This window comes from Lontra canadensis, unplaced genomic scaffold (genome assembly GCF_010015895.1).
Source record: "Lontra canadensis isolate GAN:19392208 unplaced genomic scaffold, GSC_riverotter_1.0 scaffold168, whole genome shotgun sequence".
Classification (NCBI taxonomy): Eukaryota; Metazoa; Chordata; class Mammalia; order Carnivora; family Mustelidae; genus Lontra; species Lontra canadensis.
Window position 1 is genome coordinate 2,006,677 of NW_022631162.1, and position 67,890 is coordinate 2,074,566.

Sequence of the window (67,890 nt, forward strand, 5' to 3'; positions counted from 1 at the left end):
GCTCATTAGCCCTGCCCACACCCTTGTAAATAATCCCTTCATTAAATGCCATCCCTGTTAGCTCTTGGAGTGTACCCTCCGTTTTCTGCTGTAATACATGCTGATTCAGTCACTTTCCTTATTTTGTTTTTGTAGATCTTGCTTCTGTTTCCTGCTTTGTAGTTTCCTTGGAATTTATTCCTAATTCCTTTCATCCTCGGGGTCCTGTACTTTAGTCCAGACCTTCAACAGCTCCGTTTAATAGTCCGTACCGACCGCGTCCACTACCCAAGGGTCTCTGGCGATTACCTTCACCCCAAGCTTTTGAAAGTCTCTTAACTGGTTTAGTGTTTCCTGCCTCTCAATTCTCCTGCTCGGTTGATATTCATAAACAGTACTTTAATTAGATTCTCTCCTTCCTCAAATATCTTCAGTGGCTCCCAGCTGCCTATAGAAAAAAAAATTGACCATTTAGCCTCACATTCAGTCCCTCCATGGCCCTACCTTTTCTGTTTGCCTATAAAGCCCTCTCTTCTAGGGTTCTGACCCGTCCTCACATAATACACTCGTGCCTTCTGCCTCCAGTACTTCTGACGCTCTCCCAGCCGCAGAGAATCCTTTCTCTCTCGCTTGCCTACACGCTCCTTGTGCTTTGATGCTGGCCTCTAACCTCAGCTCCTCAGACTCTCCCTAGACCTTAAATCTCTGTCAAATGATCTCTCTCCTTGCACGACAGTGAGCTTACGGTCTGTTCTCTCTCTCTCTCTCTGACAGTTAATTATGTCCTGCCTTATGAAATATGTTACCTAAATCTTTTACGGGTATTTAACAAATGTACGCGCTCCACTGCGTACTGGCTGTGTGAACTCGAGACGCGTTCCTTCCCTCCCCCTTCCCTTGCTTCTGCGACATCTACTGAGCAACGTACGTGCAGGTGTCAGGCTCCGCTGGTGACCGAGTGCTGACACGCGTCCCATTCACGTGGGACTTAAACGCACGAGCGACACAGATACTCGTCCAGTAAATCCACAAGCACAGCTGCCGCTCTGGTAAGCGCCAGGGGAGGTGGGTCTGCGATGCAGCCACAGCTTTCAGCAGGCGCTTCGGTGTGAGACTGGGGGACGGGCGCGGGAAGAGTGAGCGAGGCTGGGGCTGGCGAGCGGTGAGGCGTTGCGTAGGAGACCAGCAGGTGCAAAGCCCGTACCGCGGGCATCCTGACTCCTGTTTCCTTAGTTGAGTGGTACCGTCCACGGAACAGGAACTCAGCATTTGCCGATCTTTCTTGACTCTTAGGTCAAATGTGTTCTAACCAGACCTTGTAGATCGATACCTTGCCTGGCCTAGTGCCTGTCCCTGGGAGGTATTGTCCAGAGGTGTCTCCTAGGTCGGTGTATCGGGCCCTTAGTGTGTGTGACTTGTTACTGTGTCTAGTTTTCCTCACAGGTTTGCAAGTTTCTTCAAAGTTTAAGGGACTGGGTATATCGTATACCTTCTATCTCAGATGTCTTGTGAACCAGCCCTCAACTAGTGTTTCCTAAACATTGTAGTTCAGTCTCTGTTGATGATGGTAGAGACCCCGTTTTCTCCCTCCGCCTCACTTTGTCCTTCCATTTCTGGGGAGCAGGAGTCAGACTCTGGGATGTGTTACCTCTTGTCGGAGAGGGCTCAGGACTGGATATGGGCCACCGGATCTTTTTCGGGGAAGTGATGGATCAGAGTAGAAGAGAAATCCATTTCTTCGAATGTTGGGGCACAGAGCCCCACTGTGAAGCGAATAGTTCTGTAGAGCCTCAAGGGTATGTAAGGACTGTCTCTGCACAGCAGCATGGAAGGGACTTTGGGCACGTGACTCACTGGCTGAAAGGAGCGTTGCCCAGGACCCCAAACAACTTAACTTTCCTGGACTGAGCTGAGCCAATATCCAGATTTCTGAGTCTTAACTTTTTTTTTTTTAATCCTTTAAAAACCAAATGTGAAGGGTATTTGCTAAAGGATCCTAAGGTGGATGAGGGGCTGTGGTAATGAGGGAGGGAGGGGATGACTGCAGTGAAGGCGAGGGCCTGGCCATGCTCAGTCCTCCCAGCGCAGCCTCACTCGACCCTCCGCTCTCCTAGACAGGCCTGCGGGTTCAGGCCCGAACACTAGGTTGGCTTCGATTTCTAAAAGAAGCTGGAGTAAAGCACAGAGATTCGTCCATTTTATTCAGCAGCTTATTCTGAAAAGATTAAAATTAAATAAAAGAAACCAAACAAGCTCCTGGTCTTGTTTGACTAGGTAAGTTTGACCTGGTTTAGTCTTTAATGCGGCGACTGGAAAAGCCGCCCCTGGACCGTTGTGCTTCAGGAGAGCTGGCCGTGACCGAGCTGTTTATCCACAGCAAGGGGGGGCATGTCACCTGCTACGAAGAAACTAGGTTAAACAGCAGGGAAAGGACCAGGGTAGCAGCCTTGGGGAGGGGGCAGTGTCCCCGACTTAGAGCAGTGTTACAGCTTGCGGCTTTCCTCTGCCCAGGCCTTACGGGGAAGCCCCTGGATGGTCTTACCAGCTGGCAGAGATGGGTGGTGGATAACGAGGCAGAGCAGAGTCAGGATTCCAGAAGCTTCTCACGGAGCTGCCCCTCCCCCCGGGGTAGCCACTAGCCCCCTCCTCCTGTTTGCCACGCACCCCCTTACCCCCACGCCCAGTGCCAGGACTGGGGCTCTTCTGGCTTAGAGAGCATTTGGGCAGCCCGCAGCCACGTAGAGGGCTGGGCCTTGGCCTTGGGCCCGTCCTGAGCCCCACACCCTTGCGGTGCTGGTGTTTGGAGGCTGGGGTCATGGCATCCCGTCGGTGCCCCCCACACACCGAAGAGGTCAGCTCCCTGTTGGACTTCCTGTAGCAGGCTGAAGCGGCTGTGGCCCTCCCACCCTGTGCAGGAAGGGGACATACAGTGTACTTCAAGAAAAGGACACAGAAGGTGCTTTTATTTTAAAACAAAACAAAAAAAAAAGTGCTACAGTGACAGGACACCGCCGGGTGCAGCACACAGCATAAGTGGGTTCCAGATGCCTGTGGCCCCAGCAGCCACCCCCTTCCTGTCTCCCTCCTCCTGGACCTGAGCCCGCGGGGGTTATCAGAAGCCTCAGCGGGCATCTCCTCACTTCGGAAGAGCTGCTTCCGTGCCTCCCTCTCCCATCATCAAACCCGAAAGCCTCCTCGGCTATCTCACTTCCATCTCGAAACCAGGATCACTGGTCAAAAGTCCGGAAATCGGAGGAGCCCTACCCCAAAACCAGAGCAGGATGTCTGCCCCCACGCTAACATCTCCTTTCCATACGTTCAGGATATTTGTCCTAAACACATCTGTATGCATCATACATCTCTGCACGTATATATTATCTCTGTGTCTCTATCTCCCTAGGTCAGCCTTCCATTCGTACCACGTCCTACTTCCTGAGCCTCCACCCAGGTCTCGGCAGCTGGTCCAAGGGAGGCTGGTTTCATCGATTTCACTGGGTCCCTAGCAGCGCCCTGTGTCATCGTCACACCCTGAGTACCTTCCCCCATTGGTGGTTTTGCCCACGTGGCATCTCCCCGCTAACATCGGTGCCTAGGGCTCCTGCCATTCCAAGTCTATGGTTGGCGGGGCCAGGGGACCCCAGACCCGGCTGCTTCTCAAGCTTGTCTCATAGCCTGAAGAAGGGTTTCGGCTCCGAGGAAGAGGCCATAGTGTAAACTGCTGGTTGGGGGTAGGAGGGCGCACTGTTTTCTGGAAAGGCGTATGGGATAGCCAGGCTGTGTTAAAAAAGGACAGTGTGACTTAAAGTGCAGCTTAGAGCAAAGTCTGGGGTCACGGAGGTGAAGCAAAAAGGTTAAGTCAGAAGATGTCCTCATTCTGTTATGCAAGAATCTGAGCAGCGTCTGGGGCCTAGAGCGGACAGCAGGGGACGAGGGAGAGAGGGTGTCCCTCAGGAGGGACGCGGCTGTATGCAGAAGAGACTAGTGGAAGATAGCTTGCTGTTGGGTAAGAAGGTGCGCACGCGCACACACACCCACAGTCCAGTACTCTGGGCCCTTGCACGTGGGAAGAAGGTAAGTCTAACGTTGAATAAAGTTGAGAGCCTAGAAACTGGCTCTTTGCCTTCTGTTCTTCTGTGTCGGATTTTCAAGTTTTTCTGGTTCTGGCTTTCTTGAGAGCTAGGGACTGTTGGTGGGGTTTGCGGTCCGTGAAGAATGCAGGGTCTTCCATTTTCAAGTCGTGGTTAGCCAAGTTCGAGGAAAGATGCACGTAAGAGGATCTTACGCGGATCCTGTGGTGACCGTGGGTCCAGCCTCGGAACCGTGAGGTTTCTCTGTAAAGCTCTGCACGCAGACGCACGTGCACATTCTGGGGAGGTGTGTAGCTTGTCACAACTGACCCGAGTCCTCCCGAACAAGCTGCCACTTGACTCATGCAGGGGACTCTATGCCCGGCCACCATGGGGGCAAGGGGGACAGTTCCTGTACCTAAATGAGACCAGGAGGCACTCTTGGGATTTGGGGCTTTAGAGAAAGTTCTGGGGCCCGTTTGCCCTTCTTGGCCACTCCCACGGCCCCCAGCAGGGAACAAGGAACAGCCTGAGCTTGGTCTCCTAAAGTGTGCCCTTTAACGCCCCTGAAGGTGGCTTTGTGGCAGAGGAGAGTGGAGATGGGGCTGGTGCCCACTTTAGCCCAAGTCTCGGCAGTGGCTAAGGGAGACCCTGGTTATTCGATCAGGAGGCATGGTCTCCTTCCCTCCCAGTGTTGCCTAATAAGATAGCTGATATTGTCAGAGGGCCACAGGCAGGAGTGACAGGGAGAGTGGTGTCTGCCGGCCACAGAGTTCTGCCCTGCCCCAAGCCCTAATAAAACACCCCTAATTCCCAGAGGCTCCATACAGCAGTCTGGAAATCTGAGAATTTACTCCTCCTGCATGGTGGGGTTGATGTCACTTTCCTAGGGAATCTGGGCCCTGTAAGTATCTGGAACATCATTTCCAGACCTTTCTGTGGGACCTGGGAACATACTGGCAAGGCTCATCCCATCCAGAGGTCACAGGGAATCAAATCCAGGGCTGTGTGCAGAGTAGGGTCAAGGTCTTGGACAAGAGTTCTGCATTAGTCCCTCCACACCGAGAGTTCAGATTCCGGGATGGGTGCAGGTGTGGTGTGACCGTTGCAGGTTTCCTGGGTCAGCCTCAGTTCCTGGGAGCAGAGGCAGCTATGAAAGAACTGGGTATTGGAAGAGAGGGTCCACTTGAGAGAATGGAAAGAGGAAAACTGGTGACCAGGGCTCTAGATTATAGTCCAAATTTGCCAGCAGAAATGAGCCACCCTATGAAAAACCCTGACTTCTCTCAACAGGGCTTGGTAGAGAACCCAGGATAAATGAATTCCAGATTCCCATCTTTCTAAGGGCACAGACCCCAAAAGAACTATCAGAGTTTTGTCTTAGGGAACCAGCTGCGTGGGAAATTAGAGGCGGGTGGGGGCTCCAGCCTCAAGCCACCAAACGGGAGGTGGGGGGAGTCTATCCATCCAACTGGAGCGGCCCTCCTAACGTGAGTCTCCAAGCATGGCTGAGGCATTCTAAGCCACTTCAGCCTGATCTTCCCTCCCCTTCCCCCATCCTGTCGTAAGGGAGTTGTGCTTCGGGCGGAAGTCGGGGAGGTGAAGGGGACGATGGAAGGAAAGCTCGGACTCCGGTTGGCCTCGCCTAGCCGCAGGCCGCCAGGTTAAAGCAGAGGGAGTGGAGGATGGGTGCTTCTGGGACTCTCCGGTGAGCCCGGGTAACAGCCCTCACCCAGGACGCCAACATCGGGGAGACCAGAGGGATGGGGAGGTGGGAAACCAGCCATCAGACGTTGCTGATGCGCACGCTGAGGGCGCTGCCCTCCTTCTCCGCCTGCTCCCGCAGCGACTCCTCCAACTTGAGCTTCTCTGGGTCTCCGTAGCGCACGGTGCTGTCCCGGAGGCCACTAGGGGGGGCCACTTTCACTACTTGATCGAAGAGGCTGAAGTCCGCTATGTACTTGCCGCTGGCTGACAGCGAGATGGCGGGTGTGAACTCGTAGCCCCAGAGGATCTCCTCGGGCAGGTAGGAGGTGCGCACCTGGCAGGTGGCGCTGGTGGACTCCACCGTCCCGCTGAGAATCAGCACCAGCTCGAAGTCGCCCTCGCCGCTGCGAAGGGGCAGGTCCTTCAGGGGACTGCTCTCGTCCACCACGTGGTAGAACGTCAGCGGCAGGATGAGGAACGGGCTGTCGGAGGCGGTGTCCACCTGGAAGGTCACGTTGACCTGGTTGAGCCGGATGTTCTCACCCTCTTTGGTCTGGTGGGTCTGCAGCAGTTTGCCCGTCACCTGGCAGCCGATGAGGAGGCTCTTGCGCATGTTGGCGACGCGGATCATGAGGCAGGGCTTCCCGTCGTGCGCGGCGACCACGGCGTGCTGGCTGAACCGGATGGTCTCCGCGCGCTTCTTGGGCCGGGCGATCTTGGCCAGGAAGGTGCCCGTGATGAAGATCTCCAGGATGGTGGTGAGCACCAGCTGCGCGATCAGGAGCACGATGGCCAGCGGGCACTCCTCGCTGATGTAGCGGAAGCCGTAGCCGATGGTGGTCTGCGACTCGAGGGAGAAGAGGAAGGCCCCGGTGAGCGTGTGCACCTGGACCACGCAGGGGGTGTGGTTGGCGGGGGGGCCCAGCTCCAGCAGGTCCCCGTGGGCCACCGCGACCAGGTACCACACCACACCGAAGAGGAACCAGGTGCCCGCGAAGGTCGCCGAGAAGAGCAGCAGCTTGTACCGCCACTGCATGTCGATGAACGTGGTCCACAGGTCCTTGAGGTAGAGGAAGCGCTTGTCGGCGATGTGCTCCATCCTCACGTTGCTGCGGCCGTCCTTGGTCAGGACTCGGCGCCGTCGGACCGCTGGGCCCACGAGGGGCCGGCTCTCCGTCTGCGTGGTCTGACTGTAATACACCTTGGCGACCGATGTCATCTGGAGGGAGCAAGACAGCATAACGCAGGTTACAGCAGAAACCCAGCCGACTCCTGGCCACCCCCCAACGCGAAGGAGGAAGTCACATTCGTTTGGTGCCGCTGACTGGTTCTTACCAGTAGCCAAGATTTATGAGCGCCTGCTGAATGCCAAGAGCCGTGCAAGACACTGGTGGGTCAACAAGAATGACATCATCCTTGCTCCCCAAGAACCCACAGCCCAGTGAGTGAGACACGTTCAGTGAGCAAGTACTCACAATGCAGTCTGATCCTTGCGATTCTTGGGAGACGCAGAAAAGACAGGGTCGTGATAAGCTCACAGTGCCTTGAAGGTGGACCAAGCAGAGAGGGCTCTACCAGTCTCTAGTCCCCACAAGGCCAGTTCTGTGATGCCCTCTCATCCTGAAATAGGGTCCCTCCCCTCCCTCATGAATGGCAGAGCAAGAAAGACTATCCTGTTGAAATCGTTCCAGGCCAACCCCCCTTAAAACACACAAACCCTTCATTTACTCACTTTTCTCCCGGCCCCGAGTCAGTACTCACTGGTGACACCAAGATACTCATCTGGCTCAGGAAAGAGCAGAAACCGCCCATCCTTCTACCCTTGGAGATGTCCTCTGAGCACCCAGTCCATTTCACTATGTCTTATCGTGATTACTCTTATCCCTCTATTGTCACCATCACTATCATCTATTTGCATCACGGCGGGGGCTCAGCCTGGGTCGGTGGCAGGATGCGGGGCACGGGTGGGAAGAGCACAGATGGGACCCGAGCAGAAACAACTGAGTCATGGTGGAGAACCACACAGCGAGGCCTCCTGACGGTGCGGGTGCGGGAACGTTTCCCCAAGGACTCGGGGACTGCCGGGTCACCGGCAAAGTCGCCTTGACGGGGTGAAGTAGGAAAGTTCGTGTGTATCAGTTAGCACGCGCTCCAATTCAGGATTGCTGTTTGTCCTGAGAGAAGAAAGGGGGAGAGGCTCTGAGATAGCTCGCTTCCTACGAGGGGCCGGCACCCCTGCCCAAGGAGTAACTTGAGCTTTTCCAGCAGAGAAAGGATTTCAATCACTGGAACCCTTGGATTCTGGCTCTGGAGGCCAGACCTTCTGGGAAGGAGGAGGGTGATCTCAGGGGCGTTCAGTCCTTGGAGAACAAAGAGGCTCATCACATTCTCTGTTCCAAAAAAATCTGAACCATTGCACTTTATCCTTCACACTGCTCCCTTACCCCGTCTTCCCCACGAGCTGACACCTGGAACACGGAACTATCTGGGCGCATTCAAACACCGATCCAAGTAGACCCTAGACCGGCGACTGGCAATGGACGGGAGTCCCGGAATGCTCAGAGGTAACCAGGAGCCTGTTCCGCCGGCCTCCGCCCACCTGGCACTTTTGTCGGAGTGAGGCCACTCGGCCAGACCTGGATGCCGTCCACTTCCCAATACCCTTAGCTACTTGGGAGCAAAGGGGAACAATTGGTATTTAGAGCCCAAGGAAAGCCCCGTTCAAAACTCAGTAGTAGTAGTAATAAAAAAAAAAAAATGCACAGCACCTGCATCTCTGTACAATTTTTAAAAAGATTTTATTTATTTATTTGACAGAGATCACAGGTAGGCAGAGAGGCAGGCAGAGAGAGAGGAGGAAGCAGGCTCCCTGCTGAGCAGAGAGCCCGATGCGGGGCTGGATCCCAGGACCCTGAGACCATGACCTGAGCCAAAGGCAGAGGCTTTAATCCACTGAGCCACCCAGGCGCCCCCCTCTCTATACCATTTTAAAGTTTACCGATTAGTACGCCTTCACATTTGATCCACAAACTGGAAAAGATGTGAAACGGACAGAGAAAGTGCTGGAAAGTTGTGGATGAGTGAACCTAATTTTAATATCCAAAAAGAAAAAGATGATACATTTCACAAACTGCAGACAAACAGGTAAGATACCCTAGGCAAGTTTCTAGAACAGCGCATTAAGACTGCGAGTGCTTGGGGGTGCCTGGCTGGCTCAGTCGGCTAAGCGCCCGACTCCTCTGATTTCGGATCAGGTCTTGATCTCAGGGTCACGAGACTGGGCTCCACATTCAGCAGGGAGTCGCTTGACGTTCTCCCTCTCCCCCGCCCTCGCAAATAAATAAACCTTTAAAAAAAAAAAAAGAGGGGGTGCCTGGGCGGCTCAGTGGGTTAAGCCGCTGCCTTCGGCTCAGGTCATGATCTCAGGGTTCTGGGATCGAGCCCCGCATCGGGCTCTCTGCTCAGCGGGGAGCCTGCTTCCCTCTCTCTCTCTCTCTGCCTGCCTCTCTACTTGTGATCTCTATCAAATCAATAAATAAAATATTTTTAAAAAAAAAGATTGCAAGTATTTGGGCAGGTTGGGGGAAGGGCAGTAGGACCCAGCAGGGGGTGTTACCCAGAACAAGACCCATCAAGGAACCTAACTGCCTTCCCGGAAAAGGTTACTACGGAAACAAGTCAGAGAAAGCAATAGAGAAAGTGTCTCCATGCAAGGGTTTTGACAAGATCTCTTACATCCTTGGGGCTAAGACCGAGAAAAAAGAACAGCTACTCTGATCCTGGGGGCTGAAACATATAAAAATCAGTGGTACTAGTGAGTGGATCATTTTCTATTTTCTAGTGACGTACCAGAGAGATTTATCTCTGGCCTTACCCCATTCAGTGTCTGCAACATTACTTTATTCGAAACTCCAGAACACATGGCCGTCAATCACGTGGGTGACACAGAGCAGGGCTGGATCGCAAATGCAAGGTCTGGGCAGAATTAGGATCCAAACGGAGCCAGAGGAGCAGGCCGACTCTAACAAAAAAGATAATTATTGCGTATGTGTATGAGTATGTGTATGTACTAGGGTCTAAAACTTACCTGAGCAATTCTGGATTGGAAAGATGTGATGCATTTTGGTTGCCAAAAAGGCAAGGCTATTTCAAGCTACTTCAGGCGAGTTCGGGTATGCAGAGCAAGGAGGCTGTTGATCGTGCTCAGATCTGCTTATCCTGCACCTGCTGTTTTGAGTCTCAAAGGACAGTCAGAACCAGATCGTGCAAGAAACGGCTAAAGGAAACGGGGAAGTTAGTTGGGAGAAGAGGCGATCTGAGGGGTACGAGTGCTTGGGTGCAAATATTTGGTCTGAAGTGCTGTCCCGTGAACGAGGGTTTGGACTTGGTCTTTGAGATCTAAGAGGAGCCACCACTGAGCTTACACCACAGGAGGAAAGATTCCGGACTGATACGACAAAGAACAGCGTAACAATCAGGACAGGCAGAGCTTCTCTAGAAGCAGTCGGTGCTCGGTCCCTGGAGGGGTTCACGGGCAGGATGGGCAAGCGCTTTGCCAAAATTCCGTAGACGGACGGAGGTGAAGGACGGTCTGTACCCTCTCACCCACACTCTGGGAGGATCAGGATGCCCACCCGCTCTGCGCCTGCCGTCTCCTCCCTTCCCGAGGTGACCTTCAGGGCATCTGTCCCCAAAGTTCCAGCTCTGTTGGTGCTGAGGAAAGATTCCACTTGTCTTGAGGAATGGAGGCTCTTGGGGCCCAAGGGAAGGCTCGCTTCTCATCCCCAAAACAGTAGTCTGGGGTTGTATATCACGTCACAGTTCTTAAAATATGTAATTTGACCCTCACACCATGAACTAAGTACAAATCGTTAGAATCGGCTCTGAGATTTGTCCCAAGCAGATTAGTGGTAGAGGTGGAACCAGTACCAGTCTTCTGTCTCTTGGTCCAGAACCCTTTTTTTTTTTTTAAGTAAGCTCCACACCCAACGTGGGCCTGAATTCACAACCCTGAGATCAAGGGTCGCACGCTCCCGGGATGGAGCCAGCCAGGCGCCCCCAGAACATTTTAATTACAGTAACTGCTTCTGGGTCCCCCCAGGTGCGCCACCATGGGTCCCAGGGTCTCGGGAAGTGCCTCCGTGGTGCCCCGTAGGGAGAGGATCACAGCTGAGCCGCAGAGGACAGAGCCTGGAGCTTTCAGATTCATGGCGCTGGAGATCTGGGCTGCTGGCGAGGACTGCTGTGATTGCCGCCTCCAGCTGCGTGCCTGCTGCTGCCAGCCTTCTCTCGGCCTCCTCCAGCTGCTCCCAGCTGTTGGGCCACCTCCCACAGCCAGGCAGCTTTGTTCTCCGCGGGGGCCAGAGTCAGAAGTGGGTAAACAATCCGCCAATCCGCTCCCCCCCCCCCCCCCCCACCCCTCCACCCCCCACCCCTCCACCCCCGCCTCCCGCACTGGCCTGGCCCTGGTTCCCGCTCTGGGGAAGCGAGCAGGACCCAGCTCTGGAACCGGCCTCCAGTGCCTGCCCCCCGCACACCTGCGCCTTCCTCTAGAGGGTGCCATTTCCCCCAAAACCATCTCAGCCCCACGCCAGGGACAGTGTCTGAAGACTTCGGGCTACAAAGCCAGCCCCCAACGGGTGAAAAGACAGAAATGGAGACGTCCCCTTCGTGCTCCAAGAACTGTACTAAGGACTTTTTTGTACACAAAGGCCAGGTGTACCCACAGTGGTGTCTGGCAGGCGTCCTCGGAACACACAGCTCCCGCCTCCTGCTTTGTGCCTGACCCAGAGGCACCCCAGAGCGCATGAGTCGTTAATGCTCCAGAGCAAGCGCGTTCATCAGAGCCTGACCCCACGAGGGGTCTCTCGTGATTCACTTGGTCCACGGCTCCCAACTGCCTTAGGATAACGTGCAAAAAAGCCTTTGGTCTGGTCTCCAGCTTCCCGTTGGCTTTGCTCCTGCCGCTCTTGCCCACGCCCTCTGGAGCCCAGCTCTGCTTAGGACCTGCTGTGTCGTCCTCCTTGGACCTGCTCTCACACTGCTCCCTGCCTACCTGCCGACCTCCTGCTTATCCCTCCGAACTCAAGTGTCGGTTGCCCGCTTCGAAGCCTTTCCTGACCATCGAAGAAATAGTGGGTGTGCTCCCTCTCCCTGGCCTCCCTGCAGCGTGCGTTAGGAAGCCCGCTCTACACACGTTCCCATTTCAGAACACCAGAGTGCTTTGCAATGGTGCATTCCCCATCGCGTTTCACTTCTGAGTTCTCACTTAACACCCCAGACTGGGACTTCCACCTGTTTCCCCGGTGTTGGGGACATTTGTTACTAAAGACAGGGTGTGCAGGAATGGCGGGAGGCGGATCTGGACGGAGGCACGGGAGATGGGGACGCAGAGCTTCTGGTGACCTCCAGGGGGAGCCACGGCACAGCGGGAGGGACCCAGGCTCCCTGCGTTCCAATACGGCTGCAGCCGGTTACAAACATTCCCTTCAAAAGGCGGGAGAAGGGCACCTGGGTGGCTCAGTGGGTTAAGCCTCTGCCTTCGGCTCAGGTCATGATCTCAGGGTCCTGAGATCGAGCCCCGCATCGGGCTCTCTGCTCAGCAGGGAGCCTGCTTCCCCCTCTCTCTCTGCCTGCCTCTCTGCCTGCTTGTGATCTCTGTCTGTCAAATAAATAAATAAAATCTTAAAAAAAAAAAAAAAAGGCGGGAGAAAGCAGGTCCCCAAGGCATCAGTCCGGGTTCTCCTCTGGGTCAGCAAAGGATGGAGAGAATGAGCTCGAAAATGACTGTGGGCATTGGGGTGGACCAGGCCAGTGTAAGTGGCTGGAAGGGATGCTCCGACCCCCTCCCTGGGGCCACGGCAGAGGCACCAGAGGGGTTGGAGGAGCAGGAATCGACCCTGAATCTGTTTTCTCTGCAGCTGCTCGCCTGAAAGGAGCCCTGGGGACTGATTTCACTGCCTTCATTCCCGCACATGAACAGATCCTCCTTCTCCTTCTGCCCCTCTGGTTTCCTAAAGAGTTAATGGTGCCGCCGGCCTGGGAGTTCCCCTGCTCAGACTCCCGGGGCCACCAGACTCTCCTTCCTCATGTCAACTGTCAGCACGTGTCTGAGCTGGGAGCTGGGCATCTGCCACTCGGGCCTCTTCCCTCCTGGCCTGACTTCGGGTCTTTTGCCGCACCAGCCTCCACTCATCTCCTGCCCTATCTTTCCCTCCTCAAATCCTTGCGACACTGCGGCTGCCACGTCTCATGTCACGACCTCACAGGCCTTTCTCCGGCTTCAGCGCCTACGAGGTGTTCAGAGGAGCCTCCTTGTTTCCTGACTGAGGACGCCGGGGCTGGGAGGGGGGTGTGACTCCAGTGAAGACTGGCCCCACGCTCAGGTCCTCTGTCTTCCAGCCGTCCGTGCCGTCACCATCCGGGGCCTTCCCTGGCCCAGAACATGCTAGTGTCCCTGCACCATCGATCAAGGACCGGGCCTAGAGGGCCCTCCTGGATCTGCTTCCAGCCTCATTTCCCACCTCTTCTCTCCTGTGGTGAGCTTTGGGCAAACCAGCTGCTCCCTGCACTACGCACCCATGTGTTCACGGCTCCTCTCCCTCCCTGGCCTCCCCTCTGTCCTTGACCCTACATACCCGAGATGGCCTTCAGAGCCCGGTTCAAATGACCCCTTATGCCATGAAGCCTGGGATCCCCACAGCCTTAAGTAACACCTCCCTCTTCTGAGTCTACACACACACACACACACACACACACACACACATCACCATCTGTGTGTTTTATGGGACACCATCCAGCACGCTACCTCTTTTCTACTATAAATATGCTTATTGAACTAAGGATTCAGACATAATGCATTTTCATGGCCCATGATTACCACAACATATGACACGTAGTAGGTGCTCCAGAAGTATCTCGGGAGTGAACGAATGAGCAGGAGGGAGAGAACTGGGAACAGACTGCACCTCCGCCGGGGTGGGGGCTCTCGTCCTGCACAGACAGCACTTTGCTCTGGCCCAGAGCCTCTCCTCTAGAGCCCTCTTGTCCTTCCTTCTTGTTTGTGTCTTCTCTAGGTTTTTCCCATGTTTTTTCCTTTTTCCTGAACACGCGGAAACCCCCAAAACTAGTTATCATCACTGAGCGACACACAAACCAGCAGAGCTGTCCTGGTCCGCGGTGCTGCTGCCACTGTAGGAGACCCATGCAGATCCCCGCTGTGGGATCACACACTTACACGACCCTTTCTCTAGCATCTCCTGGGTGCCGGATTCGAAACAAGACCCTGGAGTTAGGGAGATGAATTAGATGTAGATTCTGGCCTGTCCCAAGCCAGTAAGGGAGCCAACCCTAACACAGGCAGGAAGCGGTAAGCACCCTAGACCAAGCATCCAGGAGGTACTCAGGGAATCTAATCTGCAAAGGGGAAGGTGACATTTAGCTCAAGGGAGTGACCCCATGAGAGTGGGATTATCCCCATTCAGAGCAGGAAACAAGTGCAGTAATGAACAATCAGAGGCTAAGGTTTCCTCCGTACCTGGCTGTCTCACTCAAGAAAGACTTTACAGAGAGAGGCGGCGTTGAGACCGGGCCTGAAGGTCAGGCAAGACTGAGACACGGGGAGCCTGGGACCTGGGGGTCAGAGAGAAGGTGCTTCCAGGGAAGGGAAGGGAGTAGTAGGAGCAGAAGCTGTAACCCTGAGAAAATCCAGAGCCAGCCAGGGACCAGGAGCCTTTCGTTTTGGCTGAAGTGTTAGGAGCCCAAGAAAGACCCTTGATAGGACAAATTGGGACAACGTGGTGGTGCGCTCCCATCCCCCAACACCTCTGCTTTGCGGCCAGTCTCCTGTGTCTAAAGGCTGGGTCCCCGGATAAGGGGCGCAGTCACAGTGCGGGAGGGGCGCCACTGGCTCCTGCAGGGATGAGGGGCGGGGGCTTGACTCCCCCCATGGGTTCTGGCCAGTGATTTCTCTTTTTTGGCTGTAGAGTGCTTCCCCTTCCTAAGGGCTCAGGGAAATGGGAGGAGCCCGAGGGGCCGGACCACCCCCCCCACCAGCACTTAGCAGTTCATCGAGGTAATGAGTCCATAAGAATTTCTGCCTTCACAATTGCTGAGGAGCCTGGGGTCAGGGAGCCCACACGACACAACCTGCTGGCCACAGAGCCGAGATGAGCACCTTTTGGCCGGACTCCAAGGTCCTCTGTCCTAGAGCTTCAGGCTAATACTACAGTGACTTTGCCTTCCCTGAGCCAATTCCACGCTTAGCCGCCAGAGAAGGTGACTCCTTGACCTGCTGGGAGGTGAGCCGGGGCCAGCCTGGCTGGACATGTCAGCAGCAGTGACACCCAGAGAGCATCTCATGACTGGCGGGAATGCTTTTGTTGTGTGACTGCTCTATCCCCGTGTCCCCTTTCCTAGGGTTGCATGGCACGCCCCTACTGTCCCCATTTCCTTCTGGGACTCTGCTCCCAACTGTCTTCCCAACTCTCCTCCATCTGCGCTGCCCACTAGCCCCCTCGTACTTGGCGCTGGCCGCTACTAACATGAGTGTCCCCCTCCGTCCTTGTCACCTGCCTTGGGGCCCACTCTCCCCACATGTCTGAACGGAGTGTCCATCAGGCTCTGGGATCCTGCTTTCTGAAGGTGGTGATACGCAGGCAGAGCATGCTGTCCCGCTCGTCCCAGCTCTGACCTTTGAACGGCCTCACCCACTCTGCCCTCCTGAGCTCCGTCTGTACTCCCAGGCCCAAGGGTCAGCATTGGTGGCAACATCGTAAGCCCCCCCCCCCCCGCCAGCCTCCTGTTCTCCCCCTTCTTCCCTCCAGAAAGGAGCCTTTTGATTTAGGGGTTTGGGAATGGGATCAGAAAGGGGAGGTGGTTTCCTCCAGGACCAGAGGGGTTCCCACGCTTGCCGTGAACCAGTCCACTGGGTTGAGGCTTGGAGGAGGTCCTGAAGCAACCACTGGGGGGCCTGCGTGAATGAGGGGATGGACAGAAACAGGCAGTCATGGCATACCAGGTGCCTCTGGGCCAGTAACTGCCAACCTCGTCGTGCTTCGTGTCAGGGAAGCCTGTGCACAGAGGGAGGGCTCCGGAGCCCCATCAGCCCTGAACCCAAGGCCAGGTACGCCTGAGCGCAGCATTCGGGAATTCTGGAGACCGTGTGTGGGATTTGGCCTCAGGGATGTTTCAAGACCCTGCCAGAAACTAAGAAGTTACCTGTTACCTGCTCGGAAGGGGGCTGGACGGGGAAGCAGGAGACTTAGGTAGGAGTCTCGGCTCTGCCACCAACTCTCGGGGACCTGGGGCAATGTCTCAGCCGGCCCCTCAGGTCACTATTTCCTTAATTGTGGCATAAGGGGGTTGTATTTGTCCCATTCTCAAAGCAGTGTGCCAGGAGGGACCTGAAGTCACCTGATTAAGGGTAACGTATTTTTGCCGTGATATCAATTCTCCTCAAAGACGTTGAGGGAAGATCTTATTTTCATGTGAAACAAACAACATGTGATAGAATTGAATGAAAACTTTACCTGATCTAAAAACGAAACAGATTACACGCTCATCAACACGTCTCTTCTCCGGTAGCTTCCCCTCGCCTCTGCCTTTCAGGGCCAGTTGCGGGGTGGGTTTGGGGGTCCTGTGTTTGAGGATTATCAAGGTCCCTTCCCACTTTTAAGACCCCATGTCCAGCCCTCCCCCTAACTTGGCGGGGAGAGGAAACGGCCACTCAGCCTCCTGTCCCCAAACATTTCATCTCTTCTTCAGACACTAATTCCAAATTGGATAGTGACCCTGGAGGCTTCCAAGGAGATCGGCTGCTTTGGGGCCTGAAAAGAAGCATTTCTGGGCTTCCGGGTGTTAAGGAGAGAGGGGGAGAGCGCAAGGGGGCCGGGTAGGAGAGGGAGGCCAGAAAGAAAAGTGCCCCGGGTTATGTAAGCCCTCGAGGCTGGAAGAAGACCGGAGTTGGGTTTGGGGTTCTTTTCAGACAAGACGCCTTCATTCATTAATCTCCCTCCCGTCCTGCCCCAGAGAAAATCAACAAATAGCGACTGGAGCCAGATGCACACAAATCGTGAGGTGCTGAAAGGAGGGCAGAGTGTGTGTGTCCGGGGGCTGCTTTTCCAGCTGAGTCACTGTTGCCTCTGTCTGCCACCCCTCGGGCTCCTTCCCCTTCCCTCCCATCCTCTGGCCTCGGCCTGACACCAAGGCCCTGGCCCAGGGAAGAATAAGCTTTTCTTCCCTTGTGTCAACGTTTGGAAAGTTCTCATAGCCTGATCAAAAGAAAGGATAAAAGCCTTCAAAGCATTTCCTGGGAGCCTGTGACCCCTGTTTGGCCCTTCTGACCCCTCTGTGTGTTTTCCGGTCAAAAGACGGAGGGACACAGAGATGGGGCCATGTCAGATGTTCTCCTCTGTCCAGGCAGCGCCCCTGCGTGTCCGGGTGGGCCGATCACGAGCACTGCCCCTTCCCCTGCCCTGATGCCAGGCGGAGTCTCCTGTTCCCCTACAAGAAGGAAACCATATTTTTACAGGGAATGGCTCGGGGCGTGGGATCTCGGGGATCCCCTCTGTCCCCAGCCAGAGCAGGGATGACTTCCTAGCACGTGCCACAGGTGGGCACTGATTCTTGGACCTGCCTCCCCAGCCCTCACCAATCCCCGGAGCACACGCCCTCCCTGAGTCATCACCCCCCACCCCGGGTCGGCTCCCACTCAAGACTGAGCATCCTGATTCTGGGTGAGGAGCCCAGCTCTGTGCAGATTCAGCTGAGGACAAAGGATGCAGCCCCAGCTCCGGCCATCCCCAGAGCCTCCTGGCCTGGCCCCTTCTGGGTCCTCACCTCAGAAGAACGAGCGCCCCCAGATGTCAACCCGCCCCGCCTCCCCTCAACCGATGAGCCAAAAAAAGTCATTTTGTGCTAAGATACAGCTGGAAGCAGCAGCATTACTATGAACAACGTCCTCTGTTATTATCTGTCGCTATCTGTAAGACAGGAGCTGCTGAAGAGGCTCCCAAGGACGCTGGGGGACATCTCCCAGGGTCTGGGCGGGCCGTGCAGAAACAGGACGAGGACCAAGACGTCTGCTCCAGACGCCTGCTTCTTGCGGCGGCCTGCCCTGAGTCCCCAGCCAGCCTTCACGTGGCCGGGGCTCCTGAGAGTCTCCCCACGGCAATCTGTACCCCGCTGATCCCCCAAGATCCTGGCTGAGGACGTCATCCCAGCTGAGGGGTTGTAAGGGGTCTTCCAGACGGACCCCATGCTGCGCAACCCGCAGAGGGGCAGACGGGCGTCCCGGATGCAGATGGCGGGAGGGGAGGGGAGGAGAAGAGGGGGTCTCCAGAGCTGCCCCTCAGCCCTGCACGGGAGATGACTTCCCCGCCACCAGGGGGCAGGGCTCCCCAGCCCTGGGCCCTTGCCTCCTCCCCGCTGCCCCTCTCCTGTCCCCTCCCCAGCCCACTCCTTTTAACTACTAGGTTGAACCAAAAGAAATTGTTGCTCAGGGGCTCCTGGGTGGCTCAGTGGGCTGCGTGTCCAACTCGGTCTCGGTTCCAGTCACGATCTCAGGGTCCTGACAATGAGCCGCGCTGTCCCCACTCAGTGGGGCATCTGCTTGAGTTTCCCCCCCCCCCCCCCCCCCCACTCTGTTTCTAAAAAAGAAAGAAATTGCCCGTCGAAAGGAAAAAACAGGTCCCATGTCAGCAATGTCAAATGGTTCCCTCAAATATTTAATAGCCGTAAAAATAAGTATCAGCCCCCCTCAGAGCATTAGTCCCCGCAGACTACAGGGCCACACAGAAGCCTCTGCACGTGGTCCCGGCCACACGGAGGCGGTGAGCGCCACGGGGAGCCTCTCCAGGGGCACAGTGGACCTCCCCGTCTTCACAGCTCTGGGCATCCCTCGGCCTCGACCCCAGCAGCCTGCAGCCCCTGGGCCCGTCTCCCTTCCTCTGCCGCTCCAGCCCTCCCTCCTCACCTCTGCCCTCTGTCTGGAGCATTCCAGCATCAGTGTGCTTAAGTTCCTGTCCTCTGGCCACCGGAAGGAGTCTCCTCTGCGTGTCCCCCCTTCACAGAGTCGCCCCTGGCTTCCCTCCCGCCCCGCCTTCAGGTGGGCGCTGGGTCTCCCCCATTCTGCCTTTGTGGGTGTCTCTCAGCCTCCCTCAAGGCTGCCCTAGTCCAGTCTCGGGTTCTCCTTCACCTCCTCCAGATGCCACAGTGACCTGGTGTCCCTTCCCCCCCCCCCCCCCCCACCCCAAGGCTCCCCTTCCCCCCCGCCCCGCGCCCCTCAGTGGTCCCAGGGCCTCATACAAACGGCTGCATCCTACAGTTCGGCCTGAAATCCTTGAGGGGCTTCCCTAGCTTCAGAGTAACTTCCTGACAGCTTCAAGTCCCCCAACCCCCCCCATTCTGCCCCGAAGGTCACAGCCTGTGCCTCGGGCACTTGTCCCTGAGCATCCCCTTCTGGGGGCAGAGCGCCACTGTTTGCCCTTGACCACAGCCGGCACTGGGGCTGCTGGTGACCACGGGGGGCACCTGTGGCTCCCCGGCCAGGGGCTGCTGTCCCTCTGCTGTGTCCTCAGTAAAGCCCCTCCGGCTTCGAGACCCACCAGGAGCGCGGGGAAGGCGGGACCACACCTTAGTCATCTCTCCGGCTGCCCAGCCCCACATTTCACCTCCCGGTTAGCAGAGAGGAAGGACGAAGACCAGAGATCCTTGGAGACCCCAACCTGACTCGGGCCGGGGAAGTCGCCCACGCAGCCTGCAGGCCACCGAGCTCCCCGCCCCTCGCGCCTAGCAGGTGTCACTCATCGCCGTCCCTTTTCTCACGGGGCCTCTGAATGTTTCTGCACATGGTGACACAAAGAGAACCACTTTCCTTCAAACCGGGTTAGCCTAACAGATGAAGCCCGTCTGTTATCTTGGCCCATCCGGGGCACAGCCGAGGTCCCCGTCTGTCTCTTTCCCACAGTGGCCACCCCGCTCTGTGGGAGCTTTGGCCAGTCTCTTCGTCTCCTCACCTGAGGGGGCAGCAGAGCCTTCCACCGTGTGGCCAGGGTCAGGCGACATGAAGCGCGTGGAATCTGTAAGGCCCTTACGAGGTATGACTATCATCCAGCTTTGCTGGTGAAGGAGCGTGTCTGCTCAATTAGAGAAAACAGGGCTCAGAGGGGCCAAGTGTCTCGCTGGCGTTTAGCGGCTAAGCCTGAACCTTCGTCTCTTAAGCCTGAACCTTCGTCTCTCGGCCCCGCGGCCCTTCGCTCTCCGTACGCCGTGGGCTTAGCAACACTCAAGACCAGCCCCGCCTTCCTTCTCCTCTTCTAGGCTGAATGGGAAGAGGCTTCCAACCCGCTCTCCTCGTCCCCCCTCTTTGTCATCCCCAAGATGAGGCTCCGTCCGAAACCCCGCAGCCCGCTGAGAGGTAGGATGGTGTGCGCCAAAGGAGACTGAAGAGCCACGATCCTCGGGGACTCCCCGCTTGTCCCCAGCCTTGGTGGCTCCAGGCAGCTGGCAAGCTTCTCCCAGCCCAGGACGGCCAGGCCCCAGGAGACAAGGGTGTGCATGGGGAGGCCAGGAAGCCCCTGAGCTGTCCCCAGATCCGCCCACAGGGTCTGAGAAACTAGTCAGTGGCCAAGCTGATGGGACCTGCTCCTGGGGTCCCAGGGATCGGCGGGGCCCCCCTGAGAGAGGACGGGGGGCGGGGTGCTGACCAGACCCCAGCCAAGGGTCCCACCTCCACACACTTTCTAGTCTGTGGTCTTAGAAGTTTCACAGCTGTGAGGAGGGATGCTGGGCCCTGGGTGGTGGTGGTGGAGGGTTGGAGAAAGGAGGCAGAAGAGAAACTCCCCCAAGTGGAGGCACCCTCGGGAGCCACTCCTATAGGGGTCATGCCCCAGTCTTCACAGGAACGACCATGCCCGCCTTCCCAAACAGGAGAATTTTTTCTGAACTGATCTGTGACCCGTATTTTGTTCATCTTTGTGTCCTCCGCAAGACTAGACTAGAGCTTTGCTAAGTATTTCTTGAAAGAACCCATAGGATCCCTATTCTACATGACCTTTTCCTCCCGAGGTCCCCCTCCCGGTGTGTGACATGCTTCATCCCTGGAAATCCTTCCTCCCAGCTTCCCAGCAAAGGGGAAGTTCTGGCTTTGTAACAGTTGGGGGCACCGACCAGGTCTCCCAATCAGCCTTCACTCTGGGTGAAGAGCTGCCGTTTCCATAGCTTCCCTCAGCCCTCCTCCAGCTCACACCCCAGATGCTGTCTAGTGATGGGCCAGATGGGGAAACTGAGGCCAGCAGTGGGAGCACAACGCTCAGCAGGAGAGCTCCACGCCAGAAATCTAGAGTCTTCTAAGGGAGGTCGATTCCTCCTCCACAGTCCAGGGTCGGACAACTCTGGACTTGAGCTTCTCCCTGGACTGACCAAGTCCTCCTGGTGAGCCCAGCGCTTCTCGTGCCCACAGGACAAAGGGCAAGAAGGCTGAGTTTGGGAGAATGGGAGAAGCCGGAGAAGGAGGATATGGGGGAGCGGGAGCTAATGACCCCGCTCTGAAACCCCAGAATACAGCTGGGACAGAGTCAGGCATAACCCGTCCCTGCTGACCTCCCCAGCATCAGCGTCCTCCGGCCTGTCTCCGCCGTGCCAGTGCCCTCTGTCCAGTCACACCAAGCTCCTCTCACGTCTTGGACGGGCCATGCCTCCTCCTTCCAACAGCTCTTGGCAAACAGTGGGGCCTCCTCTGGGAAGCTCTGTCCCCCACCCCACTACCCTTCTTCCAGGCCTCAGCTGAGACGCCACTTTCTCCAGGAAACCTCTGCAGACGTGACCCCCGCACCCCGTGGGGGTAGCCCCCTCCTTGCAATGAGCTAGGCCTTGCCCACAGCACGTCACCCTGTCCTCCTGGGAGGTCGGTAATGTCACTGCTCATGTGTGAATGGGGTGCAAACCAGACTCAGAAGTTTAGTCGACTGGCTCAGGACGACCTTTAGGAAGGGTGAGCCCTAAGGCGGAACCCTGGTGTGTTTGCAGCGAAGACCACGCTTTCCCTCTTGCCCCCGGAGGGTCACACAGTACGCATGCTCGGAGGCCCTCGGGTCACCTCAGTGAAATCCCTGGTTTCACCAAAGAGGAAGCCAAGGCCTGGAAAAGACAAGTAACTTCCCTACGACCACACAGCTGGCCAACAGCATGTGTGTTTTGACCAGAATCAGAGCAAGAACCCTGACTCTTTCCTTGTCCCAACGTCTCCTCCTCCAAGATCCTCTCTTGACCCCGGGGTCCTGAAGGGCCCGCTGGCGTAGAGCCAACCTTAGAACGCCACCCACCGGGCTCTTCAGTTCTTCCCCTGTCCAGCCACAGCCACAGCCCAGGGCAGCCCCCTCCCGTCCTCAGGTCTCCAGGATCCCCTCGGCCTCGCAGCTGCTGACCCAGAACTAGGCCGCCAAGGAAGGCAGAAGAAACTGCAAAGTACGGGCCTGGAGGGAGGGGACAGACTCAGTGCTGCTCTCTGCTGGGGGCTGAGAAATGGCCAAGGGAGTTCTTTGAGAGAGCTGGAAATCCCACGGCCCCCAGGAGCTCTGAATGTCATGGGGAATACCTCCCAGGCCACCCAGTCTCTGTTCACTGAGAGACCAAAGGTGGACCCCTCCCGCTCGTCAGGGAGGGTGAGCCCTCCCCTCCTTCCATCCTTCCCCTTGGCCTGCTAATACCGTATCCCGGGAAATGCTTCCTATTACATCTAAGTGTACTTACTGCTGCCCAAGCCATCTATCCTTGTCTTTACCCTCTGGGGAGAGGGACACCGGGGCACCCTGTTCTTACAAAGCAGATTTAGGGAACTGAGCCACCTTTCCAGACGGGTCTCAGTCTCCTTCCGTCCTCACTGCTTCCGTGCACAGAGAGCCTCGCCCGACCCTCATCCAGGGGAGCGTAAGGGGCCCCCTCCCCCGGGAGGGAGTCTCCCCCATTCCTCCACTTCTTCCTAGCCACCTCCCCCATTTGAAGACAAGAATGGTGCAGCGGTGGCACGAAGACTCAACCTAGACACGTCTAGATGCTGGATGGATCTAGAACTGGATTCGGAGGTGGCTGCCGCTGTCCTCCCTCCTGCGGGGACTACGGGCCTGAGGCGGTGCCTCCGGCAGCCGCATCTCCAGCCGGGGACGTGTGAAGGGACAGCTGGGGCAGGGGGTGCTCCAGAGAGTAAGGCCAGGGCCGGCGGGGTGCTGCGCGTGAAGGAGACGACGCACGAGGCCGCTTAAGCAGAAGCGGAGGGGGAGGGGGCCGAGGAGGAGAAGGCTCCTGTGCAATCCTGAGCAAAGGGAAACAACACGGAGATCAGCGTTCAGGGACCCTTGCGGAAGAGCGAACCAGTACCGGCCCCACCGTCCAGCTAAGGGAGGTGCTGCTGCCGAAACCCCATCCACCGCCCCGAGTCTTGGGGTCCTGCTGGGCCCTCCGTCTCTTCCCTTTTTAGACTGCCTGCTCCAGGCTTCCAGAAGCTGCCAGAACAGCAGGACAGCAGGACAGCAGGGGAGTCCTGGACATCCCAACAGAGGGAATTAGCAGGGAAGGTCCGAGCCAGACATCACTGAGGACTTGGAATCAACAGAGACCTCAAACTTGAAAGCCCAGCTGAGGAGGTCCTGGGGTTTCTCTCTCCAGCCATGCAGAATCCACGGCAGGAGTGGACTCAGCATGAGAGTAGGGAATGAAAGGAGGTAGGCTCGCCCTGCCCGGAGACAATGGAAGGGTCAAGGTGACTTTCTGAGGTTCTTTCTAGACCTTCTAAGGTCCTAGTCCTTCTTAAGGTCCCTGTGCCAGTTGTCCTGCCCACTCCCTGCCCTACCAGTCCCCCAGCTCATTCCAGGGACGGTGGCTACCAGAAGGTTCTGTTAAAACTCCACGTGCAGGCACACCTAGCGAAGCCGAGAGACAGATGATAACCCCCCACCCACCCCGGGAGAAAAAACACACCTAGAGGCCACAGACCTCCCTTCCAGTCCTAGCCTTGCCACTCAGACACACTGTGTCACCTCTCAGGGCCTTTCTGTAAGACAGGCCATGAGGGGCTGTGACGCAGGGCGCATTGGGCAAGTGCAAGGGACAGTCACACTGGGCCTGCGCTGGGATGGCTGGGTTCATCACCCTGCAGAGCTCACACCCCCTCCCCTAGTGTGCTGGGCTCAGCTGTGGGGCTGGGGTCCTGGCCACTGAACCCCCTGAGGTGGGGGGAGGCAGGGAGCGGCGCTCAAGAGTTCAGCGGAGGCGGCCGTGTCCATGGTTAACGTGTAAGCAGCCCGGTCTGGGGCAGCGGGACATTACCCGCCCCAGGGCTACATTCTCGAGGTCACAACAAGCACAAACTTGTTATAACCTGTGTTGGAGCAGCAGGGGGCAGCGAGGGCAAGGGGGGTGGTGGCAGGAAGCCTGCGGAGGAGGCCCGTGGAGGGGGGCCAAGGGGAGCGGGGTGAGGCGGGGCAGGGGTCAGCCGTGCAGGTGCATACGCGGGAGGACGGCGGCAGGATGGCGGGTCCAGGCTCCGCCGTGCGCGTGTGGGATCCGTGTGTGGGGTTGCATAGATGACTGTGTGCCTGTGTGTCTCCGCATATATGAGCCCTGTGGAGGAGGGGCCCAGGCGGGCAGCCACGGGTCCAGGCTGGGCATGTGGAACGGAGGAGTGGGCACCGTGAGCACCCCTTCCCCATTGCTGGTCTCACGGAACCTGCATTCCAGCTACCTCCACAGACCGCACCCCCATCCCCAACCCCTGAAGCTAGGGCCTCTCCCCACCAGTGCCCATCTCCCAGGCCTGCTCCCAGAGTTGGGGTGGGTCACCTCCTGCCCAACCCCCCTGGCCCCAGGCCCACTCCCCCGCGCTCTCTTGGCCCTCCGGACACTGGGGCGGGCGGGGGTGGTGGTGGGGGGAGGCTTTGAAAGCAGGTGACTGTTTGGGGGAACTCAAGGACAGAGCCCCCATTGTGCCCGCCCCAGAGCCGCCTCAATGGAGCTCTGCGGCACAAAGGGGCTTTGACAATGGGCAGGCCATTAGTATGCACAGCCAGCCCCTCGGCCCTCTCCCTGTCCCACAGCCCAGAGGAGGGAGCTGGGGGGCCTGGCCCTGCCTGTGGAGGCAGGGGCCGGCAGGGCTGGGACTGGAGAGATCTTAGCCCGGAGGGGCTCCTCCAGGGAGACAGCAGAGGGAGACTAGCCCAGGGCCCCCAAACCAGCCACGGGCCACAAAGGCCCTGGCAAGTGGAAAAAGCCATAGGGACTGGTAACGATGGGGGATGGGGCGGGGGGCTGCGGGGACCAGGCTGGGTCTCGAAAGAAACAGGCGGAGAGTTTGAGCCCACCCACTTTTTGCCTCAGCTCTACCATGGATCGCAGGGAACTGTGTGGGCAGGAGAGGAGAACAGAGCAACAGATAGCAAGGCCCCAAACCTAAGCCCACCAGGTCTCTCGGGGGCTGCAGGTGGGATCTGATCCGCCACGGGAGGCAAAATTGGAGTGTGCTCAGGGTGTGGGGCGTCTGGGGTCTCTGGGTTTCTGAGGTGGTGCCTGCAGCTGGGCTCCCGGGACTGCAGCTGGAAAGCCAAAGAGCCAGGACTAGCTCCCTGCAGGTGCAGGGAAGGGGCTTCTCTCCTCCTGCCCAGGGGACACCAGCACCCCCCACCAACACTGTCAGTACCCTGCGTGGCCTTGCCACTCGCTGGGCGCTGGGTACTGCCCCCAGGCTCCGAGGCTCAGCAAGGCGGGGGTGGGGGGTGCGGGTGCAGCAGGTGCGAGGCTGCTGAGGCGGGACCTGGGAAGAGGCTTCAGGCAGCGAGCAGGGAAGAGGCACCCCGTGACCAGCAGTGTTGCCCAATCCAGATTTCCTCTGCTCTGAGACAGAAACCCCCGGGGGAGAGAGGGCCGAGGCCTCTTTACAGAACTGGCCCCCACAAGGCAGGAGAGATCGGCTGGGCTTACACACCTCCTCTCCGGGGCTCTCCCTTTCTCCACTTCTCAGTTGTGCTGATGGCCTGAGGTCCTGTGATCTGCCCTCCAGGCTTCTTCTGTACTGCCCCGGACCCCGATGACTCGCTTGCTTCCTTCTCCTTGTCCTTTGGTTCTGCGCCCCACCCCAGCTCCCAAATGAGTCCGCTGGGGGGACATAGGGGCTAACAGTTAGAACTCCTGGGTTTGGGGCCAGCAATCCTGTTCACCTTCCCAGGACCTGACACAGGTCCCTTTCCTTCCCCGGACTGGGAAGCCCACTCAGCCACGCGAGAAGGACCCCTTGTGCCACTTCCCCCTTCGGGGCCAGGGGTTTCAGGAGCAAGGCTATGGGAGTGAGTAAGAGCCCATGTCATGTAGCACCACACTAAGCCCTTTTCTAGAATTATGTCTGGTAATTCTCCACATCTCTAAAAAAGTGGGCGCTTTCTTAAAGGCCCATTTTATAGATGAGAAAACAGAGATGTGGATGCTTGGCTCAAGGTCACACGGCTAGTGAGCGTAGGATGCGGCCCCACATGCTAAACCACCCCGTACTGTCCCCCACCCCGTGAGCACGGTCAGAGGAACCTGGGCAGCCAACGGCAATCAGCCAGGACACTCTGCTTGGCGGTGGGGGGGGGGGGGGGGGGAGGCGGGGATTTGAAACTGTTTTCTGAAGTTTCCCTAGACTAGCAAATCTCAAAGTGTGGTCCAGGGACCCTGGGGGTTCCTGAGACCCTTTCGGAGGCTCTGTGAGATCAAAACTGTTTTCACAACAATGCTAAATGTGACTTGCTTCCTTTGCTCTCCTTCTCTCGTGAGGGTTCAGTGGAGTTTTCCAGAAGCTCGGAGACACATGATATGGCAACAAATTGAATGCAGAAGCAGATACGAGGCATCGTCTGTCTGCCGTGCAGATACACGTTCAAAAGATTTGTGAAAATGCGAGACACCGCCACTCTTCTTACAAAACTTTGTGTTTCTTTGTTTTTAAAAATATAGCTATTTTCCACTGAAAAGACATCACTTAGGTGGACAGGTGATGGGTTTGGGTTTTTAAACAAACTAATAAATATTTAAGCCTCGTCAGTTTTCATTTCTCACGTACCAGTAAGTGTCACCCACAGAAACAAAAGATCTCTTGAGCCTGCGATCATTTTTAAGAGCGTCAGGGGGTCCGGGGATGAAGAGGCTTGGGAAGCAGTGACCTAGACTCCGTCAGACATACTCTCGCTCCTTGCCAGCTGCCCATGTCTTCTTTATCGGAGGGTCAACAAGGGAGGGTTCGACCTGGGGAGAAGGTATGTGCCTGGGTCCCCTGTTTGGGACGAGGGTGGAGGATAGGGCTCGGGGACAGTCCCAGGGACAATGTGACCCTAGGAGGTCGGGCCTGGGCCCCCAGGAGGTGTCCCCACAGGTCTGCCAGGTTGCAAACCCCTTCCCCAGAGGTGTGCTCAAGACAACAGGGCCGCACCAGGCTGGGCTCTGACCTTCACCCCTTTTCCACCCTGGATGTCTGCCAATAAGCCTGGCATCGGGTGGGAGTAGAATTTCCTGGCGAGAAGAGAAAGGCTCAGTAGATCCCCACATGAGTTTCTGTGTTTGGGCCAACAGTGCTTAAAGGATTGGAAATAGGGGGTTCTGGGTCCGCTGTTTGCAATCTTAGGGTGAAGCCATCTCTACAGGATGGGCCCATTGCCAGAGAGTGGCTTTTCTTGAAGTTCCCTAGAAAGTTGAATAATTGGGTCTTACATCCATATACCCCACCCCCAGACACTCATAAGCCTCTAATGCCACGGTCCTCCCACCAAGAATTAGCATCTAGGAAGGTGTCCTACCTAGAGTCTAGCTGGCCAGAGGGCACTCTGTTCCTCAGAGCTGAGGGGTCCAGGGAGGGAAGTGAGGCCTTTGCTCTACGGGGTCAGAAATGTCCAGGGCTGCAGGGGCATGGCCCCACCCCAGAGGAGCCCCCGTGTAATGAAGGAGACAGGACGTCCCCTCCCAACATTCCCATTGTGTTGGGCATCTGAGCAAAGTAATAGACACAGGGACAAAGGACAAGCTGAATGCTGAGAAGCAGGGGTACAGGTGGACAGGGCGGCTGGGGAAACGGGGATGGAAATGGGTGGTGGGGGGTGGGCCTTGGAAGGTGAGGGCCCAGAGGGAAAGGAAGGGTGAAGCCTGAGAGCTTCCGGGGGACTCATCCTTCCCCAGCACAAGGTCTGAACACAGCAGTCGCCAAAGGTGGGGTGCCGGAGGGCAGGGGGAAAGTCTTCTACAAAGTATCCTGAAGACCTTGATTGGAGTTTGCATGTGAAAACCAACAGGGATGTCTGGGTAAGAAAGGGACAAGACGAAACAGGTGCTTTTTGGTGACAGTTCCAGTGGAGGGAAGGGGAAAGGGAGGAAGCCAAGGAGAAAGAGAGGCTGGAGTCAGGGAGGCGGTTAGGGAGGCTGCTGTGGGCACCCAGGTGACTGGCGGACAGAGGAAGGGGCGGGCACGCAAGCCCGAGTGAGGGAGACCCGGGCACCAGTGGAACAGGCAGGGCCACGCAGGATGGGGGAGCTGTGTGCAACCAAGAAGTTGGAAGGGAGAAGTTGCTCCAGAAGGCCCAACAGACTGTTTTAGGGGAACTCAGCAGCCGAGGTCACACCTACTGGACCGTAGCTGAAGACGGGACATCCGCCTGCTGCAAACAGGGGAAGGAGCCACGGCTGAGGAGCCCCAGCCCACGTGACGGCCCAGCTGCGGGAGCGAAGACAGGAATCTCCTCCCGCCTTCCCAGACTCGGGAAGGGTAGAGGGACAGAAGCCGGGCCTTGACGGCTGGTCTGCAGAAGAACCAGGGAGTGGATAAGGGAGCCGGTAGAGCCCATAGCGTTGGGTCAGAGAGTGCGAACACCACAGCAGCAAGCACGCTGTTTAGGACCTAAGCACCATCCCAAGCCCTCCACGAAGTCTGACTCTCAATCCCCCACTGTCACCGTCCCCGGGGTAAGGATGAGGGTCTCAGGGCAAAGTGCTGGAAGCGGGACTGAAACCCAGCAAGTCTGACTCCACGGCTGCCCTCTTCACAGCTCTACCTCGGCCTCCCAGGCAGGGCCCGAGCAGGAAGGAGCCCTGGGCCAGCGCCTTAGAGGGACAGGCCACCTGGAGCGGTCTCCCCCGGCCCCTGACAGCTGCCACGTCATCCCTGCACCGATCGCTGAGCAGAGCGTCCCAGCTCCCCTCAGAAGCCTTCGTGATGGGCTTGGGGGTCTGTTTTCGGTTCCAGAGGTGGTCTCCTGTTCTTTCCCCATCTCCATTTCAGATTTCTTTCCTTGAATGGGATGCGCTTCCCGAAGTCGAACCCAAGTCCTTCCAGCTGCAGCCCCCCCCCCACCCCTTTCCCGGGCCTTCTGCCCCTGGCAGGAGAGCAGAATGGCCCAATACTTTGACATTAGGTCTCAAGAAGCCAGAAGGCTCCTGCTCTCAGCTCCGGCTTCTCTGGGCCACCCCAGCAGGTTCCTACTTCTCACATTCCAGAGCCAGCCCCTCCCTTCTGCCCACCGCCTCAAATCCAGCTCCGAGCCCGCAGACACCCACGGGAGAGTTTTTCCCACAATCCCCTTCTCTTTGCCCTTTCAAGGTTCTGGTGGGGGAGGAGGTGAAGAGGGGGTGTGCCGGGGCCACACACACGGCAGCAACATGTATGTGAATGCAAGATGAAGGAAGAAAATCACTGAGTTCAGCCCGTGGGACAGACGGGGGAGGGGCACACTCGGGAAAGTCCAAGTCTGGGAGCTGCCCCCACCGACCACCCTTCACCGGGCACTCGACACTCAGAGTCCAAATCTGCCTGCTCGCCATCCTTCTGCGGTTCCCTCTCGGTGGCCTCTCTGCCCCTTCCAGGGCCTCACCACTGTCCCAGACAGCTTGGCCTCAGCCTGGACGGTGGCACTGACCAGTCAGGCAAGAGAAGAATCTAGGCCGGGAAGGGGAGGGAGAGCGGAAGATGTTTCCTTCCGTCCTACATAACCCTTGGCAGCAAAGTTGGGGGCTCCATTGCCCGATGCCTCTTTCTCTCCCCACCAATGCCAGGGGCTCAGCCTAACTTCCACGGGAACCAAGCATCCTGCCAGGAGGCCCAAGAGGCCTTTTCTCCTCTCAGGAAGCGGGTATTTCTGTATGATTCACCCCCAGGGCCCTAAAGCCCCCATCCCACAAATCCCAGGATGACCCCAGAGGACGTCGTGTGAGACCACCCAGATCCAAGTGTCCCAGCCTCTCCGGTCCCTAGGGAGGACAAGGGAAGGAGGCCCCTGGGTCTCCTGCCAGGCCCTTCCTTTCCGGCCCAAGCCAAACCAGCTGGAGCTATAGGTGAGCTCGTGTGTGGAAGTGCGGGGAGGGGCACCGCGCACCAGTCAGTGGGGCGCAGGGAAGAGGTGGGGGGGTGCCTGTGGGTACCTCCCGTGCAAACACGAGGGACCCTAGACTGGATGTAGGGCTGATGTTGGGAAGACCCAGCTTTTTTCCCCGCGGGGTAGGGGCAGGAGTAGGATTCGGCATTAGAACCACAGAAGGAATGGGCCCATAACCCTGCCACTCCCCACCCCTCCGTTCCATGGAGTCATTGCCATTCGATACCCACTGAGACAAGTTGGCTGCTCAGGCTCCGGCTGGGGGGGACAGCTCAGAAAACAGCAGCTTCTTTCAGGACCCAGGCTGGCAAGGGCTTTGGGAGGCTGGACTGGCCCAGATCACCCCCCAACACCCCCTCTCTCCCTCCCTCGCCACCACCACCAAAGGACAGAGGGGCGGGGAGAAGGGAGTTGGCACTGCCTGGGCCATGCCTAGTCCTCCGCTGAGCGGGCCTGGCCCCTCTCCCTGGCATGACGCCGTCCCTCCCCCTCCCTCACTTCCTGCTCCCTGAAGAACTAGCTAGGAGCCAGGACACCTGCTTCCTTCCCCACGGGGTCCCCCAGACCCAGCCTACGCCCTGAGGAGGAAGCAGACCCTACCCCTGGGCACAGGACAGTGCCCACCCTTGTGAGAACATGTTCAGAAAGTCATAGAGGTCAGGGAGAGAGTTTGGAGACGGAACCCAGTGCAACTCAGGGGCGGCCACCGGCCCCTCCTCAGGCTGATTTCTTGACACCCTCCAGGCCCTGCTGGGCACCCCTAAACACCCATCCCCACACAAGGGCTCCAAATCTTCCGTCTCCTTCTCTCTCCTGCCTGGACCTCCCTAAAGCTGTCCTAGTGGGGAAAGTCCAATGCCCAGGCAAGGCGGACCAGCCAAAAACGCTCACCAAGAATTTGTGTTGATTCGCAACATAACCGGGCTTTGAGCCTTTGGGTCCAGATTTGTGCCCTGCTTCTCTGCCACCCCCACTTCCCATCAGCCTCACCCTGCGGTGCTTTGGTAATAGGAATGAAATCTCAGGTGACCAGAGGCCCGACTCCCACCTTGTCCTGGTTTTGTCCTTCTACCCATTCTACCCATCCCAGGACTCAGCTCTCTGCCCCCAAATCAGGAAGCTGGAACCCTCGCCTCTCTCCTATCACCGGTAACCTTGGTCAGTTCCTGGCGGGGGGAAAAGGAGTGGGATGCGGAAGGGCATCTCCTTCTGGCCTCCTAATCCAGCAGGTGCTGCTCTGCCGGACTCTTCCTAGGGATCTTACTGGGATACATCTGGGGGAGGGGGGCCAGAGGTGAGGAGGGGAGAGCTGGAAGAGTGGGCCAAGTGGGAGTGGAGGGAAGGGGCAGGATGGGCAGGGGTCCCAGGCACACCAGGCTGCCAGGGCTTCCGAATCCAAGCTGTATGCGTCTTTCTTCCCATGTGTGAGCTTGTGATCAATGGGTGTCACTATGTGAGTGTCACTGTGTGGGGAGGGGGGATGGGCTGGCACGGGAGTGGGAGTAACCTGATGATCCTGGGAAGAGGGGGCGCTGTCTTGAGGCCTGTGTGGGGGATGCGTGGTCCTATGTAGGCGGTGGTCACTGTGTTCCTTGAGAGGGCTATGATGGGATGCCAGGTCCGCCTCGTAGGAAGGGCATCAAGAAAGCCCCTTCCTCAGCCTAATGCGCTGGAGGTGACCAGCTTTGGCCAAGCTTCCTTCTCGGGGAGTCCTTCCCCGGAGGGTCCGTTTGGGGTTGCTGAGGTGGGAGGCTGGGGAGCAGGCTCTTACCGCTGAAGCCTGACAGGGTAGGGACGGAAGGGCTGGGGGCCCATATCTCCGGGAGTGAGGTGGACCCGGGTTGGCCAGGGCGGGGCAGCACTCCTCCGTCACCGCCAGGGGGGCTTACCTTCGGTCCGGGGTGGAGTGGTCCCTCGGATGGGCAGCGGGACGGACGGACGGACGGACGGGGCGGGCAGGAGTGAGGAACCGAGCTGAGCGACGGGCAGAGCCAGGACTCTTAAACCCGGAGCTGGGATCAGATAAGGGCTGGTCCGGGGGCCAGGGCCGGGGTCGGGCCGGCCGGGGGCAGAGCTGGGCCGGGCCGGGCCGCCCCCTCCCTCCGCAGCGCCGGAGCCAAACTTTGTGTGAATGGAGGGGCCCGGAGGGGGCCGGCGGGCGGGGGCGGGGGGCTGCGGCCGGGCCAATGGGGACGTGGAGCGCCAGGCCCGAGCTGCCGGGATTGGAGGGGCCGAGGCGGGCGGGGCGCAGGGGCGAGGAAGCGGAGCCCCAGACAGATGGAGGCGCAGGGCCCAGAGCCGCGCCCGAAGAGCGGGACCCAGACAGACTCCGGGAGGAAGCGGGACGCGAGACCGATGGGCGAAGCGATAGGGGCTGCGCTGGCACGATGACAGGGGAGAGAGGAGGAGGCGGCGGTGGCCGTGTCAGGACCGGGAGAGGGCGCGGCGGGGCGGGGCGGGGTGGGGCGGGGCGGGCCAAGTCAATGAGCTGGAAATGAACTCGGGACGGCCCGGTGGCCCTACGCGCGGCGCGAAGGGGCGGCCGGGGCTGGGCTCCGGGGCTCCGTCCCTTAGCACCACTGCCTGGCCGGTCACCGTCCCCTAAGCACTGCGTGCGGTCCCGGGTGCCAAGTGCGCGCAACAGCCTCCCCCGCCCACAGCCGGCTGGGTCCCGGTTCCGAAGGGCCGCTGGGGGGGGGCGCGCAGCGCAGGTGCGGGGGGCGCCGGAGGCCGCAGAAGGGCGAGGTCGCCCTACTTAGGGGGTCCTGGCAGATGTGGGGCTTCGACAAGGGCCCTAAAGAATGCCGGGGATTCGGGTCCTGGGAGATGGTGGGGAGGGCGTTTGTGGCAGAGGGAACGGCAGTCACAAAGTCCTGGGGTGCGGTGGGGGGCCTCGGAAGTACAAGTCTGCGTGGGAAACAGCCTCACACTGGCCCCCTAGACTAGACAGAGCGCAGGTGGTAGTTCTCAACCTTTTCATCGCCAAGGACTTCTTTCCGTATCTGAATGCGAGTTTTGAGAGGTGCTTACCCACAATCTCCCACGTTGGTATTTATTAAGGAAAGAATTATTTCCCTGATTTTGTTCACCATCAATACTTATTTAATTACTGATCAGTAACCAGTATTACCGTACTGAGTTGATACATATCTTGCAAAACAAACAAAGAAACTTGACATTGTTAGTTTAGTTTCGCTTCTAAAAGCCATAGGATGAGCAAATGTACGGGGCACACAGGCTGCCCCCTCGGGGAGGGCAGTGGGCTACAGGGGCTACCACAGGCAGAGTGTTTGTGTTGGGAGAAGACTTGGAGTACAGAGAGGAATGTGCTAGTTCAGGGTGAGCTCTGAGCTTCTGGAGGCCAAGGAGGTCCACGGAGGCTCTTGACCCAAGGACGAAGTCATAGCTGAATTTTAGGAAGATAAATCTGGAGGCGAGCCAGAAGGTCTGCAGGGGAAACCAGACAGCAAGCCCAGAACCTTCATCCTCTCTCCCCTCATCTTCTCTAATCAGTGCATAGACTTTGTGAAGCCCCTCGGGCCCGCCCCCTTCCTCTCTGCCGCATCACTGGGCTGTGGTCTGGGCCACGACCTGGACCTGGGGCCATTCCAGCCTCATCCGCCACCACTGGCCCTGCACACCCGAACCTGCAGCAGCTCCCTCCCCCAGTATGGAAGGTTCCGTCCTCTGTTCTCCCTGTGTCCTTGTTCTTTCTGTGTCTCATGTCCAGCCTTCATCACTGACATCGCTCCGGCTACCATCACTGATTACACGCAAATCTCTATCTTCATCCTGAGCCTTTCACTAGAGCCTCACGGTTCCAGCTGCTGGCAGGGGATTCCCACTTCCACCGGACAGGCCCCAGACCGAACTCACCATCTTCCTCCTCGAGCCTCGTGACTTCTTTATTTCTGTGTTTCTTTTGGCCAAACAGATTTTAAAACCGAAGTGACCTCTCCTCTTTACCCTTCCCTCCCCCCCATCCCTTTATATGTCAGCTAAGCGACCAAGTCCTGCCAGGTCTCCCTTTGCTGAATTTCTCTTGGATGTCCCTTTCTATTTCAAGGCCACTACCAGAATCAGGAAGGTCACTAACAGCCCAGGACCTAGACCTACCCTTCACCCTTTCCTCCATTCTCAAAGAAAGAGGCAGCCTGTCATCATCATGTCAGTCCCTGTGTTCTTCTATCAAACCCCAAACAGGGTGCCCCTTGCTTACTGGGCACAGTTCAAGCTCCCTGACACTCAGGGAGGAAGGAACCCAAGGGTAGGAGCAGAAGAGATACCTTCTGGTGAGGGAGAAGTCTCTGGGGAAGTTCTTTCCAAATGGTCTTTGCCTTTCCTATAGAACAGAAGAGCCATTTGCTAAAAATCAGGGTGAGGATGGGGCTGGGCATTAGAAAGAGCTTAGAAGTTCTAGAACAGCATGGTACAAGACTGTGGGAAACACAGATAACTGGCATTGAGCTATAGGTTTCTAATTTTAAAAGAGTGACTTAAGGGAGCCTGGGGGGCTCAGCCAGTTAGCTGTCTGACTCTTGATTCCGGCTTGGGTCATGATCTCAGGGTCCTGGGATCGAGCCCCACATCGGGCTCCCTGCTCAGTGGGAAGCCTGCTTCTCCCTCTCCCTCTCTCGAGTTCCCTCTCTCGCTGTGTCTCTCTCTGTCAAATAAATTTTTTTAAAAAATTTTTGAACAAAACAAAGAAGTCTTAAGGGCGCCTGGCTGGCTCAGTTGGTAGAGCATGTGACTCTCGATCTCAGGGTCAGATTGTGAGTTCAAGCCCTATGTTGGGCATAAAGCTAACATGTATTAAAAAAATTAAAAAGAAGTTCTGAGATAGTCACTAGGAAGCCAGTAGGGAACCAATGGCAAAGGACTTGGGACATCCGTGAGTGTTTACCACACGAGATAGATGTATTACCTGAGGTGGGAAAGCCAGCTTCTGAGAGGCTGGGTGACTTGCCTATGGTAACGTAGCTAGAAGATGTCAGTTCTGGAACTCGAATGCATATGTGTTTGACTCCAAGGCTTGTCTCAGGGTAACGCTAGAGTGAATCTTCGTGTGTTAAATAGAATCTGAATTGTCGACATGGGCACAGGTTAGCGTGACAAATCGGCCAGGGTTGTGAAGTCCCTGCCCACCATGTAAGATGGTCTCCTGGGACCCACGCCGCACCGGTGCAGCGAGGACCTGTTCTGGGTCACCTCTAAATGGCAGTCAGGGGAACCATCTCTCTCTGAAGACCTCTCCTCTTCCGTCAGCTTAGCAAATGGTGTCTTTCTCATTCTCAATTGCTTCTTTTGGACTCACTCCTTCCAACTTTGGCTTCATGTTTTCTCTGACCTTGTTCTGGAAAGAGTAGAGATGACTCTATCCAGTGTTTACTATGGGATTCCGAGCAACATTTTAGCTCAACAATTTCCACGAGTAGTGGGCACCTCGTAGCGGGACGACTCAGACCACGGAAGAGAGCTGCGAGAGAGGGACTGAGCTCCGTCGCCCCAGTCATGAAAGGACTGCTTAGATATACATACCCTCTGCCTTCAGCAAGTGCAATATTCATAAACTCACACTTCCGAGACATAACTTACGTGCTCTCATTACTAAAGGACTCTTCCTAGAAGTTCTTTAACGAGGTGGTTCCTCTAGTATCTTTCCAGTGGGGGCCAATGGATAAAAATTCCATTAATACCCAAAACACTGTGGCAGCGGGAAGGCAACAGGGAATAAAGAAACAACCAGGGACCAGGAGCTGGGATGCCTGGGTCTTCTAGTCCTGTCTGCTCTCCGGGGGCCCATCCCTCACTTGGAGAGAGACTTGGAGAGACCTCACTTGGTCTAATTCTAGACCACCTCCGAACGCCATGACTTTTAAATCCTGGTCATCCGGCACCCGATCCCATCAAGCAAGACAGACCTGTATATCAGAAGGCTCTGATCCTCCAGCTGTGCTGGAAAGAGCCAAAGGGCCAAAAAGTGCCTCAGACTCAGGGGCCCAGTAGGGTCCCACCTGTCCTTGTGCTGAGCTCAGCTTCTCCCCATGTCTCTCTAACCTCCAGCTGCAGCCACTGCTTCAACCATATCCTCTTTCAGCTCTGACTCTTCTAGGGCCCAGACTCCCTCGAAGTTGTGGAAATTATTATAGTTTCTGCCAGATGGGCCTCCCCTGTTCCATTAAACCCATATCCTCAACCATCTCCTGTTTTCCCATCATACTTCCTCTCCCACCTCCAAGATTTTACCCAAGAAGTCTCATGATCTCGCTCAAGGAAACCTTCCCAGATTGGTTAGTCCCCGGGCTCCCACGTACAGCTGCACGGTTTGTGGACTGCACAAAGGCACTCACAGAGGGGGCAAGTTGAGAACTGAACTGCATCTACCTTGCCAATCCTTACACCGTGGTTCAAAGTTGTGCCCACTAGAGGGATTCCACTTTTTATTTTTATTTTTGCTCCAAAGTACCACTTGCTCTCCAATCTACATGCCATAAGGAATGAACCTGCCCAGAGCCGGCTCCTTTTTCTGCTTGGTAACAAGGTTCCTTATGGACCACCGATGTGGCTCCAGCTGTGGCCCTCCCACCCTCAACATTCTCAGGTTCCAAACTGACATGTTTTACTAATTCCTTGTAAAGTTGCTTGCTCTGTCACAAAACTGAAAGCTGGGATCTTGCCTATTTTTCTGTACCCTGGAACCTAAGAAAACTTTCTTTCCCCTCCCTCTATTCAAGTTCAGTGATAAACAAGGGACTGAAGATAGAGGCCGGGTAAAGTCCCAGGACCTGCAGGGGTGGGTAAATCAGAGGTGGGCTGGTGGTCAGCCAGAATGAGGCAGGGGCCTGCCAGGTACCCTCTGAATGCCCTACCAGCCCCATCATCCCCCCCCCCCAAGAAATGGGGCCAGTTCTATGCAAATGAGCTTTTGCCCAGAGGTCCGGTTTCGTCTCTCTGAGCTCCTGGCACAGCAGAACCAACGTGAGCAGCCGCTTGGCAGGACAGAGAAGGGCAGGCTTGCAGTCCCAAGGCTCAGGTGACAGGGCCAGACCCAGGAGACGGGGATGGTGACTGGGACTTTAACAGCCCTCCCGATGCCAATCTTGGGCTGAAAACGTGGTATTTCCACTTGGAACAAGAAACATGGGCAAGAGTGCTGTGGAGAGGAGGGCAGTGGACCAGGAGTGCCCTCTGCAGGTCTCACTAGGCGGCACCAGAGCAGAGGAAGGCAGCCCAGGGTGGGTGGGGATCTCAGGGGATGCCTGGGATGAGGGTAACAAGGAGGAGAAGGAAGATCCAGCTGGCACTTACTGAGTACTTCTAGGGTGCCAGGAATTGCCTCATGCAAGCCTCAGGACAATGCCCAGGAGATGGACAATAGAGCTATTTTCATTTCTTGGATGAAGAAACTGTTCAGAGAGGTTAAGCAACCTGCTCAAAGTCACCCAGCTAGCAGTGGACGAAGTTGAGACTTGAACCCAGATCACTGCCTCCTGAGATTATATTACACAGAACTACTTTTTCCAATTTAGCAGATCATTCCAGCAGCTTCTAACCCTCTAGTGTCCATTTCAACATCTCCCTTCTCCTCTGGCTCCTATCTTCTTATTCCAACTTAAAGGAATCTGGAGAAGAACACATCAGTATATTGGGTATGATAGTACCAGTCATAACAACGGCCATTTGTATACCACTCTCTGCTTTTAATGATTTCCCTGGGGAAAACGAGCACTGAAATATTCGTATTTCTCCAAATTCTGCTCTGATTTTTATCGGGGTCCTGACACCTATTTCTGTGGTGATGATCAACTTACAAGAATGTTTGTACATGCTGCTTTTTCCTGCAAGACTGTGTTTCCGCGCACATTTTCATATGTGAACATAGCAGCTGATTATGTCCCCACATCACAGCTATTGCTTTCCCAAGGTCCCGTGGTTTTGTGACGAGCCCGCGGTCTGGCAGCGACACACTGGGGTGAGTCTAACCACCGTCTCTGCCTCTGTGACATCTGGCAAATCGTCTTTCTCTGTTTCAGCTTCTCATCTGTAAATGGAGAAGATCAGACCCAGCTCGTGGGGTCCCTGTGTGGGCTGTCAGATGAGTCCTCTAGTCCACAGCCACCGCTCGATGAATGACCGGCAGTGACGTTACTGTGACGTGTCTGCGCGTCGTTGTCCCCCCACTGGACCGTGAGCTCCAGGTGTGCAGAGACCAAGTCATTTCTGTAACCACCCCCACCCAGCACACTGCCCAGGCCTTGGCGTGCACGGAAGTTTGCAGGATGAACGGTTTTAAGCCCTAACCTGGGCTCTTCTCTCCGTCGGAAGTTTGGGTTGTTTCTAGACTTTTCACTGTTAACAAAATACACTTTAAAGCCCTTCTATTTCTATTGCCTTGTTTGATCTGCACGCCCGGGGAAGCAGGCTGAAAGGGGATATTTGCACGTGTCCTTGCCCTGTGAAAAACAGAACAGCTGTGGTTCAAGGAAGCGAAGCCAATCCTTTGGGTCACATTACAAATCAGTGACAAAGGTTAGAACACTTGACCCCACCTCCCTTCCTCAGGTGAATCTTTTTCCTCTCTAGCTACCTCCTTCTCAATCAGGGCGCCCGCCCTCTTCAAAAATTGGAGACAGGATGGTGCCTGCTGGAGAGCAGAGCTCGCACACAGAGGCCCCTGCTGGAGGTCATGAGCTGCCAGCTCCCAGGGGCCCTTCCGAATCCATGGGAGACCAAAGGCCTTATTCCCAAACACATCGGCCCGTATTTTCTCAGAGCAAGAAGCCTCTTAGGGAAGAGCGTGCCGGCTTTTCTTTTCTTTTCTTTTTTTCCTGAGGGGGTGAGGAGGCGAGCTCTGAGTTGTCCAGGAGGAGGGACTTGGGTTAAAAATAGCTATGGCGTGTGGCTCAGCCTCCAGTGGTACCCAGGACCAGGGAGGGGAGGGGGATGCTCCAGAGCTGTCCCCAGACTGGTTGCTGTGGAAACAAGAGAGGAGCAGGGGAGCCTGGGAAGTGGGGATGACACAGATAGCAGGTCCTAGTCAGAGCTGCCGCTGCATGTAGGAGAAACAACGGTGTCGGTGGCTCCCACCCTCCACGGGGGCCGGGGAAGGGGTGGTGTCAGGGGCATGGACGCTACGCCCCGGGGGTCTCTGCTGCTGGCTACTCTCCTCTCCACACGCTGTGAGTTGAGTTGCGGGGGACTTGGGTTTGGGCCCCTAAATCCAAGGCAAGTGGGGGCTTGGGAACAGCTTGTTCCTGAGGGAGTTTTCACCAGATCCCCTCCCACAAAATAAACCCTCTTCCTGGCCAGCACTCCCTAGGGGGAGAAAGGGAGATCCAGGAAAACGTGGCACTGGGGTCTTCCGGAGAGGGCTCACAGCATGCACAAGAACTAAGAAGGAGCAGGCTGGGGGAACAGGGATCTTCGGAGGGAAGGTGCCGAGATCAAGGCTAGTTCACACGTTTACTTCCCCACTGAGAAACATGCGGCCTCCACTCAGGAAGACGGGAGGGGACACGATCAAACTAAGGCCCACCTAGATGCCTGGGGCGATGGAGAGCAAGACAGATGTGGCAGCGATCAGACTGTGGGGTTCCTCCCACCCCTGGGAAGACAGATCTGTCTAAGCAGGCGGATTGGGGGTTAGATTACCTAAGACCCTAGGAAAACATCTGGAAGCCCACCTGGGGCTGACAGTAGGGTAAGTGGGACACAGGGACTTCTCTGCATGACTCGGGGTCTCCGAACAGTCTGTGTGCATAGAGAGAACTTCTAGAGGACATCCCTGGCTGCAGGGAGGGCAAGGGAAGCCCACTTTTGGGGGAGGAGAAGACCCTAATCTTCATTGGACCCAGTGTCCCCTGACTCCTCTTGCAACATAAATGGGGGGGGGGGTCATCCCTAAGCACCAAGCTATCTTTTTTGGGTTTTCCTCCTGCCCTCTACCCTAGTACACACACACACACACACACACACACGCGCGCGCGCGCGCACATGGCTTCCCAAGGTCTCGCTGCAGAGCACCTCATTCCAGAACTTGAATTCTGGAGACCTAGGTTTGGAGTTGCATATCCAGGCGGTGTCTCCCCAGGACCTGGTCAAACATCCAGGCCATCTGTGGTCCTTGTCACATTCCTCCCGTCCACCCCACCCTCCCCCACCCCAGCCAACCCAGGTTTCCCTGGAGTGGGAGGACAAAACAACCCCCAGGAAGAAGGGAAGGCTGGAGAGAACCAAGTCCTTCTTCTAAACCTTTCCTTATAGGGGTCTGGGGCCTAGGGAGGGGCTCTGGACCTCTCCCCCAGGGTACACTGCAGCTCAGATCGCTCCTCGGGGGAAGAATTTGAAGCAAACTCAGGTGGGCTTCCCTTGGAACATGAGCTCTGGGGCAGATGGCTGGGGGTGGGGGCTGTGCTTGGGGTAGTCAGTGAGGAGTGGGAGGCTGCCGGCAAAAACCGGAGGGAGGGGGGCGATAAATGTGGGGGCTTAGTGCTTCGCCAGATCTGGTGGAAGAGGGCTCAGGAGGAGCAGGAGACTCCTCGGGGATACGAGCCTAACTCCGGCTGAACTTTGCGCGCCCGGGCTGTCCGCCTGGGTCTCCTCTCTTGCCGCCCTCCCAACCCCCTTCCAGGCTGCCTCCTCGGGGGCGGGGGAAAGAACCCAGGGGACGGGGGCGGGGGGCGGACACCCAGCAGCGATGAGCGGGAGGGGTCTAGTGCTCCGCGAGGACCTGGAGTGGGCACGTCCTCGGGCGGGGCTGTTCAGCCGCTGCCGCTGCAGAGGTCGCGCTGCCTTTCCGCCCCCCGCGCGTCTTCTCCGCGGGCTGCGGGAGGGTAGGCAGCTGTGGGAGGGGGCTGAGCGCGCGCGGGGCGCCGGCGGGAAGGAAGAGGAGCGCGCGCGGGGTCACGGTGAAGTTCGGCGGAGCGGGTCCGGGGCCGTGTCCGGGGGCTGGAGGCTGCGTCGGGGGGCACGCGCAGCGGCGGGGAGGCGTGGGGGGCGGCCGCAGGCGGCCGGGGCGGGGGTGGGGGGGTGCACCCTCCGAGCCGCGCGGTCCCGCGAGCCTGACGGCGCCGCGCGCTCCGGTCCCGCAGGCCCCCTGCGGCCGCCGCCATGGCGCGCGCCGGCGCCCCCCGCTCCCCGGGCCGCGAGCCCCCGCGCCGCCGCGGCCGCCAGCGCTACGTGGAGAAGGACGGCCGCTGCAACGTGCAGCAGGGCAACGTGCGCGAGCCGGGCCGCTACCTGACCGACCTGTTCACCACGCTGGCCGACCTGCAGTGGCGCCTCAGCCTGCTCTTCTTCGTGCTCGCCTACGCGCTCACCTGGCTCTTCTTCGGCGCCATCTGGTGGCTCGTGGCCTACGGCCGCGGCGACCTGGAGCACCTGGGCGACGCGGCGTGGACGCCGTGCGTCAACAACCTCAACGGCTTCGTGGCCGCCTTCCTGTTCTCCATCGAGACGGAGACCACCATCGGCTACGGCCACCGCGTCATCACCGACCAGTGCCCCGAGGGCATCGCGCTGCTGCTGCTGCAGGCCATCCTGGGCTCCATGGTGAACGCCTTCATGGTGGGCTGCATGTTCGTCAAGATCTCGCAGCCCAACAAGCGCGCCGCCACGCTCGTCTTCTCGTCGCACGCCGTCGTGTCGCTGCGCGACGGCCGCCTCTGCCTCATGTTCCGCGTGGGCGACCTGCGCTCGTCGCACATCGTCGAGGCCTCCATCCGCGCCAAGCTCATCCGCTCGCGCCAGACGCTGGAGGGCGAGTTCATCCCGCTGCACCAGACCGACCTCAGCGTGGGCTTCGACACGGGCGACGACCGCCTCTTCCTCGTGTCGCCGCTGGTCATCAGCCACGAGATCGACGCCGCCAGCCCGTTCTGGGAGGCGTCGCGCCGCGCCCTGGAGAGGGACGACTTCGAGATCGTGGTCATCCTGGAGGGCATGGTGGAAGCCACGGGTGCGGAGGGGCGGGGGCGGGGCGGGCTGCGGCTGGCGGGGGGTGGGGGGTGTGCCCTGGGGGGTGGTCACCGGGAGCTGCACAGGCGCGGAGCCCGCACGCAGCTAGCGTGTGCTGCGCGGCCCCGACGCACGGGGCCTCCGGGTTCATCTGGTCCTAGCGAAGGTCACTTCCGTGCTCGTTTGCAGACGGGAGGCCGCCCGAGGAGAGGTTAAGACGGCTGTCGGTGGTCGCGGGGAGGTCAGTGGATAGGGCGGGGCAGTGCGCTGCAAAGTTTGATGTTCCAGAAGCGCAAAGACGGTAAGTTCGAGGGTTTCCCACTGCGGAGAGGTCCAGGCCCCTGAACTTGGTGGCAAGGCTCTCCCATGGCCCAGAGTATGCCCAGCCTGGGCCTTAGGAGCAGGCTGACAGCCGGTCTCACTCCCGTCTTTGTTTCCCCACCCATCAAAAGACTCTCAGCTTCCACTGACAAAGGAAATAGAGGGTCTTAGCATTTCTGGCCCCTTTCCAGAAGGAGCGCTCAACGCCCCTGTGAGGTCAGGAACGCAGGCCCACCCAGTGCAGGGTTCAGGAGCAGGTGGGAGGGCCCAGGGTAGGGGCACAGATGAGATGCTGTGAGGCTTGACATCTGGAAGCGGGAGGATGAGAGAAGCGTAGCAGGTGAGCACAGGGCCTGAGCTGTGGCCTGAGCTGTGGCCTCTGTGGGCTTCCCAGGCTGGTGCCCTCAAACCCGTCTCCTGGCCCTTCCTGCCGAGCCTCTGCCTCACCACCCTCTGCCCCAGTGCTCCCCACTGCTTCTTCACTAGCCCCCATCCCCCCCCCACCCCCACCCCCACCCATGCTCCTTCTAGCTCGGGCTCCTTCCCCTGCTCACCCAGGACCTTCCCTTGCGCTCTAGCCCCTGCCACTCTCCTGCCAGCCCCAAGACAGCTGCTGTCCTTGCAGACAAGTCCCTACCTAGTCCTCTTCTCCTCGTGCCCCCAGCCCCCCCTCTGTTCCTCAGAGACCTCTCTCCCCGGCGGCCCTTCTGCCTCTTCTGCCCTTCCCCCACTGGACACTTCCTAGTCCAGCCTTCACAGGAGGAGCACCACCGTGACCCATGTCCCCAGGCTATGTCAGGGCTGGGCTTACAGTGCCAAGAGCCCGTCTCTGGTTAGCTACCGTTCAGGTTTCCATTTTCCCCTGTTCTGAGGTGGACAAGGGCTGGGGGACAGACCCAGGCGTAGAAGGAGGATCGCTTGCCCTGGTGAGTGTCCCAGCCCAGCAGGGAGGACGGGGCACAGCCCCGGGTTGCAGAGGACTGGGGAGGGTGGCGTGGAGGAGATAGGGATGGGAGCTCATCTGACTTTTCTAGAGAGACCAAGTTGGAAAGGATGGCAATATTTTGGGTGAGAGAGTCAGGATTCAAAATGCTTTTGAAAAGCAAGGATAATGAGCCAAAACCCAACAAGATGACATTTAAAAGGAATAAATATAAAATTCTACATTTAGGCTTTAAAAAAATCACTTATGTAAGCACCGCATTGAAGAGCTCTGGTGAAAAAAAGAACTGGGGGTTTTAGTTGGCCACAGGCTTAATGTTGCAGCACTGTGATCTTGATTCCAAAAATGTTTATGTAACGTAATCTTGGGCCCCGTTAGCTAAAGCCTCATGGCCGGAAGAGAGAGGAGGTGAGCCCTCTCTTGTGCGGGTCATGCCCCAGCTGGGTATTTATCATACGCAGAGTACTGAAAGGGTCCTCCTTGGCCATTCAGGTGTGCAGTCGAGAAAGGAATATTTCTGGAAGCCAGATCACCTGAAGAAGGGTGGAGGGAGCCAGGGATGTTCAGCCGGAAGAGGAGAAGACACGACGGGCCCCGAGGTTCCCGAATGGGTGTCAAAAGTCAGGGGAGCAAAAGCAAAGGTGGCAATCCTGGGGAGGCAGATCTGAGCTCTTACTAAGAACAACCGATAAGAGGTGTCCCACCCAGGAGGTGGTGATAAGCACCAGCTCGATCGATGCCCAGTCGTGGGGATGCGCCGGTAGGAAGCCCTGTGTGGAAAGGGAAGTTGGACTAGAAGATCCCTAAGGTCAGTTTCAAGGTTCAGCTTCTCTGATTGGCATCCCCTGCAGAGAGGAGGGGAGAGCATGGGCTGGAGGCTGAGTTAGGACCCTCACCCAAGAGAGAGAGCTGGGCAGGTATAGGAGTTGAGAAGGGGGAGAAGACAGGTTGGACCCAAAGCGGGCATGGGAGGCCCTGGCGGAGGGAGAGAGGGAGCGATGTGGGAATCAGGCTGTGGAACCAGAGCCAGGAGAGGGAAGCCCGGGGCTGGCATCCCCCCTGACCCGTGCCCCTACCCCCAGGAATGACTTGCCCTGACCCGTGCCCCTCCCCCCAGGAATGACTTGCCAAGCTCGGAGTTCCTACCTCGTGGACGAGGTTCTGTGGGGCCACCGCTTCACGTCCGTGCTCACCCTGGAGGATGGCTTCTATGAGGTGGACTATGCCAGCTTCCACCAGACCTTTGAGGTGCCCACGCCCTCGTGCAGCGCCCGGGAGCTGGCCGAAGCCGCCGCCCGCCTCGACGCCCACCTGTACTGGTCCATCCCCAGCCGGCTGGATGAGAAGGTGGAGGAGGAGGGGGCCGGGGAGGGGGCGGGGGCAGAGGCTGGCGCTGACAAGGAGCAGAACGGCTGCCTGCCGCCCCCAGAGAGTGAGTCCAAGGTGTGACCCGTTCCCTCCAGACCCCTGTGGCAGGGCCAGACGCTGGTACCCGGGAGCTGGATGTCAGAGGCTGAGAAGGAGGCAGGCAAGAGCCCTGGGCATGTGCTGAAGCTGGGGAGCCCCCTCGGAATCTTAAGCCTAGAATCCAGTAGAAGGGAGGGCGTCTGATTTCGTGGAGGGTGGGGACGGGCGGAACGTGCCAGCCTGTGTTTGTCCTTCACGTCTGTTCAGGGGCGGATGGATGGAGCGAAGGGTGGACTGCCGTGGGCCACATGGGGAGGTGGTAGCAGAGTGAGGGCCACTGGGGCTCCGTAAACTGGCGGACAGAGGTGGTGCACTCGGGGCTGCTGCTAACCCAGAGAGCAGGGACTTGGAAGTTCTAAAAAGGCACCCGTTACCTCCAGGCCGATGCCACCCCAAACCAGCGCGCACGGCTTGGGGAGCAGAGCGCGGGCTAGATTTTAGTCCCCACTCGTCTCCTCGGCCAGCCTCCCCGTGTATGGCACATCTGTCTCACTGGACGCAGTGGCCGAGCTGGCCCGGAGGAGTGGAGGCTAGATGGTAGGTGGGCAGAGATGAGGGTCACCATGGTGACGGTGGGAGCAGGAGGATGGACCCTGCAGGCGTGGCTCAGCGGGGTGTGAATGACCTTGCCCTTGGTGCAGGAAAACAGGCAGCGCCCGACCCCCCCAGCAGGGCCTGGAAAGGAGAAAAGGAGAACCAGGGACAGCTATTTTCTGAGAGCAAATGAGATCTCAATAGTGCCTCTGAGGCAGGGGGTGGGGACATTCTGGGGAGCAGGAAGGGTCAGGAGAGAGATTCGGAAAGTGAGTTCGCTAGACCTAGGACACAGGGGCCCGCCGGAAAAAAGAAGAATTTGTCTTGGGGCACAGCGACAGGGCATTCCCGGAATTCCTTGGGGCACACCAAGTACAGAGCACGGACCCCACGAAGGCGGGGTGGGCATCGGAGGTCTGCTCCCTCTCCTCAGAGTGCAGTGTGCCCAGGGAAGCAGAGAAGTCAGCCCCAGCAGCAACTGGACAAGGTATGGTCCAGACTGAGCCCGAGCCCTCTCTCGGAGCAGAGGGCAGGAGGGCTTGGTGATGGGAAATCTAGGGAGAATGAGTAAGCCGGCGGTTACCAAACCGGAGTGTGCGTCAGTCACCTGGGTGGCTTGCGAAAGCACAGACCACTGGGCCCCACTCCCAGAGTTCCTGACTCGGTAGGTCTGGGGTAGAGATCAGAAATTGGCCTTTCCAGCAAGTTCCCAGGTCATGCTGACGCTGCTAGACTGAGGGCCGCACTTGGAGAACCACGGCACTACACAGAAGACTTGGGAATTGTATCAGGAGTAGCTGAAGGGGACGGAGGAGAAGCTGAGAGGGAGCAGAGAAGCCGGGCAGTAGCTGAGGGGAGCGGAGGGGGGCTGGGGTTGCTGAGGAGAAACAGAGGACACAGGGGTGGGTGGAGACGGAACTATAAACCACTGTGGGTGGGAAAGGGGACCCTAAAGCCCAGGCTGACAATTTAAACTCTGGGCCTGGGAACGCAGCCATCAGGGGAAAACGCGGGTGATAAGCGGGGCATGGTGTTCGGGGAAGATGAACAGGGGAGATAGGGAAACCCCCGAGGGGTTCCTGGGCAGGGGCTGGGGCTGGAGCAGGACGGGCCATTGCGACCCGAGAGTGAGGCCCTCGTAGGACTTAAGAGGCGGGATTGAATGTGGGTGACGATGTGAGGCAGAAGCAAGGAGGCCAAACATCGGGATGTGTCTGCGGCCTGTTGTCTGCCGAGACACGGTTCCCATCCCACCTCCACCCCTTCCCAGTCATCAGAATCACCAGGGGCAGCCCTCCAGGATGGGGAGGGGAGAGCCACGACAGGCTGGGACAGACCGAGGTGGAGGGGGCCTGAGGCTGGCCTCCTGAGAGAAAAGGGTCGGTCCAAGCAAGCGCTTACTCCCACAGCACAGCCAGGCAGTGACCTCCTCTCCTTGGTCCTGGCCACACCCTGCCCCTGTGCTTTAATAAAAGACGGAGCCCCTCGGGGGGAAAGCAGCCCAGTCGGCTCCATTCCAGACTGGGAAGCCAAGGTCCCGTGGGTCCCGGGGCCTCCTGCAAGCAGGAGAGGGGGTCAGAGAGAGCTGCCAGCATGGGTTCACCAGAGAAACAGCTCTGCCTCAGGTCACAGGGCTACCTGAGTCACTGTCAGTCAAAGATGAGGTCCTGGACCCTGGCCTCGGCTGTTCCCTCGAGAACAAATGGTGTAGGACAGGGTCATTGGGTTTAATTCGGTGGAACAGGTGAGTCTGGACAGGAGGGGGCTGTTGGCAGCCCTGCCGCTCAGTTACCGCTCAGGGCTCCACTGTGTACAGTGCGAGAAGGCGGGAGCCCTCGGGTGTGCTCCTGATGCTGTCGCTAATTAGCTCCATGACTCTGGGCAAGTTACACCACTGCTCTGGGCCTCAGTTTCCCTTCTGTAAAAATTACACTTAGCGCACTAGTAATGCTCAATAAATGTTTAAATAACTGAATTAAAAGAGGTAAACCGGGTGCCCCTTAAAGGAGCAGAGCAACCACGAGTTCTCAGATCAGAGAATCATGAAGCAATGATGCATTCAGGGGGCCCCTGGGGCACTGGAGGGGAGGGGCGCCAAGACGTGGGGGGCGCATGCCGGCTATGGGGGGTGTGGGCACGTACGCAGGGGCTCTGTGGACAAACGGGCCCTCCCCTGACTGCTGTCCTCGCTGCCACCCAGGGGGCCGTGCTCTGAGGCTTCTTTCTTTGGGGGTCAGACAGAATAACAAAGATCTAATGAAGAAAAAGCTGAGGCCCTTGGGCCGGAGAGGAGTCAGGTCCAGGAGGAGGAGGGCCAAGAAGAAGGCGGAATGGTGTGGGGAGCAGGAAAAGACGCCACCTGGAGCCCCCTGCCCGGCCACATGCAAGAGGCATGGAAGAGGGCTGGGAGGGGGGCCGGGCTCAGTGAACTCACCCCCTCTCTGTGCTCCCCTCCCCAAGCTGGAGTCCCAACAGGGATTGGCAAGGCACCAACTGCTCAGGCAGCAGATGGGACCCAAGTGTCCCCTCCTGGGGTGGGTGGCATGGCCCACAGAGGCCAGATGGTATTTGCAGTGGGAAGGGAGGGCTGGGTCATGCAGACTAGGTTGTCAACCCCGCAACTACCGCCCTGCCACACACCTCAGCCCCAGGGCAGGGAAGACACAGCTAGCCCTGAGTTTTATAAAATAAGTTTATTCACATTTTAGAAAAACTAATTCTGGGACAGGGAATGGCCTCCCTATGGGCTGGGCATGAGATGGAGAACAGAAGCCCAGAGGGAGGGGTTGGGAAGGGAGGAGTGGGGGATCGGGTCATGTGCCCCACTCTGGGTGGGGGAGATCAAATAAATTAAAGGAAGGGGGACAGAGGGCGATGGGTAGCCAGGCAACCAGAGGTGGTCTTGGAGCTGGGCTGGAAGACAGTCGACACCTGTGAGAACTGGAGAGACAGTGTGGGGTGCACTGAGGACGGAGTCCCCCATGTCTGCTCCTCCCCCAGGTAGGGTGGGAGGGGCAGCTTGCCTCGGGGTGGGGGTGGGGGAGAGACGATGAGGTTGGGGTTCTCTCCTCTCACCTGGGGAGCGAGGGATCACCGTTTTCGCAGCCTCTTCATGAAGCAGCAGGTGATGGTGCCAAGGACGGTGGCGCCGGTGACTAGGGCGACCCCAGCACCCACCAGCAGGGGCACAAACAGGGTGTCCAGGGCTGGGTGAGAGTGGATGGCTCTGTTCAGCCTGGGGTAGGGCGCTGCCCGGCATCCACTGCCACGCCTGCTCCCCCCGACGCCTTCTCTAGCGGGCTGTGGGACCTGCGTCCCCCATTCACCGACAGCCTGCCCCTGCCCCCTCCATCCTGACTCCGGTCAGTGGGGATGCGGGTGCCAGAAAGAGCGGAAGGTGGGCTTCCGAGACCCTTGGGATGGAGTGCCGTGGAGGAGGAAGGGGGATAGGAGCAGGAGAGGTGCGAACAGGACAGGGCAAAAGAAGGGCTGAATGGGGATGGGGGGCGGAAACCGGGGGTGGGGGTGGGCAGGGGCCACTCACCATGCGTGTAGGGGTACACCGTGACGGGCCCCGAGCGGGCACTGCCGGCCTGGTACCAGCTGTAGTCGGCATGCTGCACCCAGGCGCTGGGGGCACAGTGGTACACGCCTTCATCCTCGGGCCCCAGGCCATGCAGGCGCAGCCGATGGCTCCGGGGCCCCACCAGCTCCACGCTGACGGGGCCTCCTCCGGGCCGGACGCCCAGCTCCGCCACACCGTCCTGGCTCATGCCGCCCACCAGCTGGGCAGGGCCAGAGCTCAGCTCCCCGGCCTCGGGCCGCTCCACCCACCAGCTGGCCGCCAGCCGCAGCCCTGGGGGGCCGCCCCGCACCGAGATGTTGCAGAGCAGGGAAGCCGTCTCGCCGCGGTACACGGTGCCCCCTGCCAGCCAGGCCACGGCCTCCAGCACCACCCCTGCAGAACATGGACGCGGCATCAGTGGGGCACGGGGCTAGGACCACTCCCACCTCCCGAGGAAGAGGAGCAGGAGAGGGAAGCCCGGTGGCCACTGATGCAGGGAGGGGAGATGCCCCGAAACAAAAGGGAAAGCTTCCTTCCCCAAGCCCTGAACCCGGTGGAGGCCCAGCCAGCCCCTCACCTTCCTCCCGCACGTGCACGGGGAGCGGCCGGGAGCGGGCACTGGCGGCTTCCCGAAGCCGAGCCCCAGCCCCTCGGACGTAGGCCTTGGCGAGACAGCGGTAGGTGCCGGCATCCCCCGGGCTGGCGGCCGCCAGCCGCAGGCGGTAGGTTCTGGATGCCACCTTCTCCATGGCAATGTGCCGGCCCTCATAGCCCGGGCCCAGGCTGCCCACACCCTCTGTGTCCAGCTGGGCTACCAGGCGGCCAGGCCCTGGGGCCCCCGCGGGTGCCATCTCCCAGCCCACAGAGTACGCGGCGTGGCGGCCCGGCGGAGGCAGGGCCCCTGACACGTTGCACAGCAGTTCCAAGGGCTCCCCTGGGCCGATCCGACGTTCCCCGGGCCCCACAGCCACCGCCAGCTGGCTGGCTGAAACACAGGACAGGGAAGGGGGGTCACGGAGGCAGGAGGGGAGCACAGAGCCCCGACTCTCCAGCTGTGGTTCCTTCCTCTGCAGCAGCACCGCGGGGTGGCCTGTCTGCCCCTCACAGGGTACGGCCATCCCCACCACCCAAGGCCTCTCCCCTGCTAGCCATGGCCCTCCTGTCTCCACAGCCAAGTCCTGAGCAGAGAAGACCTGCCGGGGGAGGGAAGTGATGTCAACGGGACCCGCTCACTCGGGAAGATGGGCTCCCTGGAGGCAGGCAGTGACCACAGGTGGCCCCCCCTCGGCCACGGTGCCCCCCTCGGCCACATGGCTCCCGGCTCCCACCGTAGGATGCGCGGCACTCACACAGCGTCTGCACGTCCACGTGGGCCAGGACCGCCCTCTTCTCGGCGATCTGGGCCCAGCTGCCGTCAGGGTCCTGAATCCACTCTGCCGCTGTGCAGTGGTAGGTGCCCGCGTCCTCTGCCTGGGCACCCCCCAGCACCATGCGGTACTGCTCAGCCCCCTCCTTGGCCAGCCGCAGCTCCCCGGTGGCCAGCCGCTGGGCATAGGGAGCCCCGGCCTCCACGGCCAAGTCCGGCCGGAGCCCCACCACTTCCTGCAGAGTTGCTCGCCCCACTGGCACCTCAGGCACCGCTCTCCCGAAGGACACGGCCAGGTGCGTGTGCTTCTGCGTGCTCGTCTGCGCCAGGCAGCCCAGCGCCAGCTCCTGCCCCTCGTGCACGGTCAGGCGAGGGGGTGAAATTGGGGCCTGGCGGCCTCGGGGCCCTGGGGGGGCAGCAGACACCTGCAGGGCATCTGGAAGAACTAGAGAGAACAGCTGGAGTGAGGGAGGGCTGGGAGCTGGTGGCCCTCGTCACCGTTCCCAGTGTACAACCTGTCCCCCTGAAGGGACAGCAGTTAGCTCCTCTCGGGCCCAGTTCGTCCCGTACTATTTCTTCCGTGACCCCCTGGTGCCGGGCACAGTGCGGGGCACACAACAGGCGCTCAATAAGTCCTCGCTGAAGCTCACAGCCCAGCCCCTCGCCCACTCACCCCTACGTTTAGAACTAACCCCCATCAGGACCGCAGAGAAGTGGCTCTGTCTTCCTTCTCAGAAGACAAAGAAACGAAAGAGAGCAAGAATGTCACATGGTCCCACTCCTCCAACGCTACCTCCACTTTGCGCCCCCCCGCACCCCCGCATCCCGGAATCTCTAGGAACAGACTCCCTTCACCCTAGCAGGCTCTCCCCAGCAGGGAGGGCAGGGAATGGGCTCCCCCTTTCCCGGGAGGCAGCTCCACAGAGGAGGAAGGCCGACGAGTTGCCAAGAAGAGATCTTGGTTCGAGTCCCAGAATGGCCACTATCCGGGTGGGTGATTTTGTGTGAGCCCCACATGCCGCTGGACCTCGGCTTCCTCACACAACACCTGAGGGGCAGTTAGGTAGGTCCCTCCGGGCCCCGACTCCGTGCCCTTTGGGCAGACGGGCCAGCGCCCAGCCCAGGCCCTACCTCTCAGCTCCACCTTGCCGCTGTAGCTGCCCAGGTAGTGGGCGTCGGTGGACGGCGTGTAGCACTCGTAAATGCCCGCGTCCTGGGCCTGGAGGCGGGCGATCCGGAGCACCACGGCGTCCCCCTGCAGACGCTGCACCTGCACCTCGCCGGCTGCCACGCGGGGCCCGAAGACTGCGTACGAGAACCGGGGGTCCCTGGTACTGACGATGCCCAGCGCTGCCTCGGGCGCCTCGGGCCGGTAGAGGAACCACTCGAAGTCCTGCTGGGCAGGGCCGTCGTAGCTGCTCACGTTGCAGGAGATGGAGACGGCCGTGCCGGCCACTCGGTACAGCGGCCCCTTGGGGACCAGCACCTCCCGGGAGAGGCACTGCACTCCTGTAGGGAAGGGCAGGACAAGCTGGCGATGCCGGGGTCCCCGCTGCCTCTCCTGCTACCAGCACCGCTCTGGACCCCCGCCCGATAAAGGACAGTAAACCTGGGGAAGGGGGGGACCCAGCGGGGGCCCTGCCCTGAGGATCTCAAGCAGGTTATAGACCCGGCTTTGCCTCAGGACCCAGAAACATCCCACTTCTGGCAAAAAGAGGCCCGTCTGCTCTCCCTCCTTGATCCCAGCTGTACCTAGGCTTCCTCCCGTATCTCCCCACTCCCACTGGGTCCAGCCAGTCAGTGGGGCCTTCCAGCTAAGGGATTCTGAGACCCCATGTCCCTCTTCTGTGTTTGAGGGGAGCTGGCAAAATCTTGCACAGAAGGGCGGGTTGGCTCAGCTGTGTCACCTGGACCAGAGGACTCCAGACAATGGAGCCAGTGGCCCGAGCAGGACAGGGCACAGACCCAGCCAGTTCGCACCACACAATGCCCTCCCCCCTCCAGCTGTCCATGAGCTCACTGAGGCTCCCACCCCACCGGGCTGCCCCGAGGCAGCTGAGGCTTGTGGGGCAAGAACCAGCCTCTGCCCTGGCCTCTGGGGGCAGAAGAGCCCCACCCCTCCCCCCAGGGCCTGCCGATCTTCTCGCTGGCCCCACAGATGCACAGCACCCCCTCCCAACTCCCTGACAAAAGCCTTCATTTGCATTTCGTGTGCGGTCACTTATATAAGGTTCCCTCTCTGTTGAGAGGCACAACTCCAGCTGTCCCTTCCCATCTTTCTCTCCAAAATTCTCTTCATCCCACCCCAGCAGATACTCCCGGCTCCCCTGGAGGGCCCTGCTTCTTCCTTCTCTCCTTCCATCCTTCCAAAGCCCCACGGGATAGGATCCCAGAACGCCACACCATAGGACAGAGGACTGCGTCAGCCTCCTGCCTCCATTTTACAGATGAGAAATGTAAGGGAAGAGAAGAATAATGTCTTGACCAAGATCCTATTGTCCTTAGATGGCTTCCACAGCCCCCTGCAGAGGGACAGTCCAGGGAGGAAGACAGGGAAACTCCCAGGGGAGGCCCAAGGGCACTGACCTCACCAACCAGAACGTCTGTCACTCCCGGGGGCATACCTAGGGCATGCCCCCTAGGTATGCCCCCCTAGGTATGCCTTTCTGCAGAGGCTGGAGGAAAACACCAAGTCTGTGGTCAAACTCTGTCCTCCAGCCCCTCCAGAAGTGACCCCCTTCCCACCTGAGCTGGGCTCTTAGCCCCTTCTTTCTGTGGCTGAGTCCAGGGAGGAGGAAGGCACCTGTCGTCTGGTTAACGCACGTGGTGGGCCTCAAGAGGTTGGGACCCAGCCCCTTCCCCAGCCGAACTGACACGTCCCTTCCTCTCCCAGGCAGGTATCTATTCCAAGGGCGAGTGAGTGTGTGACTCAGGAGGGCCCTGCCCCAGGGCATTTCATAATCTCAGTGATGGTGGAGACAGTGGCGCTGACACCTTTGGGCCTCCGGGCAGACTCTGCTCAGAAGGGCCCCCTCCCACCTTTCCGGCTCCACGGCTGCTGAAGCCTGGAGATCCCCATGGGAAAGTTGGCCAGCCAGGCCGCCTTAGGAAACCAGCTGCCAGCCAGCTCTCTCCCCAGCCAGAGAGAGAAGGCGGGGCAGAGACCTGCTCTGCAGTTAGTCGGATCTGAGTTCAAAGCCAAGCCCCAACCACGCTCACAAGGCGGGTTCTCTGGAGCAAACCACTTTCTCTTCCTCCTCTTCAGAATGAAGGCGAGCGCCTGCACGCAGTGGGCCCGCAGCTCTCCGCAACTCTTTGCAGACACCGCACTTCCCCACCCCTGGGGCTCCTCCACTCCACGCTGCCCACTGGGGACAGCGGCCACTTGCTAGGCAACTGGGCCCCACAGCAACGTCCTCCTGCCTCCCACCCGGGGCCCCAGGGAGAGGCCTCGTCCTAGTTCCCCAGAGCCCAGGGACCTATGGAGCTGGGGGCGGGGGGGCGGTGGCGGAGGCTCTGCTTGGCGCTGCTGGGGAGCTCTGCTCTGGAAACAGGCTGCTGGGGCTACGTCAGCCCGCGCCTTGCCGATGGCAGCTGTGAATCCGGGTGCCCCACTCTGCGCTCTTATTTCAAGGGCTTCAGCCTCCCGAACATCTGCACAGGTGGCCTCCCTGTCTCGAAGCCATGCTCCTCCCCAGACCACCCCTGAAGGGAACCCTCCAGTCTAGACCAAAAGCCACTGCGTGGTCAGGGACTCTCCTGCATCCGGGCAGCTGGGGCCAGAACACCTCACCAGGAACCCCCCCCCCCCCCCCAGACACAAGGTACTTGGAGATCGGGCATCAGTCACCATGGAGCCTGGCTTCTCCTGGGGTAGCGAAGCAGGGACCAAGGGAGTGTGATGAGCGGGGGAGGCTACAGAACCCAGTGCGACCCCAGAGAGGGAAAGTAGGCAAAGGGAGACCCTGCCCAGAGTGGAGATGGGGGTAACAGGGGTAACTGCCCCAAACCTCAGAAGATAAAGTCGGGGAGGGGAACCGTTTGGGGAGACTGAACTTCAAAGATCAGGGGCAGAACCGGCCCCTGGGCCTCCAGCCAACTCCGGGCAATTACGAAGCCGGGCTAGCACTGCCCACGCAGGGCGGGCACCCAGCGCTGGGCCTCAAGCTGAGCGTGGGGCGCAGGGAGTCGCAGCATTTGGGCGCAGCGACCCCCGGACCTGAGTATGGCGGCTGAGAAGTGGGGCTGGCCCCGCGGCCTGGAGGTGGCACCTCGGTGGGTCCTCGCTGGGCCCCAGCCGGGGGCCTAGGGCTGGGGGCTGGCTCCGCGGGCAGCCACTCAGGACAGCTGGGCGCTGAGCCGGGGAGGCTCGAGGCGCCCCTGACGGAGTAGCGGGTGCTAGGGGCTCCGAAACGCCGGGGGGGCGGGCCGGGCTGGGCGCCGGGAGGCAGGCACCTGCCGGTGGGGCGGGGGGCCGGGACGGGGGCCGGCTTACCCAGCATTAGCAGCAGCAGCGGCGGCGGCAGCCGCGGCGAGGGACGGAGGGCGCCCATCCTGCGCGGCCGGCTTTGGGGAGGCTCCGGGGGTCGGCGCGGGCTCTGGGTGGAGGGGAACTGGGGGGGCGCATGCCCGGGTAGGGGACACGAAGCCGAGCAGCAGCAAGGCGTGAGTGCACCGAGCCTAGGCGAGCGGCGCGGGAGCTTCCGAGTCCCCCCCTTCCCCCTCCTCTTCCTGCCGCTTTCCCTCCTTCCGCGGAGACTCGGGAGACCGTTCGCGCCCCGCCCCGCCCAAGCCCCGCCCCGCCCAAGCCCCGCCCCGCCGCCCCACCGCCCCGCCTGACCCTGGCCCCGCCCCGGCGCCCGGGCTCCGCCCCGCCCCGCCCCGGTCTCGGTCCCAGCCCCGCCCAGGCACCCCTCCTCCACCCCCAGCACCACGGACCCACTCCGACCTCTGCTCTGTTTCCGCCCCGCTCCCCGACCCCGGACCGGTTCAGACCCCGCTCCCCGACCCTGGGCCCCGGGCCCCGGATCCCGGATCCGATCTGACCCGGGACCCCGGCCCCGACCAGCCCCGACCCCGGGCCTGCCCAGACCCCAGCCCTGGTCCGCCCACCTCGGTCCGGGCTCCGCCCCAACCTTGGCTTCAGCCGCGATCCGACCCCGGACCCCGGCCCGGACCGCCCCAACTTCGGTCTCCGCTGCGCCCGGACTCCGGCCGACGCAAAGGGGCGGCACCTGGGCTCGGCCCAGACTCTACCCAGCCGCCCGCCCCCACCCTGCGTCTGCCGGCCTTTCCCTCTGAGACGTGGGTGCAGGGGCCTCGGGGTCGGTCAGGGGACCGGCCACGCCATTAGGGTTCAGGTGTTTGCCCGGGGCCGCTAGGCCTCGCTGCCAGACCCGCTCAAGTGGCCGTGGGCGGGACCCAGGAGTTACGGGATGCCAGGGCCTGGGGTGAAGGGCGCTGCTGGGCCTCGCGAAGTCCCCGGAGACCTGCTGGTCAGCCCCTCCGGCAGAACCAGAGGGAGTGGGGCAGGGGAGGGCGCCGTCTGGGCGCCGTCTGGGCGTGTTGGTTGGACATCCCACAAGTTGGCTAACTCCCTTCCACCTGCTTCCTCGTGGGCACGTGAAGGTGGGATGACATCCACCCCAAAGGGCTTCTGTGACGATTAACTGAGATAATGTCCGTGAGGTTCTTGGCCCGGGATAACACGGAATAGGAGACGGGGTGTAATGGGGTTTGTTTGTGGTTTTGAGTGATTCTTTAAACCGCTTCCTGAGGGGTTCTGTTTAGCCTTAGGAGCAGCGAAGCGATAGGTGAGGGAGTGGATTTCCCGTGGGAAGAGACAGACATCCCCGGCCCTGGGGAGAGTGGGCCTGGCCTGGAGGTGCGAGGACCGGAGAAGGTGGGGAGTGGGGAACCGCAGGAAGGGTGGGGTCAGAGGGAGAAGGGGCGGCCAGGTCTACAAAGCCAGGTCTGTCAAAGGGGCGGTCCCTGGGACGTGACCCCAGAGCTCCTCTAGCACCTTCACCCTCTAACCCCTACCTGCCCAGGCTCCTCCTCACAACGTCTCATTCCCTCCCCTCCCCCTTTTGCAGAGAAGGAAACTGAGGCTTCAAGAGGAAAAGTGGCAGAGCCCAGACCAGATCTTCCTTGGATGCAGCCAGTGCCTGGCTCAAAGTAAGGGCTCGTTGGAAGCCACATTCAGAGACCAGAGAAACTCTGAAGCAGAGTGCTCCTTCTGGCAAAGGACGGCCCTCCCAGCGCTCCCAGGACTGGCCCGGGAACAGGGCAACAGGATGCCTTCCTCCCACTTCCACATGTTCACAGCCCGATTGCTCCAGATCCACTTCACCTAAATCGATCCACAGGTCAGACTGAGCTGTGTGAAGGTGGAAAGGTGTAGGGCAGCTTGGGAGGAAAAACACGGTCCCTTTATTTGGGAGCAAAGCAGACTTCTGCTTCCTGATGCTTGAGAGATGGGCGACATTGCCATCTGTCCTCATCCCAGTAGATGCCATAAATTATGGGAAACAAACATGGTAAGGCCCTTTTGGACATTATTTTTAGTCTTTACAGTGTATCTTGTCAGATGGTGTCATTTAACAGATGAGAAACTGAAGGTTCAGAGACTTAAACATTTTCTCCAACGCCACACAGCTTTTAAGTGGCCAGTGTCTGATGAGCTCAGGCCCATCTGTCCCCAGAGCCCCAAATCTTCCCACATCCCATTGTCTCTCCTCCAAAGCTGCTTCATCCTGTAAACTCCGTCATTCAGCAAACACTGATTAGGCCAGGCCTGGTACTGGACACTGGAGATGATGTGGTCAGCATGGCCCGCATGGTCCCCTGCCTTGAGGGAACATACCGTCGTGCCAGGGAGACACCCCGTAAGCAAGTAATAACCAAGCCCCCAGTATGAGTGTGATGAGATGGGACACTCAGGTTGTTGAGGACACCCTAGGACATGGGGCTGGGCAGGAGCTGGAGCAGGTAGGTGTTGAGGGCTGGGCTGGTGTTTCCCGTGGGGCTGAGGTCCTGGGAGAACCAGATTCTTCCACGCACGCCCCTCCCCAGACTGGGAGTTCTGGAGGCTGCCAGCAGGAGGAGCCCGCAGCCCAGGCCTGAGTCCAGCTTAGCCGCTTATGTAACTGGGACTGCTGGGGGGAGGAGAGCAGAGCCCAGGCACCAGGCGCGTCACACAAGGGACAGACGCACGTACTCACCATAACACAGAGGGACCTCATACAGAGAGACGTCACTCACACGTCCCAACACAGAGACACACACGCACACACACACGCACACATGCACACACACATGCTGCTGGGAAGCTATAGCCTACAGACTGGACAGTGCTCCTGCCCCCTCCCCAGTTGGCCCATTAAAAGCCACACGGGCGTGCCTGGCACCAGCACTGTGGCTGATGCTTGTGGAGGGGGCAGCAGAGAAAGGAGGGAGGCAGCCTGAGACAGAAAGGAGGGAGCCTGAGATGGCAGAGAGACACAGGTCCAGCAGTGGCCACGGGGGTGGGGAGGGGGCGGTCATCACTATGCCATCACCAGCTGCCCAGTCACCCTCCAGGTATCCCTGGCGGGGGGTGGGGGGGAGCACACATCAGACACCAGGCCTCTGGTTCACGGGTTTATGTAATTCCTCCTCAAGAGGACAGATAGACACACGAGACTCCAAGGCGGCTGTGAGGCATCCTGTGTCCTGCATGTCGTTGAAGATCATTGAGACCCACGCTGGGCCTTAAAGCACCTCTTGTTTTGACGGAGGCGTCACACATCATGGTCACAGCCATGAAGACACGGTTCTCTGAGAGGCCCAGTCAAAGTCAGGACCGTTAACGTATTCTGACCTGTGTCAGGTGTGTATTTTCATCTCATTTAAACGCTGGCCAGAACCTGGGGCGGTAGGTGCCGTTATAACCCCCGGGAAGAAACAGGTGCCCAGAAGCTTTGGTGCGTGTCCAAGGTGAACGGATCGGCTAATGTCCAAACTTGGATTTGAGCGTCGGATTTTCTCGGTGTGGAGGGGCCCGTGCTCCTGCCCCTGGCACGGGGATTCTTGGAGACAGATATGGACCCAGGACGCACAGGCACAGCCCCAGCTGTGGACACAGGTGCTGCCTTGAAGACGATGCCACACGCATCGAAGACACAGACACACGTACCCTCCAGACAACAGACAGACATGCGGAAACCCCACACACGCACGCAGAGTACGGAGCGCACTCTCTCTCTTCATGGTGCATAAATCCCAGCTCGGCGCGGCTAAGGGTCCCACAGAAGAAGGTCCTGTGACCTGTGTGTGTTTGTGAGGCCCTCAGCCATCCTGCCTGATGAGCCACATTTTCCCACCCTCCCAAGAAAGGGAAAATTCTCTCTGCCAACTTGCTGAGAGGCTCGGGCAAAGAGATGAGACAGAGGTAGAGCCAAAACTTACCTTCACCTCAGCTCAGGTGGAAACAGAGACATCCCCATGGGGACCGAGACGCACACTCACGGAACCTCAGAGCCATCTCCCGCACCCACACACAGACACACGGGACTCGTTTCTCCTTCCTCCCCTGCACTGCATCCTCATGATGTCCTCTGGAGGTAGTGTGTGTGTGTGTGTGTGTGTGTGTCCACTCCTTGAACCCTCCTCTTGTCCCGGCTGAGCCCACACTCCTTCCCCACGTCTCAGAGCCCACATGGACAACTGTTCAAGAACATAAGCACCCCAGTGCGGCTGCTGGCCTCCACATGACCCAGCTCTAACTCCCAGCAAGGCCGTGCCATTTCTCTCTGCAGGATTAGCGCCAGCCGCAGCCCATTCCCAAATGCCAAGGACAGATCCCTCTGAGCCGGGATCCCCTCACCCTCCGTCCCCTCCCCGGTCCCAGAGGGCTGGGTGCCTGGGCTCTGCCCGGGAGGCACCCCCCCCCAGCCCACTGATGGCGCAGACAACTATGTGGAGGGTAGCCCCCAGCGCAGGCAGCCCCCACTGGATGAATCTCTTCTCCAACCCAGTGGCCTGGGGCGGGGGCGGGGGAGGGACCCAGGACAGAAGAGGGCAGCGGCTTGCCAGACAGAGGTTTGTGGGCTGCGGGGGACAGGAGGTGGTTAGCACCAGGTGGCTGCTCTGAGTCACTGAGGTTGAGCAAGGGCTAGACGGGGAGAACAGGTCATTTACGAGTTTGCGCCCAACCAGCCCTGAGCTGGGGAGGGGGGGCTGTTGCCAGTGCTTCCTGTGCACCTGCTTTTTGCTGGCTCTACGCTGAGCAGCCGACTCTCACTCAGTCCTGCGGCACCGCCCGGGGCAAGGACTCTTGTGGCCTGTGCTGCCGACGGGAAAGGGGGCCCAGAGAGGTTGTGCAAGTTATCCAAGGTCACTTGGCTGAAGGGCAGCACCGAGCTTCAAATGCAAACCATCCGACTCTGGAACATTCTTCCTCCTGCTTCCCTGGCCTGCATGCGCTTACTCATATACACAAGCGCAAGAGCTCTCGGGCGTGCCCACGCACACACACCTGGTGCCTACGAACCTTCTGAAAGAGCTTTTCCACCAGCGTAACCTCCAGCTGCCAGCACCCCGTGGGCGCTCCGTAAATATTTGTGGAATAAATGGGTGTGATGCTGGAGGCCCAGGGAGAGGGCACTCAGCAAGAGAGCGTGTGTGTGTGTGCGCGCGCGCACATATGTTCCTGTGCATGTGGGGGGCGGGTGGCCGGGGGGGTGGCCCAGGATTTCCACACACACACACAGCCCTCTAGAGCTGGAATGGTATTGAAGGCTCCCTTCTGACTCTGGGTCTCAGCCCCTTAGAGCGCCCTGGGTGGGGACGAGAAGGGACCCAGGGTGCACGGGGTTCCTTCGGTGGGAGGAGGTCTTCACTTTTCCCTCTCGTCAGGATGGGGAACACGAGGAGCGGTCTGGGAAAAGCCACCAAGCCACGTGAGCCCGCTGTGCTCCCGCTTGTCCCCATTCCTGCCCGGGTGCCCCATGCTCTTCCTGGGCCCCCACCTGACGGCCCCTAGCTCCCCTGTTGTGCACACCTGAGCTCCCCAGGAGCTGGCACCCCTTGGCCCTCCTGGCTGAAGAACGCGGACAATTCCCCCTTTTCCCGAGTCCAACTGAGACGAGGGTGGAATTTTTCCAAAGGCTCTCTGTTGGGAAAATGAAGAGAAAACAAATCCAGAAATAAAAATTACAAAAACAAAGCAGCAGATGGGCCAGCGGGGGCGAAAGCGTGGGCCATGGGAGAGCGGGGCCCAGAGTCCTGATGCTGACGTGACCCTCCCCTGGCTCCCAGCACCCTGTCCCCAGCTCTTGGGTGGCATTTCCTGCTCTGCCCCGCCATTCCAGGCCTTGCTTCTATCTGCCTCTCCGTCTTGGCTGTGAACTTCCCAAGGCCACTGCTGGCTCTTCTCGGCTCTGCCCCCGCGCCCGGCACAGTGCCTCGCAAGGAGGGGAAGCTCCATGGACATTGGCCAAGTGATTGAGCAAGTGTGTGAGCACATTGGGGAGTGAGAGAGGGAAGCCAGGTGTCTCCTCTTGGGTGGCCAGATCACCTCACGGAGGGCGCTGTTCCTGCCTCTGGAGCTCGTCTTACCCTTGAAAAGCAAGGGCACCGATACTGGTTCACGCTGTTAAGGAAGCGAGCTCGGAGGAGCAAGAGCTCTGCCTAGCGAGCGGCGACCACGCTGCCACGCGCCTCTTGCTAGGACGGGCCATCCTCCCGAGAAGGAGCTGGTGTCTGGGGGAGCAAGGAGGGTGCAGGTCCAGGCAGCTGGCAGGACAGGGTGATGGGGTGACACTCAGGCATGAGGTGTTGGTGCTGAGGACACCAGCTCCCGAGCCAGACGTCCCAGAGTGAACGCAGGATTTCTCTCCCAAACCGTTGCCTTCGAATCTGGACCCTGATTTTAGTTAACTTTGTATCCACGTCCATCCCCGCCCCGCAACGTGACATACGATCCATCGCCAAATCCTGAAAGTCTGCCTCCCAGAGGCCCTTCCTCCTCGTCGGATGGCCCGTCTTGTTGCGGACCCTCACCCCCTCTTGGCTGAACTGTTGCGGGAACCACCTACCTGTCTCTCCCTTTCAGTGCGACACCCCTGCCCCGCCCAGGCATGCACCTGCAGGCCCGGGAGCCTTCCCAGAGCATTCCGCTCCCGCTCACAACGCGGAAATGCCTCTGTACCCGCATTTCCAACAGAGGTGCCTCCCCTTCCCTATGGTTAACAAGCGCCCCGGGTGATCGTTCCCACCAGAGCCCGGCAGGAATCACTGGTATTTGAAAGGCCCCCATGAAATGGCTCACACACCCACTCCCAGGGTGGGCTCTCCTGTTTCCTCTTTGCCCACAGGGCGCTCCGGGCTGAGCCCACGTGGTTCCCGCTACCTGGCTTGTGCTCTGGTGCTCAGAGCCGAATCCTGCCCGTGTGTCAAGGCCCAACTAGAATGCCGCCTCCTCTGGAAGGCCTCCTAGTTCCTCCTACTGAGAAGCCCCTCCCCTCTCTGAGCTCCCATCACCCTGTAAACCAGTGGGGTGCAGCCTGAGCCAGCCCTGCGGGGCTCAGCACGCATGCTCGGAGGCAGCACTGTTCCTTCCCTTTATCTTCGGGGCGCCCGTCCCCCGCCATCGCACAGCGGGGCTTCTGTGGATGCCATCCCGGAGACGGAAGACCAGAGATGATCTCTCTCTCTGTGTCCTCGCAGTGCCGAAGTTCCATGTGCGGTTTCTGGAGCCAGCCTGCCTGGGCTTGAGTCCCCCTGCCCTGGTTGGGTCAGCTCAGGATCCTCGTGCCTCCGTTTCCCTATCTAGGAAAGAGAGTTGTTACGAGGACCCAATCAGGTAACACGTGGAAATTGCCCCAATGCTAATCTGGCACCTTAGTAACCGTCACTCCCATGAACTAGATAGAGATCCTGGAGGCAGTCTGGCTCTGTGGCTCTCACCCCTGCCTGCCCATGGAATCCTTTGGGGACACCAATGCCTGGGCCTCACCTCTGACCAGTTACAGTGCGTCCACAGGGGTGCGGCCCAGGCGTGACCCTGTAGACACAGGCAGGGGTGAGAGCCCTGCCCAGCCCGCCCCGCCCCCCGCCTTTATCGATGGGAGTCTGAGGACCACTCAGGCTCGCAGCTGCTAATGACTGAGCCAGTCCTGCATGGCCAGCCCATGGCCCGCCTTGGCTCCCCTATCTTTGCGGCGGGGGAATGCCCAGGTGGGAGACAGAGCCCAGGCCCCCACCCAGTCCTGCTTGGCAGACATGGAGGTGAAGAAGTAAGGGAGCTGGAGGAAATGGGGAGTCGACCCCAAGGGCTAGGGGCTGGCCTTGAGGAGACCAGGTCAAGGGGCGGGGTAGTGGGAGAAAACCAGGGTGACTATGTGGCATGGGACTGGACTGGGACAGAAGGACCGTGAGGGTGGGAGCCTTGTTGGCCTCGACTGGAAGAGTCTCTGCTGTCCCCCGTACGGAATGGGGCAGCCCACGCTCAGCCAGTGCTTGGCAAATGCTGGAAGAACGTCAGAATGACGTGGTGCCCCCCAAAACGACCCAGGGCTGCTGAGTCGGGGAGTGCTCACATTCCCCAGCAGGCAGCGCTGAGAGCCCCCAGCAGGAGCTCAAGAGTGAAAGCGTCCCGACTTCGAGAGGAACCAAGGCACAGAGGAGGCCAAACTCCCTGAAGCCCCTAGAAGGGCTCCCTACGTGGGAACAAGGCTGGGCCCCGTGTGCCAGATGTTTGCAGGGCGCCCTCTCCGGGCCCAGCGTCTGGCAGGCCAGCGGGGACAGGAAGACCCGCAGAGCCGCATCCTGGGCCAAGTGGAGGGGGCCTGGTACGGGAAGCAGGAGGTAGGAAGGGGGAGGCTGGGCACCAAGCTGCCTCTCGATAGGGGGAACAGGGAGGTGGGGTGCTCTGGGCCAGTGGCTGGGTCAGATCTCCGGCCAAAGCAAACCTGCCTCAGGAGGCCGGAGGGCCTCTCCCTCCCAGTCCGGATGGAATCAAAGGCAAACAGGAACCCTAGAGGGCCCAGCTGTGACCCCTGACCCCCAAACTCAGCGAGGTCCATTAACCCCCGGCACCCCGTCACCCCGAACATATTTTTCCAGCCCAAAGAATCTCTGGAAACAGACTACTCTGGTATTTGCCGATCACATGCAGGCCAAGCGATGTCAGGTTTCCGCCGCCTCACCCGCAGGCCTGCCCTGTCCCCTTCCTACCTCGCACGGCAGCTCTTGGTTAGAAACAAGGTAATCCTGGTCCCAGCCCCGAGCCCCTCCCTACCTCTGTGCCAAGAGTCAAAGCAGTCACACTCCTTTTTGTGGGTCACACTGGTCAACAAAATGGGGGCACCTGCCCCCTCAGCTCCCGCTCTGAACCCCGGTCTCCAGACGGTGAGTTAGCACACAGACACAGCTACGTGTGATTTCTCCCATTCACCTGAGCTGAGCCATGAGCTGGGGAGAAGGTAACCTGGAGTCTGGGGGCTCAGATTTTCCAGCTCTGCCCCTTGTCCTTCAGAGCAAGGAGCAAGCCCAGAGTAGGGGCACGTCTGATCCCGGGTCAGTCCGCGGCTTGGGCCTAGCAGGACCGGCTTCAAGGAGTGCAGGCAGGATGGTCGGAAGACAGGGTACAGGGACCACCGTGCTTGGGCAGGAAGGTTGGCATGGGCAAGCTGAGCTCTCCAGACCCAGACAGCAGGGCAGAGAGATGGAGGAAAAGTCTAGGTGTTCTTTCCTCCATTCTCTGCATTCTTTATCATACGGCGTTAACAATAAAAAGGATAATAAAAAATCATCTGGGGGGAAAGATTAAAGACAACAGAAGCGAGGAGAGGCCAAGAAAGAGGGTCTTAGAATCTATTTCGAGTAGATTGGAAAGAAAGACCAGAAAGAAGACAGAGGATCTGGCATCAAGGGAGAGACAGAGAGAGAATCCAACACTGGCCTTGTGGTCCAGTGGGGAAACTGAGGCAGCAGCAGGCGGCAGCCAGGCACTCTGTGGCTCTGAGCCCAACCTTTCTACCACAAGGTCGCCGCCTCTTGCGGGAAGTGGGAAAAGAGGCCTGGAGAGGAAGCAAAGTGAAAGGGACCTTATTGGACACTTGTCAGGGCCACTCCAGGCCTTTCCAGGTTTCCCATCCATGCTGTCCCCCCAGGCATGCCTCCCCTTGGAAAGAGAAAATTCCTTCTGTCCCTAATGAGGCCCTGGAAGCCTGGTGGGGAAGAACAAGAGCCCAGGTCCTGAAGAAGGATGGGGGGGTCTTTCAGGGGATGGAAGAAGGAGAGAAAGGGAGACCCCTAAGAGGGCCAGCCTTAGGAGGACTGCGGAGCTGGGCCCCACGTGGGGACTGGGGCAGAGAAGCGGGGTGAGGGGTGGAGGAGGACGGTGCGGGGGGACAGAGTCTCCCAAGCGTCCCTTCATCCCCCCTCCCTCCTCCACTCTCTTTCATGATCTTGAAACAACCTTCAAGTCTGGGCCAGAGGCCCCAGGAGGCTAGTCACTTAGGAAACAGAACTGTTTCTGGGAGACCTTGAGGGCCCATCTGCAGCTGAGCGTCCTCCCCGCCCCCTCATGCACACGCACTTTCTCCCAGGGACGCTCACGTACGCCGCGCGGGCTCTGCCCCAGCACTCTGGCTCACACGACCCGGCAGCCAGGACCCGCGCCCTCCACGTGCGAACCAGTGCCGCCTCTGCGGTCTCGCTGGGCTCGTGCTTCCGATTTTCCTCGTGGTGCCTCACACCTCCCCTTCCCCACACTCGGGTCCCCACACGGTCGTGCCCCTCGCTCATAACACGCACACTCAGGCACACTCACGCACGCACGCTCATACACACCCCTGCTCCCCACGTCTCCCGGCGCCAACCAAACGCCTGACTTAGGACCACCCATCGTCTCCCAGACCCACTCTCCAGCCAGGCCCCGGCCCTCCACCTCCTGCTTTCAAGTCGTCCCTACTCTCCACTCTGTCCCTCTGACTTCTGGGGCCTTGATCCCAACTGACCGCTGGCTATCTATACAGGCAGCAGCCCAGCCAAGGCGCCCCAGATCAAGGGGCCAGATGTCCACACCCTACCCATGTCCTGGAGACTGAGGTCCACGCTGGAGGAGAGGGGGTGGACTCCCAGGGCCTCCCTGTCGCCCAGGCAGAGAGGGTGGTCAGGGAGGTTTGGGTGAGGAATGGGACCCAGGGGGTCCTCTCCAGGCTTTCTTTTGTCTGAGCCCCAAATGCGTAAGCCACATCGCCCTGGGGCCACACGCTAGCCCCGGTGCGGGGTATGGCCTGAGCCCCCACCGGGCTGGACGGGCAAAGGGAGGACACAGTCCTTTCCGGGATGGGCCTGGCCACAGGGACCAGAGCCAGGGCCTTGGAAGGACTGGGCAGCCCTGGGCAGTGCCAGCAGGGGTGAGGGTGGGGGAGCAAGCTCAGGGCCGGGTGCCTGAGGCCCACGCGCCTGCGGGCTCTGGGCTGGCTTGCCCTCCCATCTCATCTTGCACCCTAGAGAGTGCGGGGCAGAGACAAGGGATTCCAAGCCCAGAACCAAGGAGCAAGAGCCTCCTACTTCCCAAGGGACCCTCTCACCACCCTCCCAACTCCCCCCACCCCTGCCGCCCCAGTCCAGGGCAAGGCTGCCCCGCTGCTGAGCCACCAGCCACCCACGGCCTCTTCTCCAGGGTCTTCTTCCCTGGGCCTCCCCTCCTAATGTCTAAACACAAGCCTTCAGGCTGTGTCTTCACCAGCTTCTCTCTCTCTCCTGTCCACACCAGGGCTTGGACCAGGATCTGCTTTTCCCTTGCTCCCCCCATGGCCTGTTCTCCCCCAGGCTCAAATTCAAGGGCAGAAGGTGTCTGCCCCATCCTGCCCATCCCCCAGCTGTAACCCAAGAGGAGAAGGGGGGCGGAAGCGGGCCGTGACCTTCCGGATCCCCGTCGTGGAAAATCCCAAGTGCAGGCCCGGAGGGGGCAGTTATGTGGGGAATTCAGGCCTGAGCCCTGACAGTGGATTTGCTGGAGAGGTGGATAAGCCCTCTGTAGGGAGTTCCCTCTGGGGCCCGAGAGGACTGGCTTGCTGGGCCCTCCTTCCCTCCTAGCTTTTAGGGCCCAGGGTTCTCAGACCTGCCCCCACTGCACTGGCTTTCCTCCACTCCATCTCTGTGCCCAGAGAAATGGGGACACTCCAGGAGAATTCTGTCCTCCTTCTGCTCCCAGATGGCGGGGACGGGCGTTTTTCTCCTCTCTCTGCCCCTGCTGGTCTCCCCTTCCCCTCTTTGTCCCTCATGCTTTGCCTTTTTTATTAACTGGTCCTGTTCCAGCTCATCTCTACCCTGTTTCCAACTGGTATAAGGTTACAGGCGCCCCTCCCAGCCCCAAGGCCCCCTCCCCACTCCCAGAACCTTCTTCGGGCTTCTCCCCTGCTTCACTGCAGATAGGCCTCTCCTCGGTCTAACACGGGGCTGCCAGTTAGCCTGGCCCTCGCCACTGGAGGAAGGAGGCAACCACCTCCTCTCTGGTTCCCAGGCCTGGCCCTTATTACGACGTTGACCTCCATATACCTCTGAGAAACTGCGTTTTCTTCCCCCTGCACCTGCCAACCCCAGGCATAGATCCAGCCTCAGGCTCCTCGACAGAGAGTAAGGGCGAGGCACGACCACTCGGTGGCAAGGGGTGAACACTACCAGAGCTACTAGCATGGGTGTCTGCTGGCCTGGCTCTCGGGCTGTCCCCCGGCTTGCCCGTCCCTCCCCAGCTGCCTCCCTGCCCCACCCGCCCGCCCCGGAGTCCTGTTCTCAGGACATGCTTCACCTGGAGGCTTGTGGACTCCCTTCCCCCTCCACCTCCAGACCTCGTGCTGTCTCTCGAGCCACCCTTAGCTCTCACCAGGGTCCCTCTGGGTGCCTCCTATGCAAGGGTGGCCCTGGGTTCCCAGGCTGACTGCTTCTTCTGGTTTCTGTTTCCCCACTTCTCTGCTTCTTTCTCTGGGAGGTTGGGAGTCAGGAGCCCTGAATTCTGGTTCTGTTTTATCTGCTCAAGTTGTTTGTCTCTCGGGGTCTCAGTTTCCCCATCAGGAAACCAGAGAAAGGCCGGGACCACACAGCCTCTGGCATCCCGGGATGCTGTGGGGACTGTCCCCCGTCAGCCCATCCCCAAGGAGCACAGTTCCAGCCCCAGCCTTGCCGCTCGCCTCTCTGAGTCGTGGCTGCCATGGGCCAGGGGTGGATGAGGGGAGATGAGGGGAGCACACAGCAGGACAAATGGACTGTCCATGGTCCACCCGCCTGTTGCTTAAGGGGCGGGAGGGGAGGAGTCCTCAGGGATCCTGTTTCAACAAACGTTTCTTTCCCGAGGAGGGGAAGGCGGGGGAGAGGGGGAGCAGGACCTATTTAAAGCTACCCTGTTGCTCGCCGCCGGCTCTGTTTGCCGGGGTCTCTGGCCATATCAGACCAGAGGTGTGGGCTGGGGATCCTCCCGGTGACCTGCCCAGTCCAGGTTCCCTCAGCCACTCTGCCCCAAGATGGGCCGTGGGGTGAGTATCTCCAAAAAGAGGGGCTGCTCTGTAGGGCGGAGGAGGGCTCTCTGGAGGGTGAGGGAGGCTGGGGGAGAGCAGGAT

General features: G+C 59.2%; 4 protein-coding genes across 6 annotated transcripts in view; 2 read left to right on the forward strand and 2 right to left on the reverse strand.

The window, feature by feature from the left end:
* Nucleotides 1-4,815: 4,815 nt before the first annotated feature.
* Nucleotides 4,816-32,177, reverse strand: KCNJ10 (potassium inwardly rectifying channel subfamily J member 10). Its single transcript, XM_032845622.1, has 2 exons — nt 32,020-32,177; nt 4,816-6,972 (listed from the first exon to the last, which is right to left on the reverse strand). The coding sequence occupies exon 2, from the start codon at nt 6,970-6,972 to the stop codon at nt 5,833-5,835; it is 1,140 nt and encodes a 379-aa protein (XP_032701513.1). The 5' UTR covers nt 32,020-32,177; the 3' UTR covers nt 4,816-5,832.
* Nucleotides 32,178-39,109: 6,932 nt separating this feature from the next.
* Nucleotides 39,110-45,334, forward strand: KCNJ9 (potassium inwardly rectifying channel subfamily J member 9). 3 transcript variants are annotated; one of them, XM_032845653.1, is made up of 3 exons: nt 39,110-39,309; nt 41,221-42,086; nt 44,467-45,334. In XM_032845653.1, exons 2-3 carry the CDS (start codon nt 41,240-41,242, stop codon nt 44,796-44,798), a joined length of 1,179 nt encoding a protein of 392 aa, XP_032701544.1. In that variant the 5' UTR covers nt 39,110-39,309; nt 41,221-41,239; the 3' UTR covers nt 44,799-45,334. The 3 variants fall into 3 exon arrangements, with proteins under 3 accessions (XP_032701544.1, XP_032701547.1, XP_032701546.1); XM_032845656.1 differs by lacking the exon at nt 39,110-39,309 and adding an exon at nt 39,816-39,830; XM_032845655.1 differs by lacking the exon at nt 39,110-39,309 and adding an exon at nt 40,394-40,487.
* A 2,690-nt stretch (nt 45,335-48,024) lies between these two features.
* Nucleotides 48,025-55,073, reverse strand: IGSF8 (immunoglobulin superfamily member 8). Its single transcript, XM_032845624.1, has 7 exons — nt 54,777-55,073; nt 51,413-51,790; nt 50,265-50,726; nt 49,493-49,900; nt 48,895-49,308; nt 48,426-48,556; nt 48,025-48,290 (listed from the first exon to the last, which is right to left on the reverse strand). The coding sequence occupies exons 1-6, from the start codon at nt 54,832-54,834 to the stop codon at nt 48,441-48,443; spliced, it is 1,836 nt and encodes a 611-aa protein (XP_032701515.1). The 5' UTR covers nt 54,835-55,073; the 3' UTR covers nt 48,025-48,290; nt 48,426-48,440.
* Nucleotides 55,074-67,671: 12,598 nt separating this feature from the next.
* ATP1A2 (ATPase Na+/K+ transporting subunit alpha 2) overlaps nt 67,672-67,890 on the forward strand; it is a 21,966-nt gene continuing 21,747 nt past the window's right edge. The window contains exon 1 of the mRNA XM_032845613.1: nt 67,672-67,806. Within this exon, the coding sequence (XP_032701504.1) occupies nt 67,795-67,806 (12 nt within the window). The 5' untranslated portion in view covers nt 67,672-67,794. The remainder of the gene's footprint in view (nt 67,807-67,890) is intronic.

What these genes read in the sequence shown, in the direction of transcription:
- KCNJ10 (XM_032845622.1), bottom strand. Translation starts at nt 6,972, where the DNA reads ATGACATCGGTCGCCAAGGTGTATTACAGTCAGACCACGCAGACGGAG.
- IGSF8 (XM_032845624.1), bottom strand. Translation starts at nt 54,834, where the DNA reads ATGGGCGCCCTCCGTCCCTCGCCGCGGCTGCCGCCGCCGCTGCTGCTG. An exon ending in CGTGGACGTGCAGACGCTGT is followed by an intron (nt 49,901 to 50,264) that starts GTGAGTGCCGCG and finishes CCTGTGTTTCAG; the next exon opens with CCAGCCAGCTGGCGGTGGCT. An exon ending in GGTGTACCCCTACACGCATG is followed by an intron (nt 48,557 to 48,894) that starts GTGAGTGGCCCC and finishes ACTCTCACCCAG; the next exon opens with CCCTGGACACCCTGTTTGTG.
- KCNJ9 (XM_032845653.1), top strand. Translation starts at nt 41,240, where the DNA reads ATGGCGCGCGCCGGCGCCCCCCGCTCCCCGGGCCGCGAGCCCCCGCGC. An exon ending in GGGCATGGTGGAAGCCACGG is followed by an intron (nt 42,087 to 44,466) that starts GTGCGGAGGGGC and finishes CCCTCCCCCCAG; the next exon opens with GAATGACTTGCCAAGCTCGG.